Below are 70,202 nucleotides of genomic sequence, written 5' to 3' on the forward strand. Positions count from 1 at the left end.
CAAAATTTCGGTTTGGTTCGGTTTGGATATTCGGTTTCCGGTTTTTTTGCTCACCCCTAGGATAAACTCATTCTTGATTGTTTCTTTTTATAGAGACATCTTTGAATGTTTTATGTTCCACTTTCGATGTGAGACAAACTCATTCTTGGTTGTTTCTCTTTTATAGACATCCTTGAAGGTTTTATGTTCCACTTTCGATGTGGGACAAACTCATTCTTGGTTGTTTATCTTTTATAGAGATATCCGTGAATGTTTTATGTTCCACTTTCGATGTGGGACAAACTCATTCTTGGTTGTTTCTCTTTTATAGAGACATCCTTGAATGTTTTATGTTCCACTTTCTATGTGGGACAAACTCATTCTTAGTTGTGTTTTTTAATTAATGTACTTTTTTAAATTTTAATATTATTATTGAGTTTTCCCGTATCTGTGTTGTAAATTTAATTCCGTATTTTGTGTGATTGTTAATTATTATTTATTTTGTATAATTAGGAGTGATGTGGCTAGGCTATTGCTGAGCTATTTGCTTATCTTGATGATGTGGCAGGAGGATTTTTAGTACTGATGATGTGGCAGGAGTAGTTTGCGACTAGGTTATGCCTGGGCGAAAGCCATTGTTGATGCCCTAACAATTATGTAGCTAGCAAAACATAAAGGTCAAAAGTAAGGTGACAACTAGTAAAAATTAATAATAGTCTCTAATAACAAGCCAATATATTTAAATCTTGTAAACACCATAGTTTTTCAATGTTCATAATTATTGTCAATACTTTTTCCATTATATATTTAGATTTGACTAAAGTAACTTGATGCTTCAAACAGATCGAATACTACAACTACGTACAATTGATACTAGTAATTTATTTTACTGATCTGTGCAAAATAATAAATTCTCATATACTACTAATTTGCTAAATTAACTACATCTATTCAGAATTTCTCCAAAAAAAACCGATAATTTGTTTAAAATTCCATTATTTTATTATTGAATATTCGTATTTGTACAAAAAAATAACGCCGAAGAAAAAATTTAGTCTGCAAATCACAAATAAGAAAACATAATTTCGACAATCTGTGTGAATGAGGGACCTTTGAAAAAAGTGTCTCACTTTATAATAAATAGATGGTGACAGAGTTCTATAATACATTTGACTGCCATCTTAGTTGTCACATTAATACAAACTTCTGTTTTTGGAAAAATGGTCTCTGCCACGATACAGAATTAAAGTTATGGGCCCGACATTTACTTAACAGGACTAATATTTTCAACACAATTCTTTTTTTAAGGAGAAACGTTAGACATCCACAACGATGGTGGGAGTGAAGGCCGCCGTCCGTGCCAGCGGCGAGGACGAGGACCGCCGCCGCTGCGCTCGCGCCGTGCCAGCGAGCAGGCGACGAGGCGGCTTATGATTGGGCAACGGCATAGCCGTTGCCTTTGAATTATTTTTTTTTAAATTTTAAAAATCGTTTTTAAATTATATAAAATGATTAAAAAAAATTTTCCTAATCCCAAAAATATGGCCGTTTTTCCCCCGTTTTTTCTGAATTTTTTTGAGTTTTTTTTTTTCCCCCAAAATCATCTATAAATACACACATTCATCATCCATTTATCACATCAATTCATCTCCCATTATTAAAATTCTCATACAAACTATCAACACATTCATCCCTCATTCAAAACCTCAAATGGATTTCACCCATATTATAGCGGAAGCGGAACGCGAAGAACAAGAATACTACGAACAACATCGTGCCGCTTACGAAGCATATGTCGCGGCGAATACCCCCGCTCCTCCTCCTCAACGAACCAGATCAAATCGGCGCTACATCCATCGTGACCGGGAGGGAGCCCACGAAAGGCTCGTTGCCGACTACTTTGCCGACCAGCAGCGGTTTCCGGCAGATTACTTCAGGCGCCGTTTTCGCATGTCAAAGCGCTTGTTCATGTGAATTGTCAACACATTGTCCACACGTGTTGAATTCTTCCAAACAGGTCAAGATGCAGCCGGCCGACAAAGTATCACGCCGTTGCAGAAGTGTACGTGTGCCATCCGACAACTCGCTACTGGGCAAACGGCCGACATCTTCGACGAGTATTTGCATATCGGTGAGTCCACTGGAATCCTTTGTCTAAAGAATTTTTGCGAGGGCGTTCGTTCAGCCTGTCACAAAGGCGGCGGCCCAACACTTATCCTTGAGGCGGTCGTCGACTGCCGCCTATGGATTTGGCATGCATATTTCGGCGTTGCCGGAGCCAACAACGACTTGAACGTGCTCTATTCTTCACCACTCTTCAATGATGTGATGAATGGTGTAGCACCAGCGATCGACTTCACCATCAACGGAAATACATACCACATGGGTTACTATCTCGCCGATGGTATCTACCCAAGGTGGTCGACGTTCATGAAGACGCTCCACAACCCGCACGACCCGAGGTGGGTTCTTTTTGCGCAGCGTCAAGAGTCCGCGCGGAAAGACGTTGAAAGAGCATTCAGGGTCCTTCAAGCCCGATTTAACATTGTGAAGGCCCCGGCTCGGCTGTGGTACGTGAATAATATCGCCGACATCATGTTCACGTGTATTATCTTACACAACATGATTATAGCCGACGAAGGGCCAAGGGCGGCTAGCTTCTACGACGAGGATGAAGCCGGAAGCTCAACAACGAGGTCTCCCCCACGCCGAGGTGAGCATACGACGGTTGGCCAGAGGATCGAGACAAGGCACACAATGCGCGATACCCGAACCCACATTCAGTTACAAGAAGACCTAATCAAACACATGTGGGCGAAATTCGGCAACGAGTAGTGGTTTTTTTAATTTTTAGTATTTTAATTATGTAATTTTTAATTTTTAGGATTTTAATTATGTCGTTTTTTATTTTATTTGTCATTTGTAATATTATTTATGTTTTTTAATGAATTTTAGTATTATGGAAATGTTTATGTTTAATTGAATATTAAATTAATTGTGCTCGTCCTTGCGGAAGAGCACAGTTGTGGGTGTTGTGCTCTTGCCAGAGAGCAGACATGAATAGTACCGCCCGGGCCCACAACCGTGCCGCTGGCAAGAGCACGGTTGTGGATGCTCTTAAATGCTTTGATTATTATATCTATTTATTTAAAGTTCAGACATTTATTGAAACATCATTTAAGGAAGCCAGTATCATCCAAAAATTAGTTTATATTCATGCCAATGTTCTTATTGTGTGCGTCGTATATAATTGAAATAGATTGACGCGTGTCGCATTCTCTTAGGCCATCCACAATAGGAATAGCCCAGCAATAGCCCAGCCACTGCAACATCATCAGCACTAAAAATCCTCCTGCCACATCATAAATAGCCCAGCCATAGCCTAGTCACATCAATAGCCACATCACTAATAACAATTATATAAAATGACATAATTAACAATCACACAATATACGGAATTTAATTTACGAGACATATACGGGAAAAGTTTAATAATACTATTAAAATTTAAAAAGTACAATAATTTAAAAAAAGTACATTAATTTTTTAAAAAAATACATTAATAAAAAAGAGTGACAATTCACTCCTCGTCTCCGTCGCTGTCGCCTCCGTCGCCACCATCGCCGCCGCCACCATCGCCGTCGCCTCCGCCGCCTACGCCGCTGCCGCCGCCACCGGTCTCCCTCCGTATAGCCTCCAACTCGTCCTGCAGGCTCATGAGCAAGGTTTGAAGCACGCTCTTCTCCACGGGATCCGTCGCCACCCGCCATTCGGCCATCGTCTTGATCAACTGAGCGCGCGTTTGGGCGCGAGCGAAGAATTTGAGCTCCTGGGTGGATTGGCCAAGGGGGGATGCCGACTGGACCTCCTGGGAAGCTCCGGCGTTCCCTCTCGCCGCCTGCTGAGCGCGCTTGCCCCCAATCGGGCGAGGTCGGCCACCGACCGAACGCGGCGTGGGGAACTCCTGCGTCGTCTCGGGGAGGTCGTGGGAACCTCCGCTGCTGCCGCTGTAATCGCCGTTGTAGTTCAGTCGTTGCTTCTTCGGCCAGCCAGAGTCGACACCTACTCGAAACTTTTCGGACTCGCTCAGTACAAGATAGCAGTTCCAGTAGGTGAAGTCCTTGTATAAACCCTTCAGTGGGAAGGCTTTCTCCGCTATTCTCCTGCAGTCATCCTCCGTTTGGCCACTGCTCATCATGCGGAGTGCGTTGGTGTACAAACCCGAAAATCGGGAGACCGCCGCCCTGATTCGGTTCCAGCCCTTCCGGCAATCCTCCCCGTTGCGGGGCCTCCCCTCCGGGCAAAATCTCTGGTAGGCTGCTGCTATCTTCCCCCCCATGTTGACGATCCTTTGCTCGTTCGAAACGAGAGGATCGTCGCAAACACTCACCCACGCCTTGCTGAGCGCGACGTTCTCGTCGTCCGTCCACCTCCTCCGACCTCCTCCTCTCCCGGCTGCGACGACTCGCCGACCTTCTTCTTGCCCTTCTTCTTTGGGGCGCCACGCCCCGGCACTGCCCCCCCTTGAACTAGAGTCTCCGGAGCTCCGAGAGTATCAAACCCCAACTCATCTAAGGAGAAACTATCAAACCCCAAGGGTGTTTGGGTCGATGTGTGCGAAGACCCAGTCGAAAAATCAAAACTGGGGCGATAGACATCCCCCGCCGTCGCCGGGGAACCCCAGGAGTCCCCTGTGTAGCCGGTACGACCCCCGGAGTCCCCTGTGTAGCCGGTACGACCCCCAGAGTCCACTGTGTCGCCGGTACGACCCCCAGAGTCCACTGTGTCGCCGATGCTCCCCCGGGCATCATCTGCATCCCGGGTACCCACCCCGGTATCGGCGGAAACCCCCCGGCGGACTCCCCCCCATTGGGGCCCCGGGCATCATCTGCTGCCACGGGTACATGTTGTAGTACCCGGGCACCTGACCCCATCCACTTCCCACAGGGATCGTCGGAGTTTGTGACCCGCTACTCCCGGAACTAGGCTCGTTGTTGAGATCCATTTCCCGTTGTTGATCTTGAATAGAAATTAAGATAGAGAGAGTACTCGTTAAAACAAGTGGTGCGAATGAAAATGACGAGCAAAGCGCGTATATATAGTGTTTCAGGAAAAAAAATTAATTTTCGCGCTAGGCGGTGCGCTGGGCGATCCGGGCGCTGCAATAGCGCCGAACGGACCGCCCAGCCGACCGCCCAGCGCCACGCGACCGCCCAGCGCTGCGCGGTTTCTCTCTCCAATCGCCCGCTGGGCGGCTGCAATAGATCGCCCAGCGAACCGCCCAGTGCCGGCGCTCGGCTGGGCGGTCGCTGGGCGCCTATTGTGGATGGCCTTAATAGTTAAATCCAGTATTTACTAGACATTAAATCAATTCAAGATGTTTGAGAAAGCATAACTTTTGAAAATAATGTGAATTTCTTTTTCGCCATTATCAATAGAAATAGCCATTCCACCTTTTGCAGAGAAATTTGGTCTTCTTGACAGATGTCTTAGTTTTGGAAAGAATAAAGCTAGGCGGCCACGTATGGCCAACCATAAATTAATTAAATAATAAAAAAATTGAATTTTTCTTAAATTTTTAGTTTAATACTACTTGATTTTACTTTTATATCATCTTCATTATATGTTGCTCAACATGTTAGTGTTGCTCTTTCGTAGTTTTTGCTCAACTTATTACTACTGTCATTTCTTGATTGTTGCTCAACGTATACAGTAATTCGTGATATTAATGTGTTTTACGTAATGGAATTCAAATATAAGTATCAACTCACAAGTCCATTCACACACATATAAATTTATATCGATAATTCTAATTTTTTTATACATATAAATGGAGTAAATTAACTCTTTATGACCGGCCACATTATGGCCATTTAGCATCACTCTTTTGAAAAACCCAATCTGAACTAAATCTTTCTTGTATCAAAAAAATAAAAGAAAATCTACTCAAATCTCAAGAGTGAGATACAGCTAAATAGATTGGAAATTTCAAGAATTTGTACTCATGACTAGTTGAATAAAAAAAAGTTTTTTTTGTCTTTTCTACTTAGGAGTATAGCATGTCCTCCTCTTAAGGATGTTAGCAAACCAAATTAATGCACAAATAATAAAAAGCTAGCTAATTGATAACCTATTCTTAATTTAGCTTACATGAAACCTTTAATAACACTTTGATGGAGTGGAGAAGAAAAAATAATAATTATGCCACTTATTAGGGGTGAGATTTTGATAAAAGGGGACCGTTTTGTTTAGAGTTGTTTCGCATGCACCCTCACTTTGTTAAATATGTCTGGTCTTCCACTTTAAGCAATCCCCATAATAACTAATCGAGTTTTTCACTTTTTTGCTTCATACATCTTGTTATATTTTCCAATCAATCATATTGCATCACACATTTTCCCACCATTGCAAACAATTCTGCTTTAGTTTGTGCGGATAAAAAGATGTATTGCACCTCTTTTCATGACCAATATTTTAACAATTATATACTCCTATAGGAAAATACACAACGATATATAGATCAAATATGTAGACGTGCCCAATATTTTTTTCATCCCCTCAATTCGGGTATGAAAGACAAAAGTGAAAGGGAACATAAAATGAGCATAGATATTGTAACTGTCTCTAAAATAAGATTGAGTTTTGTAATCATGGCAGATATTGGAGTAGTATAATTGATGTTCCTAACCAAATTGTGTAGAGTAAACAAGGACAAGAAATCCCTTCTTTAACTTTTGCTTTTGAATGTGCAGCATGCCTATGACTACTTTAGAAGATACTGGAAACCAACTGCTACAACTACCTTTAACTAACTTCTGATATGGACTTGTCCAAATCTGGTGAAAACTCAACCAAGAGGAGAAGGAATTATTTGTTATATCCAAAGTATCGAGTGGTACCAACTACCCAATAGACATGGAGTACTAAACTTGTTATCTACTTCTAAGAGCATGCCCAAGTGATTCTAGCCAAAAGAATTGAGTGGCATTTCATTATAATAGTCTAATGGATCACTTGAAATCATTTGTCTATTGTTCTATCTCAAAAGATTCATATACTATTCTTTAATTGTATTTTTACATTCAAAATACTGCCATATACTAGTACTCCCTATATACTATGTAAAGTGTGGACAACTAGGTTCATTAAATATATGGATCACTTGAAACAAATAAAAACGAAAACCTTTCTAATAGTCCCAATAATCAGCAGTGTGCGTGTAGAACTCAACTAGTCTTGAATATACGAAGGTTTGATGGAATTACCAATTACTTAAAACACATTCAAAACAACAAATATGACAATTAACATTAGTTTGGTCCATTCCACAAATTTGTGACAGTAACTTAGAAAATTTGGGTAGATACGTAAGTACATAGCATGCATCAACATCTCTAGTTATATATAGAGCGCCAGAAACGTGTAAATCTATACACTTGCAATAAATAAATAAATAAAAACTAAGCATAATTGTTTTGATTAATAGTTGGATATTGTACTTCAATTTTAATTTAGATTGCTTTGAGAATCATGGTAATAATTTAGGGAAAAATTTCACGCAACAATAAGACATACTAAAAGTTACCTTAATTTACGTAAATAAAACAATAATCAGCTACAACTTCTGCCCATTAAATGAAAGAGGCCGGCCACCTTCAACCAAAAAATATAAAAACATAATCCTCACACATAATTTAAAAACCTCACCACCTGCAACAAAAAAGTTACGAACAAAATTCTCACACTTGTTTTCATATCGAGAAAAGAATCCATCAATCTTCAACTTCTGTATACAAGCGGAAAATTGTTTCAATATCCTGTTTGAATCATGATATTTATGTTCACTAAAGAGCAGTATATGGTGGAACAAGAAAACCCACCGTAAGGAAATATGAGCAATAAATGTAATGGCAGCCACTACCATTAAAATCTGGTAAATCATTAAACAACCAAGAGAAGTCTAATGTCATAAAAATCTGGTAAATTATTAAACAGCCCAGAGTCTAATGTCTCAGCTTTCATACCGTCGCTAGAATTTTTATTACAAGGTCCAACCAGAAAACCTAAAGACGATACAAACCTGCCCGGGACGGATATGCTGCAGGATACAGAGGGTCTGCATAGGATAACCGCTCCCTGTTTGAAACATAAGCATCGTTGCTAACAATGTCCTGACGATTCCTTGAGTCCGACTCATACCTGAGTTCATCCCGCCTATAGGAGTCCCGGAGCTCAACCCCTCGGTCATCTATATGAACATCACGGCTATCCGATAATGGAGGCCTCCTGTATGTGCTATAAAGCTCAGAATGTGCACTGTCACCGTACAGAACATGGTGCTCCAGATACGGAGCTCGTCGATCTCTAAGAGAATCACGTCTTTCTATGTATGGATCTCGCCCATCTCTGTAAGACTCACGTGTCTCTATGTATGGATCCCGTCCATCTCTGTATGGATCACGAGGCTCCAAAGCCCTTCCTTCTCCGTAAGGATCACGCCTCCTTGGATAAGGGTCCACGCCATCTATGTAAGGATCACGGCGTTCTATATGTGAATCTCGGCTGCTACTGTAAGCATAATGACGCTCTAGAGGAGGGTCGTGCCCGTCTCTGTAGCGATCACTACGTTCTATAGGTGGAGCTCGCACACCTCCATAAGGATCCACATGAATTAGGTGCCGATCATGCCTATCTCTGTAAGGGCTACGGCGCTCCAAATACGGATCTCGCCTATAAGCATCTGTGCCTAAAGCCCTATCATAGCCATATGAGGAAGGAATCGTAGAAGGCAGTGGTGGTGGAAGACGTCGACGTGGTGCAGCAGCTGCTGAGCTCATAACCTTCCTCTGACGCTTACGAGGTCGCTCAGGGTTTCTGAGCTCCTCCCTCAATGGAAGAGGTCTCTTATCACCTGTTTTCTGCCTTCTACTACTCTCTCGGAGTATGGGGCGTTTTTCTACTTTGAGACTCGCACCCAACTTTTTTGATGGACGCCCTTTGCTCGAAGCAACAAACAACCTACATAGTTTCTTGACCTGAGGTGTGCGGCCAAGCTCATTGCATCAGACAGATGCGGATAACAGCAGCATAGTTGGGAATACAACGTTATAGGTTATCCAGTTAAGACATTATTACATAAATGATATTAATATACCTGCTCTGAGTTCAGTTGGCAGTCAAACTTGGTTTTGGTAAAGTAATTCTTCTCAATAATCTTCTTGAACTTCTCCTCAGGCAATGGCAAGCAATTTTCCAAAACTTTGAAGCGAACCTGATAGTAATCAGTCTCTAGTCAAAAGCAATATTTAACATATCTGTCGGGGAATTTTCCATTTCACTTTCTCTATAAACAGAACAGCAGATTCACTAAGAACTATTCTGCTACGTAAACTACGCGGCAATGATAAAAATATAAAATAAAAATGAAAAGACCTTGTACACTCTAAACACTATTGGAACAAATATCTTATATGATGCTGGCGAGGACCCTATGACCCGGTGTTTAGTACAGTAACTGAAAAGCTCTGTTTGGGGTAAGGGCAGTAGGCCCTATAATAAACTTTAATATTATAATTTGCTCCATGCTAGTTTAACTTTTAAACAGACTTGTATGAATGAGTTACTTAAGTTCCAGCACGTAATAAATCATTCTCACAACTATCAAAATAATAGGTGAACCTCAAGTATCTCCACATACGAAAATTTATGCTTGTGTTGTTATCCATTCTTCAGTTTCATCAACAAACACTTATTTGGACATAATTTCCATAACCCACATGCTGACCCAAATTGCTCCATGTCATATCTTTTATATTCTGAGGTTTTACAGATTTTTTTTGTGTACATGATGATGGAGCAAATGCATTTAATCACATTTTTATGTCTAATAAAAAATCTGTCAATTGATTTCACAGATTTTTCTTGTCCTACACTACGTTATTTAATCATTACTGGATACCAATGTTACAACCTATTGGTCTTCATAAAGAAAACATAAGTGTAACAATAATCCCAACAACAAACAGAAGTTCTCTACTTTACCCCGTCATTGAAAAAGAGTCCCTAATGGAACTAAATGAAGGCCCTAAACTAGGTAGGGAAGAAGGTGAATTACCTACTGCTACTATAAGCTCATAACTTCATCTCGAAGAAAGATAAGAACGGTTTGGTCTACTAAAGCTTCACATAATCTAACTAGAAAGTGTACTTGGCACTCTCAATTAAACAAAGATGTGTTCAAATTATACTTCACACTAAGAATTCCCTATCATGCAATGCCAAGCAAGATGGTATATAAAAGTAAATTCTTTCATCGTAAACTCATCTCTAATACATAAAAGACAATGATCAATTGATCATGGTCCATGAAAACTTCGCACAAGTGTGCCAATCAGAGGTTTTAAAAAGGTCAGTGTAATGCATAAATGATTATCTGTGCTTTTCAATTTTTAAGGATGATTTTCCTTTCAGAGATTGCCTAACTTTCTGAGCCTTCTCTGAACAAATTATCTACAAGCAAGGAATGTTAAAGGGTAAAGTATATCATAGGTTGTAACAAGTAACCAAAAGTCAAACAAACCTGAGATGGAAACTTTGCTTTGAAGGCATTGGGTTCGATATTGTAACCCCCGGGTCCGGCAGCTTTGTAGATTCCATACATCAATTTCAGATCAGTGTCATATAGAAAGAGTCGCATACCAGTATAAATCTTTTCAACAATATTTTTCTTGTTTTCTGGCAGACCAAAAACTCTATGCTGATAGCAGTCTTTCTTTGTCCCTGAACTGCACATAAAAATCATTCCCATGCTTTCCACTCTCTTCTTCACCTTTCTCTTGCTTGATGACTCTGGCTTATCTTCAGAATCCACTTTTATCAACCTGCTAGCTTGTCCCTTTTTCTTTCTGCTACTTTCATTTGTCTTATTGATGTTCTTCAAACTGGCTTTTGATTCATCCTTGTTAGAATCCCTCCCATCTTTTTTTACCTTGGCATCCCTTCCATCCTCTTTCACCTTGGCGCTCCTTGCATCTCGTTCTGCATTTCCTTTTTTTTCTTGACTATTTTCTTTGCCATTTTCTTCTTTTACTGCTTCTTCCTCACTCACTTCATCTTCTTCTGTTGCCTCTTCCTCACTAACTTCATCACCCTCGTCATCCTCATCTGTAGCCTCTTCCTCACTAACCTCATACTCGTCAAGAACTCTTTCTTCACTGTCATGCTCAAAAGCTTCATCCTCATCCCCCCACAGCATAGCTTCACGATCATCTATTTCATCATCTTCAAAAGCATTTTCACCCAGTTCTGCTTTATTTTCACCCAGTTCTGCCTTATTATCTCCATCTGATTCTGTCTCTGGAGTACTCGGATGTTCATTGTCTACTTGTGCCACTTTTTCACCTTCTCCTCCGGGTATTTCACTGGAATTCTTATTGCTTGCCTTGTCAGTAAGCAAGTCTTTGTTTTCATCCAATTGAGCATCCTCCTTGGGCTCTATCGCATCCACTGTCGGCGAAGCAGAATGTGTCTCGGCTGGACCGTTTTCAGCAGCTTTGTTCTCCTCAAGGGTCACATCAGAGCTTGCACACTTTCTCCGGCCTCTGGTAGCCACCATTTTCAACCTTTATGATTCAGAAGCATATGTCAGACCTATCCCATGGACACAAAATTGAGAGGAGAGAAAAATAATGATACCAAATTTACATGTAGTGGTGAGCATTGCTCGACCAAACCAACTGACAGTAAAAATATTAACAGACCGAAACTGAATTCAACCTATTATTTGCTACAACAAGGAGAATCAACCAGAATACGGCAGATGCGTTCCAAAATACATAAAGAATATTCATTAAGTTATTCAAAAAACAGCCAATTTGAGTAAAATGCTAAAAAAAAACTAATTTTGCAGCGCCCTAGAGATACCTGAGAAAGCTTCTCTGCCAATTGAAAAGACTTAATTAAAATATGAAGAAGAAGAATAAGAACAACATAAGCATATTGAAGAGCGAATTGCTTGTAGATCCAATTTTTATGCTTAACATATTTAACCCTAAAGCTGTAATTTTTTCAGGAAAAAAGGTATACAATGTAAAACAATAAATCTCACAGTGTGCGTGTGGCGACTCCGTGCTGGGCGAGAGGCGAGATCGGCGGCAATTGGTTTGGGATCAGTAGTCGGGAAGGTAAACAGCTTAGGGCAAGATGCCTGGGTGTGCGTAGCTCAATAAATCGGTAATTGACGATTGAGAAAGAGGCTATATAGTCAAGGATAAGGAATCGGAAATTCAATTAATGCCCCTTTGTTCGTGTCACAAAATATAACCTAAAGGTTTAATTATTAATTCTGTTTGGTTTAGTTATGAAAATATGAGAAAAATATTAAACTTTTAAATATTCAAGCCTTCTTAATCATGCTACGAATATTTCTTGCCAAATAAATTTCCTACAATCTTCATTTGTATATAAGGTAATTAAGAGTCAATTAATTGTGGTTATTACATTTTAATTAGGTGATTAAAAGTCAATTAAGGTTTAATAGTTAGTGCTCATGGAGTAAGAGCCTACTTTGGGCAGTCACAGAAGCAAGCAGTGGCGAAGCCACTGTTTTATGATGGGCCCACATTACTTAATAGTCATTTGATTTTTTCGATGTTCGTGCGTGGTAAATTCAAAATAATTGTTATTTTCCGTAAGTATAATGGATGTAAACGATTTTTTTATAATATTTAAATGTCACTATAGAAAATACTAGTACTCCTTCCGTCCCAACTAAGTTGATACATAACTTTTGGGTACAGAGGTTAGGAAATTGTATTGAACAGTAGGAGAAAGAAATAAAGTAAGAAAGATAAAGAGAAAGTAAAGTAGGGGATGTAATAAAATAAAAGTGATTAGATGTTTTGTTTTTTGTCAAAAACTTAATTGATACGAAGGGAGTATAATTTATAACAAATATAGAATACTATAATTATTTTTAATTTTTTTTATTATGAATATAATGATGGAATAAAACAATTACAAGTGCCAAAGAATGAAAATTAACATAATTAATTACTATAATTATTTTTAATTTTTTTTATTATGAATATAATGATGGAATAAAACAATTACAAGTGCCAAAGAATGAAAATTAACATAATTAATTGTGTATGAATGAAAATTAATATAATTAGTGGTGTCACAGAGAACAAAAAACGTCACATATGGGATTCAATCTCGGGACCTGATGGAGAGGAGACACAATTCCGAACCTCCTGCACTATAGCCTTCACATTTAACCTATAGTTTACATATAATATATATAGTTAAAATCCAAATTGATGGGGGGACCTTGGGCCACCCTGGTCCCAATGTGGCTTCGCCACTGGAAGCAAGACAGCTCTGGGGTCATTGTCGGAGATACACGAGCAAGAAGAGGAGGAGATAGTATGAGAGTTTGAGACGACGACAATGGACGAAGACCAGCCAAGCGTGGCAGTGAGAAGCCAGCGGCCTCGCCATACGTAATACTCGCCCGCCGAAGAGGTTTCAAGATTATGCAGCCGTTAGATTATATGTTTAGTTTTTTTTTTAGTATTTAAACATTAAGCGTCGAGGGTATTTATAAGCTTTTTTCTGGAATTTATTTGTTGATTCTTTCCCAGATCGCAAAAGAGAATCGAATCAACCCTATGGCCTTTAGTCTATGAATAGAAAACTTATTATTTTTCCACAAGCAATGACAAAAACCCTACTTTCCTTTACACATCTTTATTCTCACCAACCCTAGTATCAGTTTGATTGATGGGCAGGGGCGGAGCCAGGAATTCAATTCAGAATCGCAAAAATATATATATAAAGAAATTTTAAGAGTCAGAGTGGGCATAATAATAGAAATTGAAAACTTTAAAAATTTGAAGAGCAAAAAAAAAAGTTTATGTTGAGGGGCATTTGCCCCTTATCCCCCCTCATGTAGCTTTGCCCATGTCGACGAGAACAATCCTGCGACTGCCACTTCTTGGCCAACGGGCGTTAGAGCATCCGCAATGGGCGGACGATGGCACGCCCGATGGCGCGCATCGTCCGCACCCATTGCGGGTGCGCGCCATAGGGCGCGGACGATAGTCGCGCCCTATACTTCGGTCGCGGAGGATAGCGCGGACGATGGCCATCGTCCGCGCCATCGTCCGCCCCATTGCGGCTGTCGCGGATGATGGCCGCGGACGATGGCCATCGTCCGCGCCATCGTCCGCCCCATTGTGGAGGTTGCGGACAATCGACCGCGGACGATGGCACGCGGTTTCGTTTTTTTAGAAATACCGTTCATTTGTAACATTTCATTTCACGCGATTTCATTTTCGAAACTTACATTTACATAATTACTACGAAATGGATTCAAGCCCCAATAGTCCTACGTTTAGCGCAAGGGCGCATTGGCCGGGTACAGAACCCTCAAGAAGTGTACCGACCCCGACGAAGCCGAATATCTCCGGGCGTTACTCGATGAGCTGCGTCGGAAGTTGAGAATTGGTCCGACTTAGTTTTTTTTTATTAGTTCAATGATGTAACTTTTTTTTATTAAAACTTCGTCGTTTGTTATTTAGACAGTTTTTTATTAACTCGTCACTTGTTATTTGAAAACAGTTAAATTAATTAAACAAAACAATAAAATGATGATGTGGCTCGCCATAGGGCGCACCTTAGGGCGCCCCACTGCAGGTGGAGAGGTAGGAGGATAAAACTGCTGACATCGTTAGGGCGCCCATTGCTAATGCTCTTATACTTCCGCCATATCTTTGTTAAGAGAAATTTTCTATTCACAGTGTGCATGTGAAATATGCTCTTATTACATTTTGAAGTTATTATGTGGTGATTATAAGGTTAGAATTGCGTGATGATGTGGAATGTCACTCACGTTGGTGTTCATTAGGAGCGTTCAAAAGATCAATTTTCTATAAATATACTAGAGTAAATTTATAGTACAAGATATTTGTGCTTAGAATTAATACCAATATTGGAGCTTAAAAAATTTATTTTTCGATCTTCTCACTTCTATAAATACCAATATTGGAGCTTAAAAAATTTATTTTTCGATCTCTTTGAGAAGAAATAAAGTTTCACTAACATTTAGTTGCTAAGTTGAAACCCATAAAAAAAATACTAGTTCATTGAAATCCCCTCGTTTAATTTCATTGATTACTCATTTATCAAAATGATTTGTTATTTGAGCATATTTTGAAATTCTCTCACTCCCCTAATGAAGGATGCTATATTATTGTATAGAAAACATTCATATAAGGTCGATTATATGACCAATCTACATTTATCCTACTTTAATTTTTGGGCCTAATTTAACAAATGAATTTATTAAATCATTCCTTTTAGTCATATTCATTTGCAATCAATCGAGCACGACACAATTCCACTTAAACATTGCTATTACGCATTATTTTGTACACTACGATGTCGTTGGGTTGTCATGATTAATTATCATATAATAATATATTTATGATTAAATTGTGAGATTATTTTATTAGAGAGTGCGGCTATAATTAATTATCACATGATTATCAATTGGGGATTAAAATATGAGATTCAATCTCAGGGTAGTGATAAAATACAAACTCTAAATACTATACGAACTCCAAACTTTGATATGTACCGTTAGAAAATATCAACAGATGACAAAATAACAGCAAAAAAAATGTCAACACAATATCAATCGTTAAAACTGTGTTGACATTTTTTGTTGCTATGATTTTGTCATCTGTTGACATTCCAATAGTCCAGATCATAGTTTGTAGTTTGTATAATATTTAGAGTTTGCATTTAATTACCTCCAATCTCATGAATTATATACAAAATCATAAGATATAATATTGGAAAGCTAACAACTCACTCTTTCCAATATTATTAAGATCCTAGTGGAACTAGACTAGATTCCATATCCTGAGAATGGAACTATTGAAGACAAATATAGCACGCAATACTTATACAAAGGTTACTAGTTTACTGTTTTTTGTCTTTTTAATGTTAACATCGAATAGGTCAGTTGTGGGCACGCAATCAGTTAATATATATTGAGATAGAGAATGTGGTTTTTGATGTGAGAATGGTTTCCCCAATACACAAGCATTTACAATACAATACAATACAATACAAAGATATATGGATCAACCGCAAAGTTCAGCACAGAGCTGCTGAATCGGTACAGCCGTGGTGCCATTGTTCAGCATGTATATCTGGCTTTTCCGGTTCTGCATACACGTTAACTGCACTTGATTCTCGTATTGGCTCGACTGCACATTCATACTATCGTCAGTTTTTTATTCAAATCGAAAACACTTTTAACTAACTCAACACATACCGCGCATCGTGCTTGGCATGTCCAGAGCGGGGAAGGCACACAGCTCAAGTAGTGACACCAAGAGCAATGATCATTCCCATTCACCCCTTTCAGCAGCATTGTCAGCCCAGTAGTAAACCTGTTCACCATATACATTCAACATTAGTACTATATCTATTAATTTACTACTACATCTTCATGTAATGGATGGATGTGTGATTGATCATGACCCACCCTGTTATCAATATAATGAGGGCCACAACGAGCATGATACATTGGGATGGCTTGTACTTGGGTTTGGACTTGGATTTCGCTGAGGAAGCTATGTAGTCAGGCATCTTTTTCTTGTTGATGTATCCATATTGAGGTCGAATCATAAGCACGAATCCGAGCATAAACCCGGTCAGGAATCCGCCCAAATGGGCGAAGTTGTCAACATGAGGGAGGATTCCTACGGCCAGATTGACGAGGATGATGAGCAGAAGACTCATCAGGGATTGCACCTGACCACATTGTTTCCATATCATTTCATTTGCTTGTGTATAAAATTGAGAGTGATGTTCTGTAATTAATACAGGGCATGCACCTTGTTCTCGTATATGGACCAATTGATAATAAGTTCAGAGAGCATTGCTCCCAGCAACCCGAACAGGGCACCAGAGGCACCAACTGAAATGGTGGTCCGTACGTATAGAGACGAGGCCAAACTGCCACCGATTCCGGATATAACATACACCCCACCAAGCCGGGCTGTTAACATTATTATTGTACTATTTCAATCTTATATAGTTTAATTAGTAGTACTACCTTTCCCTGAAAGTTTGTCCCCACTAACTCATTTCTACTAACATTTTAGTATAAAACTAATATATAAAAGTAGGATCCACATTCCACTAATTTTTTCAACTCATTTTTCATTACATTTCTTAAAACCCGTGTTGGGTCAGACTGAGACAATATTTAGGGGACGGAGGTAGTAATATGTTAATAAAAGAAAAAAAAGGGGGTGGAGTACCAAATCCAAACTCTTCCTCCATCCGAAACCCAACAAACACAAAACTCAGCATATTGGCCAATACATGAAATACTCCGGCGTGCAGCCACATACACGTCACCAGCCGCCATGCCTCGCCGTCTTCCACCACCTTTTTAACATCCATAGCGCCCAATTCCAATAGCCTGCACCAAATATATAATCATTTCTTTTAATTAAGTAATTTACAAAATACAATAATAGCGTACGTGGTGGCGGAGGGGCCGAGCAAGGGGTTCTCGTGGATGCCCTGGAAGGCGAAGCGGCCAAGGAAGGAGGCGCCAATGCATGTATGGGAGTGGGAGGGGCAATTGTTGAGATACATCGCTACTAAAAACAAGGCGATGTTGATGAAGATGATGGTGGGAGACAGCCAGGCGACCCATTTGGAGGGCTCTGGCGGCGGCGGCCGTGATCGGCGGGGCTTCTCGCTCCGGCGGGTCGGGATTTGGATCGCTGCCTCGGGCGCCGGCGAAGAGGCGATCGGGGTCCTTCCCATCGGAGAAGCTGTCAATGGATGAAATTTATGTGTGGATGATTTTGATCGTTGCACATTGGCGGGGATAACTGGATTTTTGGGTTATTTCTGGATGCATGAATGAGCCTTATGTTTGGTTGATGTTAAACCAAGCGTTTTGTTTACACAAGCACCAAAATCTTCTCTTTTCTATTTTTTTATATATAGACGTACCATTAGTATGGGTTATTTAGATAATTAGATTAGATATGTTGGATTTAATTTAATTACACTTTTTCACCAAAGGCGATCAAGATCAACCAACGGATCATACTCTCAATTCCCAAACATACGTAATTTGATGATTAATTGGCTTAATTATATACTCCACATATGGTAAGAAGATCACGAGATTTTGTGGATTTTTAAATAGCGCATAATTGCAATATAATCACATACATATTGACATGTATAAAACCTCTGTCGAAATCTTAACTCAAAACCTCACGATTTTAATTACCATAATAAAATTACCCCCCTCACGAAATGGGCGTACTTGCACTTTATAAATATATATTCAGAATAATTAAAAGTCAAGAGCACCACAACTGAATCGGAACGGTCTAATTGGAACCATTCATATACCGTGTTTCTCTCTCACTCCGTTCCACTGTTGCTAGCATGCACACAGGAAAAATCACTCGAAAAATAATTTGATGTTCCATAGCAGAAAGCTCTCGAGACGAACGTCAATGGAGAATCATCTCAGATCCCTCAAAAATTTCTGGATCGGCTCATGCCTCATGTTCGCCTTCTGGTATCTTATCATCTACGCCTACGATTGGTCGTCTCTCTCCCTCCCCAGCCTCTCTTCCCTAGCACTCGATTCAATCTCCACCGACGAAAGGAATCAGTCGTCGACTTCGAATCTCGACTCCACCAACCGGATTACGGAGGAAGGCGAGAGAGAGAAACGGTGCAGAGGCAGATACATATACGTTCACGACATCCCGAGCCGATTCAACGCGGATTACATCAAACAGTGCAGCCTTCTGAACAGGTGGCAGAACATGTGCCCTTACTTCGCCAACGACGGCCTCGGCCAGCGCCTCCGCCCCGGTTGGTTCTCGACCAACCAGTTTTCATTAGAAGTCATCTTCCACAACCGGATGAAGCAGTACGACTGCCTAACGGAAAATTCATCCAAAGCGGCAGCGGTTTTCATCCCCTACTACCCCGGCCTCGATGTGGCGCGGTACCTGTGGGACCCAGCCAAAGCGGCGCTGAAGGACTCCGACGCGAAGGATCTTTTCCGGATGCTGAAGGCCCGGCCCGAGTGGGGGGCTATGGGCGGGAGAGACCACTTTCTGGTGTCGGGCCGGATCACGTGGGATTTCAGGAGGACGGGTGTGAACGTCACGGATTGGGGGAACACCGTGATGGTGCTGCCCGAGGCGAGAAACATGACTATGATAGCGATCGAGTCGAGCCCGTGGGACCGGAACGACTTCGCCATACCCTACCCGACCTACTTCCATCCCTCGACCGATGCCCAGGTCTCTGGCCACCAGAGCAAGATGGCGAAGCAGAAGAGGAGGTTCCTTTTCTGCTTCGCTGGCGCTCCCCGCCCAAACATGGCGGCCTCGATCAGGGACCAGATCATGGCGCAGTGTTTGGCCGCGGGGAGGAGGAAGTGCAGGATGATGGAGTGCAGGGACGACAAGCGCAACTGCATGAAGCCGGAGAACGTGATGAAGGCGTTCGAGAGCTCGGAGTTCTGCCTGCAGCCACCCGGGGACTCGTTCACTAGGCGGTCCACGTTCGACTCCATCCTCGCGGGTTGCATCCCGGTCTTCTTCAACCCGGCCTCGGCTTACGTCCAGTACCTATGGCATCTGCCTGAGGACCACGCCTCCTACTCGGTGCTGATACCGGAAGGCGGTGTGAGGCGCGGGAACGTGAGTATCGACGCCGTTCTGTCTCAGATTCCGAATGATAGGGTTGCGGAGATGAGGGAGAATGTGATCAAGATGATTCCGAATGTGATATACGCGGATCCGAGGTCGAGATTGGAGAAATATGATGATGCGTTTGAGTTGACGATTAGAGGGGTTATTAATAGAGTGGAGCGGCTGAGGAAGGAGATGAGAGATGGGAGGAATGAGAGTAGGGAGTTTGATTTGGAGTTTAGTTGGAAGTATTACACTTTTGGAAGTACTGAACCGCATGAATGGGATCATTATTTCAAGAGAGGGGGATAGTGGTATTAGACTACTATTAGTTCCATTGTGTGAAAATGTATTCCAAGACCAACACTGCTTTCCTAGTATAGTCATTCTGATCATATGTGATTTTGTGAAATTTCTTAGCATTCTCCATAATTTTGGATATATGGAGTTATTTGCTTTGTAATTTGAATTAGGACAAATCATTTTTTTATGAGATGAAGATAAATTTACATAACATGTGTACACGATCTCTGTTAAGGATAGCGATCCTCAACGTCGCATTCCACCCACAATCAAGAAATAAGACCGTAGTCGTCGAGCGCCCAAGAAGTTTGGGTCGACGAAGACTTCCGGCGAAGGAGACGGTTGGGCGCGAGTCGTGACTCGTCGGCAGCCTTATGGAAGGTTTCTTGATGCACAATCAATCGAGCCAAAATATTAATGTCATATATTCATTGACTGAATATTATGGAAGACTCCACACCTATTTATAATATGTGTGGATACAAAAAGATATGCTAAATTCCTATAATATCTAAACAAAATAATAAAAGAATATATGCTAAATCTCTATAATATCTAACTAGATAAGGGTTGTATCAACTCCCCCACGGTTAAAATCCACCTTGTCCTCAAGGTGGAAACCACGAACCAAGGACGAGAATTGAAAGCAAAAGCTTTGGCGAGGCGTCTCCTCCTGGATCAAACGCAAACCAAATAGGCGAATGTCTCCCATCATCTTCATCAAAAATCAACAAAGGAGACCCAATTTTGTCGACAAAATTCCTTGCCAAATCGACAAGTTTGTCCACGCCTCCCAAAATGCTCAAACATGACATGTCATTACGCGGAGGGATCAACCTTGCATCTATGTTGAGCGATGTTGATCGATGATTCATACTTGGAACATCACTGACATTCAAATCCACATAGACACAAGCAATTACGGGAAAATCGGTGTAAGCACCATATCCTTTCTTGCCCCAACAATTTCCAACAATATTTTTGGATGACACTTGAACAACATTGAGTGGGGCTATGACCTTCTTCACTTCATCAGTAGAATCGTCCTTCTCTACTTCGTCTAACAATGCCCCTTCCTCATTCTCTTTACTCATATCGGTGCTGCGCGGTGGGTAGATTTCCGCAAAAGATGAAACTTGTTGGTCTTCGAGTCTGCCATCTCTACCTTTCCTAGATCCCCGATTCTCACTAGGCAAGCCACGATCTATGAGTTTCTTTGCTACTCTCTCTAATATGGAGTTGTCTGAATCACAATGCTCCTCCTCGCCCGTACCACGATCATAAACGTAGTCGAAAACTCTGGCTTCCATACATGAATATGCAATCTTCTCATCTAAACTCGAGGAATCAGAAGCTTCATATCCTTCTTGTTCCCTCAATCCAACACTAACTTGATAATCTGGTTCACACCGACTCCCAAGTGAACAAAGACTAGGAGTAGCTTTTTTCTTCGTCGCTGGACTTGGCATTGAGCACTCAATATACCTATTATGAGAGAGAGACGACCTTCTTCCCCAACATAGATCATCACTTCCAAATCTCTCAAAAGATATGTCGTCTACCGGGTATCCCTGCTACGTGCGCAATCCAGACGGGTCCCAACAGGTAGGCGAGCGCGAAGGCTGGTACGGGGTCTGATTGGTCACACGCCCGGATTGACCGTACAGGTCCCGCGGTGGGAGGCTCAAGTGCGGGGGCTGGTCGGCGGTGTGGTGGGGCTGTTGGCAGGCAGACTGGCCTCGCACCTCCTCCTGATGGTGAGGACGGTCCCAGCACGTCTCCGCGCGTCGTGACAGGAGATCAAAGGCTGGGTAACTGTGGTCCTGCTGCTGCGTCGGTGGGTCCCAGCACATTGGGCGATGCGGCTGCGTTGTGTGAATCGGGTGGCTATCGAACCCTAATTGGATTCGTTGATCTCCGCGATCAAATAGGTGGTCCTTCTCGGGGTAGCCGCCGCGGTGTCGAGGTCGTGCATCCTGCACGCGATCGCGGTACCCAATGGGCGGGTATCCCGTCCGTGGGCGACGATCAGGTGGATCCCAACGGCGAGAGATGTAGGGTGGTTTTGGCTCGGGCTGAATGGGTGGACAGAGGTTGCGTGACCGCCCAGATTGGTATGGGCTGGGGTATTGTTTCCGACGAAGGTTTTCCACGCGCCGATCTACCGCATCCATACGAGATTCCATCATGTCCAATAGGCGATCAAATTTTGCAATAACAGGGTGCATCTGGTGCGGGGGCTGATATTGGTGGTGAATATGCATAATTAATTACGGAAATAATGAAGTTGGAGTGGAGGGGTTTGGGAATTTCTTGTTTTTCGGTGTTTTTTTTATTGGTGAGTTTATGGATGAATGAAAATGGAGGGTTGATGAGATTTGTGGTGTCGGACAGAGGTGGATGATAAGGGGTGAGGGTGGTTCCCTTACCGGCGGCGGTGAAGCTAGGCAGCGGCTAGTTGCTGTGCGCGGGTGGATTCCCGTCGGGCAACAACATAGATGTGGCTCGATCGATGTGGCTAGTTGCTGTGCATGGTGGTTTCTCGTCGGGCAGCGACGTAGCTATGGTTCGATCTGTGTTGTGGAGGGTGGGCTCACGATGAAAGCACCAGTTATTAAAGATCTTCCTCCTTAACGTCGAATTCCACACACAATCAAGAAACAAGACCGCAGTCGTCGAGCGCCCAAGAGGTTTGGGTCGGCGAAGGAGACGGCTGGGCGCGAGTTGTGACTCGTCGGTAGCCTTATGGAAGGTTTCTTGATGCACAATCAATTGAGCCAAAATATTAATTTCATATATTCTCATTGACTGAATATTATGAAAGACTCCACACCTATTTATAATATGTGTGGATACAAAAAGATATGTTAAATCCCTATAATATCTAAATAAAATAATAAAAGAAGATATGTTAAATCCCTATAATATCTAAACTAGATAAAGCTCATATCAATCTCCCTATATTTTGAACCCACGATTGTTTTTTTAACGATTCTATTTTTAGTGCCTAATTCGACACAATGATGAGAAGATATGCATAAATTGGTATGAAAGAATCGTGCCTAATTTTTGGATGAAATATCTTAGCTTTTGATTTTTAATTTGACACAGTGATAAGAAGATATGCAAAAATTTCCGGACGTTATTAGATGATTTAGATTCAAGGACAATAAACATCCTTCGCTTGTAGTAGTTGGCAAGCTGCTTTAAAGTAACGATTTTGTAAATTTTATACGAACAAGTATAGATTAATTTATTTATACCCCCATTTTTACCCTTTCGTATTATTGTGATTTTTGTTTCTTGTAGCTCTTTTATTTATTTTAATACTACTAAACCTAGAATAAATTTTGATGAATTTATGTTTTTGAATCCAACTTGAAGTGGGAAATATCATGGATGTAACAAATGTGAACTCTAAATATTGTAAAAACTCTAAACTATGATTTGGAACCGTTAGAAAATGTCAACAGTGACAAAATAATAGCAACAAAAATATTGTGTTAACAATGTGTTGACATTTTTATTGTAATAATGGAGTGCTCATTTCAGTTGGAAGAAGCTCGGCTAGAAAGGAGTTCGGTAAGCTCGGCTTACCGAGCTGGAACTAGCCTGGAACTAGCCGAGAAGAAGAAGGCAGAAGTCGGTAAGCTCAGCGGTAAGGAAGCTCGGTAAGGAAGCTCGGCGTTGAGCTGGAATGAGCCGAGAAGGAAGAGTTCGGTTGTAAGCCGAGAAGGAGTTCGGTTGTAAGCCGAGGAAGGAGTTCGGTCTTGAACCGAGGAAGGAGTTCGGTCTTGAACCGAGAAGGAAGAAGCAACCTAGCCGAACTAGCCGTTGGAGCAGCAGTTAGTTAGCTGAGATGTAGCGGTTATTCTTCTTGCTTTCTTGATTCTTCTTGTAGTTAGTTAGTAGCAGTTGCTACTTGATTATAGAGCTTTAAATAGCTCACCGTGTATGTAGTTTAGAGAAGAGTTTAATCAATAAAGAGTTTTCCAGTTTTCTCTCCAAGATTATCATCTTCAATACTCAAAGTGTGAGTGTGTGTGTTTTTTGCATTGTGTGATCTCATACAACAGTGAGTGTGTGTGTGATCTTATTGAGTGTGTGAAAGCCTTGTGTGTGCGAATCCTAACAAGTGGCGCCGTCTGTGGGAAAGGGATATTGAAGCTGATTTGCAGAGGATCAAACGGTTTCAGAGATGGCAGCAAGGCTTGATGCAGAAAAGTTCACAGGCAAGAATGATTATGGCCTGTGGAAGATGAAGATGAAGGCGGTTTTAATTCAACAAGGCTTGGCGGCAGTTCTTGCAAAACCAGAGGAGAAAGGAAAGGCTCCAGTGCTTGATGAAAAAGCTCAGGCAAAGATGGAGGAAATGCAGCTCAAGGCACATTCTGCAGTGATTCTGTGCCTTGGAGATAAGGTCTTGAGGGAAGTTCAAGAAGCCAAGACTGCGGTGGAGATCTTGGACAAGTTAGATGAAGTTTACTTGGCCAAATCCTTGGCTAACCGGCTGTATCTCAAGAAGAGGTTGTATGCCTATAGTTTTTCTGGAGATAGGTTCATCATTGAGCAGCTAGAGGAGTTCAACAAGATCATTGATGACCTGGGATCTGTTGATGTCAAGATCTCAGATGAGGATAAGGCCATTCTCACCTTGAATGCCTTGCCTAGCTCGTATGACCAGCTAAGTGATGCAATTATCTATGGAAGAGATAAACCTATCACCTATGCAGAAGTCTATTCAGCCTTGATGGCCAAAGAACTCCAGAAGACAGCCAACAGAGGCTCTGCAAGCTCCAATGTTCAAGCTGCAGAGGCCTTGAATGTGAAGAAGTTCAAGAAGCAGAACTTCAAGAAGAAGTTTGAGGGCCCTAAACCCTCAAGTTCTGATGCTCAGAAGGAAACCAGAGCTTGCTATTGGTGCAAGAAACCTGGACATTTGAAGAAAGATTGTCATGCATGGAAGAGAAAGATGGCCTCTGAGGGACACAATCAATCTGATTGTGTGGAGAGTGCTGATCCCCCGGCTCAACTCATGAATATCAGTGATAGTGGGGTCAGTCATAGGTGGATAATGGACTCGGGGTGCAGCTTCCATATGTGCCCAAATAGAAGCTGGTTTCATGATCTTCAAGAAGCATCGGGTACGGTTGTTCTTGGTAATAATCACATTTGTCAGATCAAAGGAATAGGGAAGGTAAAGCTAAGCCTACAAGATGGCTCTATAAAGATCCTAACTGGGGTGAGGTATATTCCAGAAGTGAAGAGGAACCTCATCTCATTGGGAATGCTGGAACAGAAAGGGTTCACCATATTGATGAGTCAAGGAAAATTGTTTGTGAAATCTGGAGATGCAGTGATGATGGAGGCTGACAGAGAGCATATTCTCTATTATCTGAAGGCTAAGGCTGTTGATGGAGAAAGCAATGCAGTGTCAGATGATTCCATAATGCTATGGCACAAGAGATTGGGCCACCCAGCTGAAGGAAGCTTGAAAGAACTCATCAAGAAGGGTCTGATCTCTGGAGATTTCAACAAGATGGACCCTTGTGAGCAATGTATACTTGGAAAGGCTAAGAAGGCACCCTATCCTACAGGTATTCACTCTTCTACAGCCCCTTTAGACTACATACATAGTGATCTTTGGGGGCCTTCACCGGTGTGTTCAATTGGTGGAGGAAAGTATTATCTAGCTATCATTGATGACTATACAAGGAAGTTGTGGGTATATATTCTTAAAGAAAAATCTGAAACACTCACAAAGTTCAAAATATGGTGTAAGGAGGTTGAGCTAGAGAAGGGTAGAAGTGTTAAATGCTTAAGGACAGACAATGGCCTAGAGTTCTTGTCTGCTGAGTTTGATCTGTTTTGTAAAGAGAAGGGTATGAAGAGGCACCGGACTGTTCCTGGTAATCCTCAGCAAAATGGTGTTGTGGAAAGGATGAATAGGACAATCCTAGAGAGGGTGAGGTGCCTACTTCTTGGGTCTGGTTTGAGCAGCAGATTCTGGGGTGAGGCTGTGTATACAGCAGCCTATCTCATCAATAAATGCCCATCTACTGCCCTGAAATCTGAAACTCCTGATTACATGTGGTATGGAGCTCATAGTGACTACTCAAAATACAAGGTGTTTGGGTGTGTGGCCTATGCTCATGCTAGGCAAAGTAAGCTTGAAGCTAGGGCTCTGAAATGTATCTTGCTGGGGTATCAGAGGGGTGTTAAGGGGTATAGGCTCTGGTGTATTGAGCCCGGTAAGCAGAAGGTCTTGGTGAGTAGGGATGTGGTGTTCTTGGAGGATCAGATGCCATACCTGAAAGATAAGCTGGACTCCAATGAAGATGAGGGTGATTTCTTCAAGGTGGAGCCTGTGGGGGTTGGCCTAGGAGCAGGTGGAGTTATTGACTCAGGGAGTGAGTCTGATTCAGATAAAGAAGAGGCTCCAACTCAGGGCAACCAGGCTGGTGAGTCTATATCAGACTCTATCAGAGACTATCAGCTTGCAAGGGACAGAGTTAGAAGAGAAACAAGGCCACCAACAAAGTTCTCTGATGTTGTGTATTATGCTCTGTGTGCTGCTGAAAGTATTGATGGTGCAGATCCACTCACATATAAAGAAGCTATGCAGAGCAAAGATAGAGAAAGATGGATTGAAGCCATGAATGAGGAAATAGAGTCTTTACTCAAGAACAAAACATGGATTTTGGTGGACAAATCCAAGCTGAATACAGTTGAAAAGGGGAGAGTGAAGGTGATTAAGATTAACACCTTGCACAATCCGGCTGACATGCTAACAAAGTCTCTAGGTAGAGACAAGTTTGATCATTGCAAGAAATTGATCAATGTTTGTGCAAGAACTGAGATGAGCCCTCAGGTGGAGAATTGTAATAATGGAGTGCTCATTTCAGTTGGAAGAAGCTCGGCTAGAAAGGAGTTCGGTAAGCTCGGCTTACCGAGCTGGAACTAGCCTGGAACTAGCCGAGAAGAAGAAGGCAGAAGTCGGTAAGCTCAGCGGTAAGGAAGCTCGGTAAGGAAGCTCGGTAAGGAAGCTCGGCGTTGAGCTGGAATGAGCCGAGAAGGAAGAGTTCGGTTGTAAGCCGAGAAGGAGTTCGGTTGTAAGCCGAGGAAGGAGTTCGGTCTTGAACCGAGGAAGGAGTTCGGTCTTGAACCGAGAAGGAAGAAGCAACCTAGCCGAACTAGCCGTTGGAGCAGCAGTTAGTTAGCTGAGATGTAGCGGTTATTCTTCTTGCTTTCTTGATTCTTCTTGTAGTTAGTTAGTAGCAGTTGCTACTTGATTATAGAGCTTTAAATAGCTCACCGTGTATGTAGTTTAGAGAAGAGTTTAATCAATAAAGAGTTTTCCAGTTTTCTCTCCAAGATTATCATCTTCATTACTCAAAGTGTGAGTGTGTGTGTTTTCTGCATTGTGTGATCTCATACAACAGTGAGTGTGTGTGTGATCTTATTGAGTGTGTGAAAGCCTTGTGTGTGCGAATCCTAACATTTATTATTGTTATTTTGTCACCTGACATTTTCTAACGATTCAAATAATAGTTTAGAATTATACAATATGAAGAGTTTGAATTTTATCACTACCAGAATATCAAATAAAGACTAATAGTTTTTCATATATATAGTGACACTATCAACTTTAATCCAATAGTATATTGTGGAGTAATATTCTTACTTAGTATTTTTAGTTAAATTATATCTTTTCAAACTACAAATATTATAGTGATAATTTTTAGTACCATAATTCAAGCTTTTTTGAGATGATATTGAATTCGTATAGTTAACTCGGTAAAATCGATTTATATTTTTTTTTGGAAGATCGCTATCTCATATACAAAGTGGAGTACAAACTTTGAAGTCTATCTGAAAAAATAAATTTGTACACTTGCTTTCGAATAAAAATAGAGACGTGCAAACAATTGGGTCAAAGAGACGTAGATCTAATCAGGATTACTCCTAATTTTTAAAGCCAAGGGCATTTCCGTCAAAAAGAAATCAAAGCCCTTGTTGAAATAAGACCCCAGCCTCAAAGGCAAGGGCATATCCGTCACCTAAAATCGTCTACGCTTTGTGGCCACAAACAGTATACCTACAAATAATGAAATTACAGAAAAATATCTAAAATCGTAATGAAAATCGGGAAATTAGTTATGCTTTGCCAGATTCAGTAGTTCATGGCCGGCACGTGCTCCCCGGTCATCCCCCACGTGATCGGTTCCACCGTCGTCGAGCTATCCAGAACAGGTTCCCGAACCAGAGCGCCTCTCTCTGTCCGTATATCCTCCCGGAGCTACGCCGTTCCGACCACGGCGGCGTACGAAGGACCGTCTTGTATCTTCGTCGGACCAGTAGAAACAGCCAGTCAGGAAACCCTTGAAGCATTATATTGTCAAGTGAGAGAGTAATATACCGTCCTCTTAGCTAATTTTGAATCACTAATTTGGTGCTCACTCATTTTTTGGGTTGTTTTTTTGTAAGGCTCGTGATGCTTACTATAGCGGCCAGCCGTTGATTGTCGATGACATGTTTGACAAAGTTGAGGTGAACTTTCTTTATAGCTTCAGTTTTTATTAGTAGTATTGTTCCTTGATTTGATTATCATGGTTGTTTAAGTGTTGATTATAAAGATGCTGTTATGACAGTTAAAACTCCGGTGGTATGGCTCCAAATGCGTTGTCAAGTATCCACGTTGCAGTCTCAGGCGCCAATCTACCTATGCCGATGCTCAGGTTATCTTTTTTTATAATGTTCTCCCTCCACTATTATCTTCTAAACGACATATTTTCGGCAAATATATCTGTAAATTGTTGTTTAGTTGCAAATAGAAGAAGACAAAGTTTCTTGTTTATTTGGTTTTATGTGAGCCTCTCTATTAAAGAGTGTAATGTTTTTACTCTCTACATCTGCCTATGTGAAACAAATTCAGCTGCTTAGAGTAGGAAACAAATACTATATTATTTTAGATTATTTCAATATCTTTGATTCCATGCTTAAGACTTGGGGTGGGCAATGTAAACACAATGGAGCAATGAGACGTCTTCAGAGCACCCACTGATTCCTTTTGGTTTACACCGATAGTTAAATAGAGAATAAATATGATAGAGCAAATATTAGATGCTATATATTCTATAAATATCTATAGCAAGACAATGTTGGGATCCCGATGATATTGTGCAATTTAGATGTGCTGAGAGAGTTCCAGACTTGACAGTGTAGTCCTGAATCCCGTGCTTCGAGTCATATCATGGCTTTGGTTGTGCAATTTTTTTGCATGTATTACTGCTAACTGTTCATGACATGAGCTCTCTTTCTCTAAATCTGATATTGAAGAACATGCATGTAGGGCAGGAAGATCCTTCACAAGTTTTTGCATTGGCGAGTGTATGGCTCTTGATCTTTGGCTTTGGTTCTTCAGCATGTCTCCTACCTATAGTATACGGCATTGCTCGAGCTTATAATGATGCGTTCAGTTCTGGATTTTCAAATATTAAGCAAGGACCTTCTCTAGCACTCCTTGCAACATTCAATGGCGTGCTCTTCATGTTGTTTGGTTCCGTGGTTGGGTACCCCATTGTGTCAGCTTCTGGTAATGAAATATGCAACAAAAAAAAAATACTCATACATTGATTCTTCAGTTTTCACCTCTGATGTTGAAGTAGTCTTTAAGACGCCGATTTGCTGTCTCATGCCTAGTATAAGTTATTTGTTTTTATTCATAATCAATCCGACTTGTTATTCTTTAATTGTAATGCTGAAACAAACTTATACTGCCTCTATGTGTTTGAAAGACCAGTTAGTATTTCTTCTGCAAATCATTTCATTCAGAGGAACTGACTCACTAATTAATATAAATAAAGTAATATAATTGACCTTATTATGGAGTATTAAATTGTGTGTTATATACAGCGTCATTGCAGATAGTAAAGACAAGTGGATGTTATTAGTATGGAAGTTAGAAATGTCTTGCTCATATAATTCACAAATACAGGTTTAAAACTTAAAACCATCAAAACAAAGTTTTCCTGTACAATGTCCTGAAACATATTTAGTTACAAATTTATATACTATTCACTACCATTTTGATTAGCTTTGGAACATTGTAAAACTGAAATTTAATATTGCTTGTCAGCTCCTCTTTGCGGTTGATGGTGAACAGTGAACTTGCTTTGGGAATATGTATTAGTCTCTTATATGTATGGGAGGCTTCCAATTCTGACCTAAGTTTCCGTTCAAACAAATCTGACTACTAACTTGTGCAGTTAGTATTATGGTGAACTTTGGATTACATGAGTTCCCTCATACTACAACTTATCAAGAAAGGCTTTAGCATTGCCATCATGTCCAGTAGGTGGCATGAAATTTTGAAATATGGAATACTCCTAAATATTGAGTAATTCATTCTCATGTGAACTTGTTGCCTCATTTGGGGCTCACTTGGGCTGATGATTATCTCTGTTGGCCATTTCCAAAAATGGCCGATTGAAATGTGTAATGAACTCAGTTTCTAGGTCACATTGCATCAGAACCCCCATTCTGAATTATACAGTTTTTTTAATTTAGATTTCATTTGTTTTCTCTTGGAAAATTACTTGTAGTTGGTGCACTTAAAGGACTCTGGAAGAATGACCTGGTGGCACTGAAAGGGGTATGCCCAAATTGTGGCGAAGAGGTTAGTGCGAAAAGTTCACGAACTGAATTTCCTGTCATATTTCCTTCTATATGAGAAGATGTGATTCCTTCCCACTGAGGTATTTTGAGCTAAAGATTGAATGTTCCATTGTTTGCAGGTATTTGCTTTTGTTAGATCTGATAGTTCCAATGATTCCCCACATAGAGCGGAATGTCATGTATGTGAAAGCTCATTGGAATTCAGAACAAAGGTTGAGGTACTTGAGTTACATATTTCTGTAAGTATATTGATGAACTCTCTTAGTTTTGAAAATGCATATAGTTAGTTTTAGTCTCAAATATATTATAAAGGTGAATTTAGTACTCCCTCCGTCCCACTCAAGATGGCCACATTCTTAAGTGGCACATGATTTTAGGAAGTGTTGTTAGGTGGAATAAAGTAGAGAGGAAAAAGGGAGTTGAATATTTTAATGAGGAGGAGGAGGAGAGAGAAGGTTATTTCCAAAATTAGAAAGTGGTCAATCAAAGGACAAACAAAAAAGGAAAGGTGGTCATCTTGAACGGGACGAAGGTAGTACGAACTAAGTACTTACAACTAACTATTAATTTTGCACTGCCAAATACAATACAATCTTGTAAAGAGCTAACATTAAGTTGGGAGTTTGTAGCTAACATTTTTGAGGAATAAATTATTTGGACAAATAATTTTGCAAGCTGCAATGACAAAATCAAAGAAAGATTGTACTATGAATATGCTGTTTTGCTACAAGGGCAAATGAGCATTTCATGTTGTTTTTTTTCTTCTTTTTGCTCATTTAACAGCTCTAATAGCACTACAGCTGGTAGTTTCTTGTTGGCAATTATCGAGTCTCAACAAGCCATTGGATATTGACTATTGACGGGAATCTCATGTATCTTTTATAATTGCAGCAATCTGTCTCAAGACCAGGTCGACAATGGGTACATGGTCGGATCTACTTAGTCCGGGGTAAACGTCAAAGATGGATGTAAGGCAAGAATTCTTCGTCTCGCAAACAGACTAAACCAGTTCGTATAGGAAGGCATTCAAATGATTGCCTTCTTCAGTTAGCAAATTATGAAAGTAATACTGAAATATTCTGATGGAGACTGAACTGCAGCGTATTTCGTAGTAAGTTTTCACAGTAAGGAATATCGCGTCCAAGATTCTGCAGGAACAGCCTAAAAAATCACATGTACTGTAAAATTAGCCTGTGTATCTTGGTGCATCTGCTTATGTATTCTTGAAATAGGATCCGTCCCAAGCGCCATGGTCTGTTATCTTCATTTCTCTTATTCTTCACTCATTTGTTGTCAACAATTATAATTGGTTGTATCCGAAAGAGAATGTAAGTTTTACCAAGTTTGTTTCCAGAGCACTTTAGTTCTTCGAAAAAAATTCAAGGTTGTGGTCTGTTATCTTCATTTCTCTTTTTATATTGTTATGAATTTCATGAATAAAACAAAGCGAAGTGTAAAAACATGAAGCAGTCCACACCAGGCAATAGAGATGAGGTAAGTAGATACCGCTGCAGCTAATACTGGAATTGATACAGTTGCAGTCGAGCAAAATCAGCAATCCATGTAATGAAAACAAATATAGAAAACAGAAGCAAATGACGAAGAAAGTTTTATCGATCAAAGAGATGCAAGTAGTATCTGCGAAACAATTTGAGGAAAGTAACCAGCCACAATGAAAGCAGAAGAAAATCTCACCCCTGACATTTAACAAGCAATGAGAAATTAGTAGAACTGCAGATTGCATCTAGAAAACCCAGTCTGGAAAATTTCATAAAATGTCTTTACCAAACTATATACTAACCAAAATCTACCATCAATTCCTTACTTGCAGAGTCGAACATTATAATATTTGGAGGAGAAGATACAAGCAAAACACCGATGACACCTGTTTTTCCCAACAAAGCTACAGCCAATATAAGGCCATCATTCAGTTAAACTGGTTTCCTGATTAGGGTTCAGTACAGCTTCCTTCAACTTTCTTATCAAGGCACCCATTTTTTTCAACTTGCACCCTCAACTCTTGAATCATGCTACTCAAATGAGCAACAAGCAAGCTAGTTTTGCGCTGTACCTCAGCTTCCACATCACCAATAGTCTTCAAATCTCCATTCTTCTGAAGGTACTCACCCAAGACACCCTCCGCATTATAATCATCAGCTCGAGCAACCCAACCATACATGCCATCTGAATGCGAAGCTGCCAAATAATCCTTCTTCCCATGATGACCAACCTCAAATTCCTTCTCAAACATAACAGCATTATAGAAACCAGACCAGTCTCTCTTAAACTCCACCACTGCACACCTACTATCAGAAAGTGGTCTGATTCTGGCAGGATCAAATCCTCTCTTGGTAAGATCAGTTTTGAGTTTGGAGATACTCTCTCCATCAAGATTTGCTACAACCCCCATCCAAGGCCACACAAACAGCACGCTCATACCGTCCTTTGGGGAAGGCTTGACAGTTAGCCCAGCAAGTTCTAGAGCCAAACCTTCCTGGTCGAGATCATTCTTCATGTATTTGACGAGACCCAAGTGCTTCCCCTTGTGCTTGATGTCCCTGTTCTGTGAGCCCTTGCCAACATCCGAGGCGTGCTGTAGAAGGTCCTTAAATGCATAAACCAGCTTCTTCTTCCCTGGGCAGAACGGGCACCTGAACAACTCATTTGAAAACTTCACTTTGTGGCTTTCAACCCTCAACTGCTTGTAGCATCGATCAACATACTCATCCAACTCTGAATCACTTATATCAGTTTCGTCTTCGGACGAGTAAGACATCTTTCACATGATGAAATTAATGGAAAGTTAGTATAGGAGAGACACATTTTGCTTAATACATCAAAATTCAAAACTGCACGTGGAGCTAAGCAAATTTTAACAGTACATATAATTAACTTCGTTATGTTGACATAAGATGACAGAATTCTATTAATAAGATCACAAGATAATTATTGCACTAGTGTTCACATTTTTTTACTCGTAACATTTTTTGCAGAGAAATTTCGGAATATAGGTTTAAATTCGCTGACCTTTCGAGATAAGGGATTCAATTCGCTTACCTTTCGAAATATGGGTCCGAGACATGCGAATTTTTCGGAATAAGGGTTTTACACATTTTTATATTTATTCTCTTCATTTTTCTTATTATTTCCCTTCCAATAATTATAGATTTACTAAACTATCCTTTAACCCATCTCTCAAAAATTTCATCTCTCAAAGATTTAATCTGTACTCATAAACTTTTTTGTTTTTGGTTTTTTAATAACTTTATGATGTCTTGATTTATACGTTTAATAAAGTAGGCTGAACATTTAAAAATGTGAATAACATCTCATATACTGATATACGTAACACTGCATGCAATTCCCAACATATGGCGTGATAACTTAGTTGTTCTAAGTCGAATACAATTGAGAATTTATAGAGAAAAAGCTTATTAACATGGCTAATTATGAGATTAAAGGATAGTTTAGTAAATCTATAATTATTGGAAGGGAAATAATAAGAAAAATGAAGAGAATAAATATAAAAAGGTGTAAAACCCTTATTCCGAAAAATTCACATGTCTCGGACCCATATTTCGAAAGGTAAGCGAATTGAATCCCTTATTTCGAAAGGTCAGCGAATTTAAACCCATATTCCGAAATTTCTCTTTTTTGCATAGCTCCAGCTAAAGCAAGAAACCTTGGTTGCTTCTAAACAAGAATTTTAAGGAAATGGAACACAAGAAAGCTTTCAAAAGAGAGACATCTCTCAGTGCGTGGTTTCTGATCTTCCTTCACGTTTTATAAGAAATTAATGGTTTCATTAAACTCTTAAGAGATGACAACGTGCAAAAATCAACAATCTGAGAAGCTAAAAAAGAATTGTACTATCTGACTACTTCGAACATAATGTCTAATAAAAAAAAGAAAACAAACGGCATACAAGCATTGTAAATAACGGGAAATGCAAATTCCTGACTGCTATAGAGGGAAGAGATTCATCCTTGATCGTGAGGGAGATAGTCAGATAGATTATTTACCTTTTGAATTCGATTCCCAGCTGTCGCAGAGAGAGAGAGTTTTCTATTGTACAGAAAGAATGGGAAAGTGATTTAGGGCTTTTGAATCCCTCGCAAACGTGGCAGTGAGGGCATCAATAACTCCGGCCCGGTTTCAGGCCCCAAGTCCCCTCCACGTCATCATTCCTCTACAGTTGCGGCCCAAGCCCCAACTGCTCTAACCATATAGGCCACAACTAATAAATGTCACTATTCACAACTTCAACATATTTAACTCGTAAATGCAATTCGTTGAACAATTGAAACTGGGAAATTGCATTGTTCATTAGAAATTAACATTACATTTCCTAGACGAAGCAAATTAAAAATACTAGAAACCCGGGCCACAACTACTACTTCTTCATTTGGGCGCGAAGGTAGGCGATCATCTCACGGTGCAACTCGAGATCGAACTCCGACATCGTCGAGGTATCCCTCGATGTCAACTCCGTCAGCTGGCTCATCCGCCATGTAATACTCATCTCCGACAAAGAGTCGGACATCTTATCCAGAGACGGATTGATCGGCGGTGACACCATGGGGGAGTTGCTCACAGTTGCCTTCCCCTTTGCTTTTCTCTTTGCCGCCTTTGTTCCCATCGGGTGGCTCTGAATGCTAGGAGAGGAGCCGAAGACGTCGTCGTCCGTCATGTTGAGGTCGATCGTCGGACCTCCTTCGCTCGAAGAGTAGTTTCCGGAGGCGGAAACTTTGGTTCTCTTCCCCGCCCCAGTTGCCGTCGGCTCGGCACTGCTGGTGTACTTCGGGCTCTTCTCGACGAGCTTCCAAACGTCGAAGTACTTGAAGACCTTCTTCCCGTCAGCGAAGAACGCCTCCTTCGCCTTCTCGACGAGGTCCGCCTCGCTGTGCCCGCTCAGCCACATCCGGACTACGTTGGCCCACTTTCCATTCCACTTGCTCATATCCGCCTGGACCCGACCCCAATGCTTGCGCAACTTCACGTAGCTACGCTCGATCGACCCTTTAGGACGCCCAGCGTTATACCTCTGAGCAATCCGCTCCCAGAAAACCTTGCCGGACTGCTGGTTGCCGATGATAGGATCTTCGGCGACGTCGATGTAGTTCCTCACAAGCCACATTGTCTCTTGCGGACTGTACTTCTTCGGCCCATCCTCCTCGCCGACCTTGCCCTTGCCCCGCCCTTGAGCGGGCTCCATCTCACTGATCTCGAACTCTTCGGTGTTGACCGGCAATGTTACGTCGACGTTGCTACCGACTCCCGGACTAGGCGTCGGCTGCGATGGTGGCGACGCCGACATGTACCAATTGTTCGAGTTAACGAACTCGTCCATCTAACGTTCATCGCTGTTGAACCACTCCATTGACGCCGAAACAAATGGTTGACGCCGAAACAAATGGTATACTAGAGGATTGAAATGGATAATGCACGTAAGAATGATGGACGATAGTCTCGTATTTATAGACACAAAATCGGGAAAAAAATTTTTAGGGACTTGCGGCCCGGCCCGAAGATCATGCAACGCTGGGCCGGGACTCGCGGGATGCGGCCCATGACGCGTTAACGCCGGCCAGGCCGGGCCGCGGGACCGTCACCGAGCCGCAAATGCAGCCCCGGGACCGGCCTTGGCCGTGACTCGCCTCCATCCAACGCTTGGGACGGGCCGGGACTCTCGATTTGCGGCTCGGCACGACACGTTATTGATGCTCTGAATGTTTCAACCCCTCTCCTCTCGACCTTCGGGATTCAACATTTATGAATTAACAATATTATTTAATCCTTTTTAGTAGGAGTATTTTTTATCCTTTCAATTTTTCATTCTAATTTTTAAATTTTTACGAGTAAATAGAGAGAATACAATAACTTCTCAAAAACTAACCACTCTATTCTACCTAAAATTAGGATCGGCAATTTTTTACATGATACGATACCTAAAATTAGGACTGACAATCTTTAACATGATACGAACATGTACAAAATTCATAGGTTTGGATCAAGTGTTATTTAGTTTGGGTCATTATTGGATGATCCAATAAGAACTTGATGATTTCAATTCGGATTAGGGTTGAGTTCAGATTATCCATCAAGAAATAAAATTATTATTTTTATTAATTTAAATATACTACAGTATTATACTTTAATTTTATATTTAGATTTAAATCGTAATAAAATTCTAATCATGTTATGACTGGTTTTAATTGTGTTATCAAATTTATCATGTTCTACTCGTTATCGTTTCTTATCGAGCTAAATTGTAGTATTTTTTAGTCTGTTTCAAATAAGATGACAAATTTCTATTTTAGAAACTCTCTATATTTCTCCAATTTATACACTCGACCACTTTTTCTCACTTTAATTAAAATATTCACATATCTTTTCCAAGCCAATTAGACACTTTTACCAATAACTCTTTGTCGGCGTTGATGATCAGCTCCGACGTGGCAAAAGCTTTTCAGCAGCAGTGCGATAAGAATTCCGGCGAAAGCGAAGGATGGAGAAGTGGGAAACCTGACGGGGTTGTCATCGTCGATGAAGATCGGCTTCATGTAGCAGCAAAGTGTTTCTGTCTGAGGCACAAAAATTTGGAGAACAAGACAGAGGTATACTCAGAGAGGGTCTTCCTGATCGAAAATGAAGTATTGGCTTAGGACTTGGGAGTATTTGGTAATTTTGAAATTTTAATGGGTTATTTTTGTTAGAAAACATAAATAAATAAAATACGTGTTAGTCAAAATTGGGTTCACTTCTGGTAAACTGAACACCTGTATTCACTTTCAATTATGTAGGCCACACCCAAGTATATCAAGCCAATATTTATTTCTCCTCAATCCCTATCAAGAAAACCGAATGCGTCCCGTGCCGGTCAAAAAATGTTTCATATAGCCAGGACGTACGGAGAGAATACTATATGAGTGTCCTGTTAGGTTGAAATTTTTTAACTTAATTGAGAATTGAGATGCATTTTCCATCACTCATTCATAACAAGTTCGAAATGTCAATTAAGGGTATTATCGTCAATAGTCTGCACATCAAATGTCAATAGCCTGCACATCAAACGTCAACAACTTATAATTGACAATTATGTGTATAGTTGACATAAATTGTATATGTAGTTGACATAAGTAATCTTTAATTTCATTTCTTCCTATTTTTCTAGGTTTTTATTATTTTTTCTTTTTTTTTCTTATTTAACATTGTACCAGTATATTTAAGTTTCTACTAAAGTCTAAAAGTACATCATAATTTTGAGATAATGTGCTAAACCGTCCAAAAAAATGGATCATATATATTTACTTAATTTAAATATTGTTTTTAAATTTTGATAAAACTTGTACTCCCTCCGTCCCAGCCTAAGTGAGAAGTATTCATTTTTTGTAAGTCCCAACCTAAGTGAGACGTTTCCTTTTTTGGCAACAGTCAACTCACTCATCTCTCATACTTTATCCTCTTAGGCCATCTGCAATGCTGTCTCTTATTCGTCCCTTAACCGTCTCTTAAATTACTATTCACGGGTCTCACTGTACTTTTTTATTTCATCTGTTAACTAAGGGACAGAACCTGCAACCCTCCATCTCTTATCTGTCCCTTAACCGTCTCTTAAATTACTATTCATTCAATTTTATTTTTTATTTTTATTTCCAACAAATTCAATTAATGAAAACACACTTCATTAAATAAAATAAAATTACAACATAAAATTCGTAAAATCCTAAAAAAATTAAAAATACATAATTTAATAATTTCCTCCGCCAAATTTTGCCCAAATGTGCTCCATTAGATCATCTTGGAGTTGGGCGTGGGCGGTAGAGTCACGTGTCCTTGCCCGAATAGACAACCGTTCTTGTATAGACGGATGCACTCCACTGCGAGACGAACTACTTGCGGTAGAGCTTCTGGGGGCTTCAGGGTCAAACCAATTTCCCGCCTCAGGTCCTTCGTCTTGGACAATCATGTCGTGCAAGATTATGCACGTATACATGATGTCAACCATACTCTCCATGAGGGCTTTGATTATGTTGAAGCGCGCTTGGAGAACCCCGAACGCCCCCTCCACATCCTTGCGAGCAGCCTTCTGCTTCTGCTAAAAAAAAGTCTGCTTTGCGTTCACAGGCTTGTTGCACGTCTTCACGAAGGTTGGCCATTTCGGGTAGATGTCGTCGGCAAGATAGTACCCTATTTTATACCGCCGGTTGTTAGCTATGAAGTTGATGGCCGACGCTTTACTATCCAAAACTTCGGCGAAGATATCGGATTGGTGGAGCACGTTTATGTCGTTGTTCGATCCGGGGACCCCGAAGTACGCATGCAGATCCATAGCCGGTAGTCGGCTACGGTCTCGAGTACAACGGTGGGTTGGGTGCCTTTGTGGCTGCTAGTGTACGACCCCTTCCACGCCACAGGGCAATTCTTCCATTGCCAGTGCATGCAATCGACGCTGCCAAGCATCCCGGGGAATCCGTGCACTTCTTCGTGAAGGTGGAGTAGAAACTTACAATCTGTCGTGCTTGGCCTCCGGAGAAATTCGTCGGTGAAGGCTGCCCGGACGCCTTTGCAGAATTAGATCAAGCACATTCTCACAGTGCTTTCTCCAATGTGGAGGTATTCGTCGAACACATCCGCCGTTTGTCCAGTCGCAAGTTGACGGATTGCCGCAGTACATTTCTGCAGCATCGTGTGGCTGGGACGGCCGACGACGTCGAACCTTTTTTGGAAGAACTCTTCCCGGGCTGCCAATGTATTTGCTATGTGGAGAAATAGCGGTTTCCGCATGCGGAAACGTCGACGGAAGTAGGTATCTCCCCAAACCGGGTTATCGTAGAAGTAGTCGGGGACTAACCTTGCGGCGGCTTCCTCCCGGTTACGATGGATGTAAGTCCGGGAGCGTCTTTGGGGCGGCGCGACTTCCTCCGCCTCCCGGCGTCGATCTTCTTCAAGTGATTCCTCCATTATTCGACGCATTTGATCATATGGATTCATTAGATCGATTAACTTTGGGGGAAGAATAAAAGAGTTGATTTGAGATGAAAATTGGAGTTGAAAGAGAGATGATTTGAGAAGAATAAATGTGTGTTTGTGTGTGAAATGAGAATGAAATAGGAGTATTTATAGAGTAAAAAAATAGGAAAACGGTCGAAAAATGGTAATATTACCGTTTTTCGAATTTTAATTTTTTTTATTATTAATTTCGAATAAAAAATGATTTATTGTGTCAGCGTGACGAAACCCACTCGCGGGGCGGCGAGTGGGCGTCACGCATGGCGCCGGAGGGCGCCACGTCGCGCACGCGCGTGGCGAGACGTCTCGCGGGCCATCTCGAAGAGACGAGTGTCTCGACGGGTTGGGGACGCGACGGGACGCTGCAACGCGTCCCGCGCGTCTCGTAACGGAGGAACGGGCTTCGAGCCACCCCCGTAACGCGTTGCGGGTGGCCTTATCTCTCTTATTGTATTATCTCTTACTTTATTCTCTTTTTCTCTTTCGTACTTTATCATCTCTCTTACTTTTCTTCTTTTTCTCTTTCTTACTTTATGTTCTTTCGTACTTTACTTTTAATAATTTAATTCACTAATGCCACTATCTAAAATCTTATGCTAAAATAGAAACGTCTTGCTTAGATCGGGACACAGGGAGAATGGGAGAGAATTAAAATGGAAAGTAGAGTCATTTAATCATAGTATATTGTAGGAGCCCAAAGTATAATCAAAGAAATTATAATTTTGTCCATAAAAAAAATGAAATACTAATAAGTGTGAAGTTTCTGGAAATGGCCTTTAATTTACCTATATAATCATATACTACTCCGTACTAGTGTAGATTACTAGCTTAATTGAGTTGCCCTTGTAAATTTATTTCATTTCCACACTAATTTTTATTCCCCCTCTACCGCTCTCTGTTCATCATAATCTCCATTCTGCCACACCGCTTGGTTGAATTTAAATATCGTCAGTACTAATTTTGACAAGTCGAAATTTTCCTTCTCGTCACGTGATCGCCTGAGTGATCGAATTAGGGTTCCCAATTTGTATTCGGTGATTTGAATTATAGTTTCGTGGAAGAAGATGGGGAGTCCGGAGAAGGGTCAGAGCTCGGGAGGGTTCTTCGCGGCCATGACGTCGGGGCTATCGGCCTTCAGCAACGCCATGCACAGATCCGTCAGCGGGTATATACGTTTACAGTTTTAACTGATCATGTTAATTCTTTCGCGATGCTACATATTTCGTCTTCTGGATTGTGAATTGTTGATTTGATTTTGTCTTTGGGTGAGTAATTGGAACTGTGGCGTGTCAACTTTGATGTTATTTTCATACTATGGCCGTGATTCTGGAATTATTGTGCTATGCGGCTTTGAGTTTATTGATTAATCGATTTTTGGACTGAGGATCAAGGAGTGTTCAATTTACCCTATTTAGACTGAGATGGATGCTTTAAACACACGTAGATCAAATACCCCCAAAAGAAACTGCACGTAAATAAAGTTTGTGATGTACTAAATGAAAAACTTTTTGGCGCATATGCATGTTTTAAGAGATGAATGCTAGCCTTACTTTATCTTTTTTTTTTGTATTGTCAAGATATGATGGTTGTCTTCTTATTCTTTCATTAATGCAATATCTATTGATGGTTATCGATTGGAAATCAGAGTTAGCAGTAAGTTATTTAAGACGAGTTCTTAGAGTAGTACTTATTAACACATGAGACCGTAATTTTTTTCCAAGCTTGGTGGTTTACATTTGCATGTTTATTCTCCCTTCTCTTTTCATAATGAGAAGTATTGATGAAAAACAATGATATGATACTCAATATGTGAATGCCGAGCTAGGACATGCTTTTATCGTAATGTTAAAAATATGGTAATGAAATTTCCATAGAAGCTCATGTTTCTGTTACCCATCCAAAATTCATTTGCAAATTTGAAATTTGATTGATACTGTAAAAAGGCCAATTCTGTCGGCATTAGGCTCCACTTTTACTCAATAAATTACGTAACCTTTGTTGTATTTCTTTCTGTTTGTGCTTCAACCCAATTTTAGAGACTACTACATATGCATGCAGAGATGGTTATTCTATCAGATAGATATCTAGAGTCCTTTTGGGGATATTTATGTACAAAAAATTATTAAAGCAATCATGTTATCTAAATCAAGGTGACTTCGATAATTATCGTTCTCTGCTTAAATTATTTATTCTTTTTCCCTTGATGGGATCTGGAAGTTATGATCTGATTTTCGAGTATATAATTTATATACCACCTCTAGAGTGCGTGCCCAGGATGGTATGCAAGTTATAAATCCTGAAGGAGGAAAAGAAGATGCAGAAGAGGAAGCTCAGAGAGGAAGATGGAAAGATGAGGTTGGTTATCTTGTGATTACCTTTGTTTCTTAACAAGGAATTTGATTCCATTCTCACCAAGTGATGTTTGTGTGAGTCCAATTATTGGATTGAATTATACTAGATGATTTCTTTTGACACAAAAATACTTGCACAGTCTTGGTTAGGTTAACTTTATGATGGTTATGTTTGTTGTGTGCGAATTAAAGCCATGATACATAGAAAGAGGATTAAATGCAAAATGATTTGTATGAAGCTCTATGAAAATTTTCTGCTGGAGACCCATAGACATCTGATGCAGACATTATGTATCCACAACAACTGATGAAGCATGTGGAACAGATTTGAGAAAACTGGCATCTTGGTTGTTGTGCTGCACAAGGTCCTCAGATCCCAGTGTGCTCAAGCTGAGCCTCATGAATACTTTCTTTTATTTGTAATAAATATGAATTCTCACATGTTAAGCATGATTGATTTCTTTCCGAATTCCAAATTTGTCTACAATATTTGTACTGATACATCTATTCTTTTCTCAAAGGAGCGAGATAGTTACTGGAAACTCATGCAAAACTATATTGGTTCTGATATTACATCAATGGTGACTCTTCCTGTCCTCATATTTGAGCCAATGACCATGCTTCAGAAAATGGCAGAGGTTTGTCTGTTTTCCTGTATGCTCTTGGTACAACTTATATAACATTCTGTTATCCCCTGATGACCAGAACTGTTGCTTTCATTGCAATTTTTATGGCAGTTAATGGAGTATTCTTACCTTTTAGATCAAGCAGATAAATGTGATGATCCCTACATGCGGATGGTGTATGCATGTAAGAATCTCGTTTCAGTGATGTCTGAATAATTTTTTACTAAAGTTTACTGTGATAAATTTAATAGTTAATATACTCATTAAATGCCAGCTTCTTGGGCTTTATCTGTTTATTATGCCTACCAACGTACTTGGAAGCCTTTCAATCCAATTCTTGGCGAGACTTATGAAATGGCTAACCACGGTGGGATTACTTTTCTATCAGAGCAGGTGAGTTGGTCCTCTATCATTCTTTCATTTAACAATCTTGTTCACCATCATGTAATTCATTTCTTCTTCACGAGTCCTGATTAATTTCTTGAAACTCTTCCACTGTTATAGTAGTGGGTATTGATATTGTTGCATACCAGGGTTGTCCATGAAAGGATCTGAGTGAACTGCCAGTTTTTCCTAGAGATATTGTTATGTCGGTGTCAGTTATAGGTTCTCTTTTGTCAACTTGTAGGTCTGCCATCACCCCCCAATGAGTGCTGGCCATGCTGAAAATGAGCATTTCGCATATGATGTGACATCTAAGCTGAGAACTAAATTTTTAGGCAACTCACTTGATGTCTACCCTGTTGGAAGGTAAAACCACTTATTTTTACTACTTGTTTATTATAAAAGTATGATGCATGTCTGTTGATGATGTAAAAATGACACATATATTTGATGCAGAACACGTGTGACTCTAAAAAGAGATGGTGTTGTTCTGGATTTGGTTCCTCCTCCTACCAAAGTCAACAACTTGATTTTTGGACGAACCTGGGTGGACTCATCAGGAGAAATGATTATGACAAATTTGACAACAGGGGACAAAGTTGTTCTATGTTTTCAACCTTGTGGTTGGTTTGGGTATGCAACATATAGTTTTCCCTTGCTTTTCACTCCTCGACCCCCAATCACTTTATTTTGTCATTCTTTCTCAACTATTTTATGGTCAGATCCTTTCCATTCAAATGGGTACATTTAGTAGTCCTCAATCATCTCATTCTTTGCCACTGATTTTTCTGGAAGAACTTGATTATGTATGCATTTTTCATTAAATGATTGTCTGGTCCTAACATTTTAGGAAGAAATTATAAGGAAATGACAATTTAATAGGATCCCACAATGTGCCAGTTTCTCTGACTTTGCAATAAAATTCTTAATTGTAGAAGCATAGAGGTAATTAATTCCAATGATGAATTATAGCTAAGCACGATCTCTCCACATAGTAAGACTCTGAGAAGACACTCACTGACAGCCCCAGAAAATATCCTTTTTATACAAGAAAGCACTTCTCTTTATTATTGATGCAACAGCAAATGGATCTACATATAAAAACATAATCTGATGTAAAGTTCCTGAAAATCATGCAGTGAATCATTTCAATGAAATAGATTATTGTGTGTGCTTGTCTATCAATCATAAAGCACCTTTTAAAAAAAAATCTGTTTGCCAATGTATCTGATGTGTATATGACCATTTTGGGTGCAGAGCTAATAGATATGAGGTAGATGGATATGTCTATAATGCTGACGAGGAACCTAAGATACTTATGACTGGAAAATGGAGTGAATCCATGTGTTATCAACCATGTGATCTGGAAGGGGAGCCTCTTCCTGGCACTGAACTCAAGGAGGTGAATATCTGATATTCCTTCTTTTTGAATCTGCTAACATAAAGCAATCTGTAATGGTGATTTATCTTTGCAATTGATGACCAAATTTTGAGATGTTAAATGTCCTAATTAAGTGACAGAATTTGATGTGGTATTTTGCTTTTTTTTTTCTTGTAATATGTACTCCATTATTTATCTTCTAGAAATTCATATGGTAATGCTTGGTGACACGAATATTCTGATGCCAAACATTGATTAGATAACCTAGTTATCTGCTGTTTGATGCATATATATACATATATATATATATATATATATACATATATATATATATATATATATATAAATATATATATATATATAAATATGTTTATAAGTGTATTTGTACTTGCTCTGGTTTGATTATAAGCTCTTGCTCTCAAGTTTAGTAGGCAGTATGCAAGTGTTTCATATATTCCCTGGACTGAAAAATTCTTAGGCATTCTAATTGATTTATATGTTGTTCCTCCTACATGTTAGATATAACAATCACGCAGTTGATATTGTTTTGCTCTTTAAATGTTCTGGACTGAGTGATTGGAAACATGTATATAGGTGTGGCATGTTGCAGATGTTCCACCAGATGACAAATTTCAGTTCACCCACTTTGCACACAAAATAAACAGCTTCAATACTGCACCCAAGAAATTGTTGGCATCAGATTCACGTTTACGCCCTGATAGGTTGGCTCTTGAGAAAGGAGACCTCTCCAAGGCTGGTGCTGCAAAAAGCAGGTCTATTTCTATTTCTTAACCCTCTCTCTGGATCTGCTAGCTAGTTTATCACTATATGTGCATTGCAGGTTGACCGTAATTGTGATTATTTGAAACAAAGTAACCAATTGAGATCCTTTAGTCTAATGTTCTATTTCCTAACATCTGAATTTTAATTGCATTCATCCATGGTCTACTACTACCAGTTTATTTAGTTGAGTGGTTGTAATGTCAAAATTGGGTCCTATAGAGTCTTATTTGATTGACAGGTTTAATATTTAATCTAATCTGGATGCGTGATATATGAAGTTATTCATTTCGATCGCACTTGAAATTGCCCAAATTCTGATGCAGCCTAAGCGCGCCTTCTGAAAATATGATTTCTTTCTATACTGTGAAATGGTTTACTTTTAGAAAATCTGCATAAGTTTGCAAAATTATATATTTCATATATGATTATTGAGGGAAGTTTCGTGTTTCCAATGGTGTGGTGCTACTGCAACATGTGATTGTCTTCTCAATGTCAGTTGCAATAAAAGTAGTTGAAAGCACAATGAATATAAAATTCTCTCCAGTGTGCCTAACTTGCAGTGCATTGCACTTGTTCAGTTTGGAGGAGAGACAGAGAGCTGAAAAGAGAAACCGAGATGCAAAGGGTGATGATTTTGTCCCAAAATGGTTTGATCGAACTGAGGAAACTGTTGCTACACCGTGGGGTGACTTGGAAGTATACCATTACAACGGCAAGTACACAGAGCATCGGAACACTGTCGACTCATCAGATGCCATTGTTAGCGAAGATGTCCAGTCAATAGAATTTAATCCGTGGCAATATGCTGATTTATCGGAATGAGGATTATGTTGCATTTGGTATATACTTTTGCTGGACAAGGTTTTGTGTGCGATAGAATTAATCCGTACTACTCCATATTTATAGTAGTGACTATGACTATTCTATTGTAGATGACCAATGTTTGGCATTTTAAGCAGTACAAATCCACCAGTTTAACTTTAAGTAAATCTTGTACTAGTAATTTCGTTGACCATATTAATATTGAATCAGGATGTGCGATGCGGTGACATTTGGTGTTAATTTTCATAATCATTTATAAATCTCATTGGGACTCCCATTTTCTTTAACTAGAATTCTTATTTGGTAGAATATGGAGAATATTCTGCTTATAATAAGCATAATAGTATAATTATCTATGGGACCACTAAGATAGTCAATTGGTTTTGGACTATACCCATCGCTCCATTTCTTACAAAATTTCACTTCATTTCTTTCTCAGCATTTTCAATGAGAGCATCTCCAATGGCGGATGTCCGGTCGGACGTGCGCGACGGGCGACCGGGACGTCCGCCATTATGGCAGGGGAGGTCGGATACGGACGTTCCGTAAGGACGTCGGGTGTCCTCGGATGTCGGCGCGACGGGCGGGCGGACGTCCGCCATTGTGGCGTGGGTCGGACGTCCGGGTCGGACGTCCGATTTTTATTTTTTTTTAATTTTTTTAAAACTCTATATATACGGCTCGTTGAATTTTTTTTAAATGAAGTTGTTAATTTTTCCCGTTCGTATTCATGTTGAAATTTTATTTCCGTAAACGTAAATTGTTTTATTTGTGAATTTGTGATTTTTTTTATTGCGGGAAGTTCTAGTAGGAAGGGCGATGGGGAGGGCGGATTGTGAAGGGGATGTCCTAGTGACGTGGCAGTGGGATGGGAAGTCCTAGTGACGTGACGGGAGGTGTTTTCGGGATGTCCTAGTGGATGTCCGAGTGGGACATCCGCCCACTGGAGATGCTCTGAGAAGAAAAAGTGGGTTAACTTCCGTTTACATCGGCGTGGTATCCGCTCCACATGCACCTTATCTCCGTACACTCCATTTGAATTAGATTCCATTAAAAAAAACTTTTTGAATAAAACATTTTTGAAACTTTTTGAATAAAACCTTTTGAATAAAACTTTTTGAATTAGATTCCATTCGCATAAACATTTTCTTCTTTCCGGATAATACCCAACAAAAAGTCAGAGGACAATCCTTATGCCACGTAGTATCTAACTACTCTTATGTGGCACTCGGATAGGAAATAGTAGTATGAATAAAATAAAAAACAAGTACTCTCATGTGGCACTCGGCATGAAATAGTATGAATAAATAAAAATCTTCTAATATAATCATGCAACTATTTAAGTTTCGCCGGCTTGTTTTAATTGATTAATAGTATATTACGTGAAATATACATCGCCGAAGATATCAAAGTTTCTCTCAAAGCATCAAAAGAAGGCCTAAAAATAGGGGTGTGTATTCGGGTTTCGGTTCGGTTTTTTGCCAAAATTGAAAAACCGAATTTAGTTCAAAATACAAACCGAACCAAACCCGAAAAACTGAAAACCGAACTTGAAAAACCGAAAAACCGGAACAAAACCGGAAAAAACCAAAAAAATAAATATAATAATATATATGTGTAATTTATTTTATTTTATATATACTAACATAATATTTATATATAATATAAAATTAATAATACATATAATATGTATTATATAGTAGAATATATATATCATATATAATATAATATATTAAATTAATAGAATATATATATAATTCGGTTTTTTAGGTTTTTCGGTTTTTTTCTTCGCCCGAACCGAAAAATTAAATTTTTTTATTTTCGAAACCGAACCGAACCGAATTTCAAAATTTCAGTTTAATTCGGTTCGGATATTCGGTTTTCGGTTTTTTTTCTCACCCCTACCTAAAAGTAAGCGAACTCTACTTCAAATAAACAATCATAATCTTAAAAATATACTAATTTTTTACTTAATGATATTCGTTCTACTTTTCATATTATAATAACTATACACTACAAAATAATTATAAGACAATAAATCTTTGCTCGCAAGAGCTTTAAACAACCGTGAAGCCTGCCCGAACAAAAAATCATGAACAATAACTAGAGATTAAGTAATTTTAGTGGGAAAGGGAAAATTCAATCTTATTAAATAATATGGCAATAGTGAGATGCAACACCAGAAATTAGCATCATAATTCACATAATCTTTAGAGTTAGATCTGGAAGAATGCAGACGAATCTTTAATTCTTTGCCAACTAAACCCAACCAAGAGTTACATGCTTTTAAAACTTAAATAGCTCGTGGAATTAGATCTACATACACGTGCCTTCAAAATACCTAATTTATATTTTCATTATAGTCATCAATCTCTATCATGAAAAATATTCTCATTTTCTCCTCTAAATTAGTGTATTAAACAACCAACGGATTAATTCTATAGTATATTAATGCATCATCATTGCAATCAATATCTAATAGTAATTCTACTACATATTTCTAAATAAATAGGTGATTGAAAATAGAGAGAGTTTATGCTAAGTTTTAGTTAAACCACAGATGTTTCTTGGATAGGCATGTGTGGTGAGTTTTAAGGCAAACCTCAACGATAATTAGTTACTTTTTGATGGGATTTTAAGACAAACCTCCTTAGTAATCGGATACCTTTGGTTAGTAATAAAATGAAAATGAAAATCATATCCTAAAAATGAAAATTCAAAACGAGAACCCCACAAATGTTTTATACTTTTATTGTAAAATATTTAAAAAAAAACCAAAAATAAACTGAGGCGCACTAAATTAAGACAAAAAATATTTCCCTCGCTTGGTGACCCAACGTTTTTCTCGATGGGTAGAGAAAGAGGAATCACAGGATTCACATCTCACCTACACGTGGCATCATCCAACGCTCTCGAGAGAACAGGTCTTCAGGGAGTTCTTTGCGGTGACCGTCTATAGCCGGTGGAGCCGGTGACAGGGGTCAATGGTATAAGAATTGGGGTTTAAGCCGTGGTGAGGAAGGGGTGGTTTTCACAGGGTTTTTGGCTATCTTTTCAATTTCAACCGAAACAGAGAAAATAACGATTTAGATAAAAACACAAAAGCAAAAGAATTTAAAAAGATGGGGGGAATTGAGTGAAAATTTGAACTTTTTTTGTTCATGGTTTGATTTTGTGATCGTGTAAAATGGATTGGATGATCTGGGTTGTTGAAGATTCAAGATGGGTTATTTCTGTGAGGAAAAAGTTGTGATCTTGCTTAGTTGTTGGCATAGTTGTAGAATTTTGTTTGCAGAAGAAAATGATGTGGGTATCACTCATGGTGGCATGGAAGAGATTTTGATTCCTTAAAGGTGAGATGATCAGATATTTTTGGGGTGCTTCTGTTTGTGGTTTGGTAAAGTTGGAGGTTTTGGTTCAGATTTTTGTTGAAAGAAAATCTAGGGGAAATGTAAGATTTCTGGGTTTTTTCATTTCTCAGGATAGCGGTTTTCTCTTTCTGTTTTCCCTTTTTTCTCTCTCTTAAGGGTCTTTCTTCCTCCATCCTTTTTCATTTAATTTTAATTGTGCATAAAACAAGTGTTTGCATTTGATATTAAATGTGCATAATTCTGTTCCTCATAATATGAAAGTGTCTGATCCGGGATTTCACCATGCAAAGGATGTTCAGGGTTGGAAAATTTAGATGGTTTCAATCCGAAAATGGCAAGTTTTTCATAATTCTTTTATTCTGTTCATGTAGTAGATTATAAAGCATGCTACTTCTGTCTTCCATCACGAAATGCTGTTGAAATTCCTTTCACTTTGAGGTTGTTTTGTGAGGGTTTCTTTTCCTCTATTTCTAGACCAGTCTCTGAGTTTCTGCTTGTTTTTTCAGAGTGCAATCCATCACTTATTTGGTGCAACTAAAGTTAATGCCGATTTGATTCTATTCCGTCATGAAAAGGTCTGATTTTGGCCTAATCTTGTGCTTTTACGCCAATAGTTATTTTAATTCGTTTTGTTTCTTTCATCAAAATTCCAAGTTTTTGCGCCTGGATGCGATATAAGGAATATCCGATTTTCTGATATATACAATGAGTTTATCATTTTGTTGCTGTTAATGTTGATTTGTAGCGAAGGATCTGGTGATGAATCCACAAGTGTGTTTTCTATGGATTTTTATGATAAGAGTAATTCTTTCGAAGTGCCTTCCTTATATGATTGTTATCACGTCATGTAGTGTAGTAATAAATTAATGTTTTCATGCATTTGTTGTATTCAGCAATCTTCAAGATGCATTGACCCCTTTCGCATTTAAAATCGAGTATGGTCATTTTCTGGTAATTATGTTGGTGAAGGTGTATTTGTCTGGTCTGTAACATCATTAGACTATTTACAAACTTGATTTCCTTAAAAGTTATGAATTTGTAACTGCATTGTATCTTTGTTCATTCTATGTTATTTTGTCTTTATACTACAGGTGTCGTGCCCATTCTCGTTGCATTTGGATTATTTCTTAGTCAGGCTCTGGAAGACTGGTCTTCCTGTTTTATGAACTCACTGGGTATGGTTCTGAGATATGTCATTGCAGAAGAGATCAGAGTATGGATTTAATGGTTATCAGGTGCCTCCGACTCCTCGAGCTGCCAGATCAGTTAGGGTAATCAGATTCCCGATCCATAACTATTGTATTTCTATAACCTATGGATAAAACATACTCTGACCATTTTTAATCAATTTCTTATATTAGAAGAGGAGCTTAGTTAAGAGAAGAACCGATGACAACCAAATGTGTGCATTTGACTTATTGGCGACTGTAGCCGGAAAGTTACTATTGGATAGTGAAAACCTGCCATCTGCAAATACATCTTCTGGAAAAGAGCAGCCCCCCGCTTTGGGAAATTCCGTTGGGAAGGAAGATAAGGACAAGCATAAGTCTTTAGAAGAAAAACCTGGTGATCGAGATTGTTATGAAAGAAACTTTCTTTTTACGGAAATTGTCTCTGAAGCGCCTAATCCAAATTCCTCTTCGAACAAACCTGCTTGCACACAAAATGATAGAATCTCTAGGCCCGCCTCTGGTATAACGTCTTCTGATTGCTCGGAGAAGTTTGGTTCTGCAGAACATTTGGTTAACGATGAATGCAAGCTCAGCCTTGGGATTTCTACTCCTTCAGTAGATATCGAGTCATCTGGTCTTAGAATATCTGCAAATTCAGGGTCGGAGGAAGAAAGTAGGAAGGACAGGAAAGACATAAAACTGGTTTCTGCAAATTTTAGGAATTCGTCGATAAGTAATAAGGTTCCTCTGTGCAGTTCAGTTCATCCAGAGGCGCCAGAGAGAAAATCTTCTGCTTTAGTGTGTTCAGTTGATAGTGTAAAGTTTCCCTTTTGCAGGGACCGCGCTCCTTGTGGTCCTCTTCCCGTTAACCGGGAGACTGTAAAGTTAGTTAAGAGAGATGATGACGATAACTCTTCTGAGTGCGTCGAACCTAGCACCAGAAATAAGGCTTTTAAGCCACCCGGGGACCATAGGTTCAGAAAGTTTCTAGCACCTAAGCATTGTAAAATAACTTCAATTGTGAAGGACGATGAACGCTCTAATGCTGGTGAGCTACTATTGGCTGTTGAGTTTATACGATGGCTTTGTAGTCTATAATGAGTTTGATATGTTTGCAGAAAGACACAATATTCTCAACAGGAAGAATGTTCTTAAGCGGCAGAGGTCTCTCAGGGATTATCCTTTCAAAAAGAGGAAGCTTTACGATTGTAGCTCCACCTCTAATTCTGATGAAAGCATCACCGGTGATGGAATGTTCGGAGTGTCTGAGAATGGTGCTAATGAAGATGGACACGGATCTGGTGATCTCCCAGGAGGTAGTTCTCTTCATTCCCCCCTTCGATTACACACATGCATGAAGATAAAGAACTGATTTTTTAGACGTGACCCACATTCTATTTGATTGGCACAAATTGCAGCAAACGCAGCCCCAACTTCCGTAGCAGGAGGATATGATTCCTTCCAGTCCACGAATAGCCAAGGTATGAGAATTTGCTTTGAGTCATTTGTTATCTTTTAGGCTTGAGAAAAGTCTGGCACTCAAAGAGGTTCTCATGTCAAAATATTTTTAATTTGGCTCAGTCAAGCTTAGGATCAAGACCTTTAGGGTTCCTGAGTTATTTATCGAGATTCCAGAAACTGCAACAGTTGGTTCCCTGAAGGTATCGGACACAACCTATCGTGTAAAGCTTGTAAAAAATTTTAGCCAGTATCTAACTGGTGGTGGAGACCATTGTGTGCTACATTATTTCAGAAACACTTCACGTTATCGGTTGTTATATAATGTTTTGCAGTGTATGGTTATGGAAGCAGTAAATACAGTACTTGGAGGTGGGTTACGTGTTGGAGTAGTACTTCAGGGTAAGAAGATTCGAGATGATAACAAGACTTTGTTGCAGACCGGAATTTGTCATGATAACAAGATGGATAACCTGGGATTCACTCTCGAGGCGAACCCTGCTCCAGCCTCGATAAGATCATATCCCGAAGATGGTCAAGGTCAACTGCTGTGCGAAAATCCTCAACCACTCGCCAGGTATTCTTCAATTTCTCTACTATCAAGTATAATATCTTGGTTAATAGCCATGGCTGGTTATGAATAGCTATGGCTGGTATTCTTTTTGTAGTATTTATAGTTTTTATTTATTTATATGTATGTCTCACTAGGTATCCGCCCGCTCCTAGTATTACTCAAAGTGCTGGCCAGCTGGGGAGTCATGATACTCATCTGGATCTTCATGGAAGCTTCAACAATTTCATAGAAAGTGATCACGACTCAGCTCCATCTCCTCCTGGCAAGTCGTTGCAGAGAACAACTTCAGAATCGAAGGCACTGGTCCCAGTGCCTTCAGCGAAACAAGAAGCATTAGCTGTGGTGCCGCTGAGAAAATCTAAGCGATCTGAGTCTACACAGCGACGCATCCGTAGACCCTTCACCGTTGCTGAAGTGGAAGCTCTAGTTCAGGCTGTTGAGAAACTTGGAACCGGAAGGTATTATCGGATCCTAACCATGAAATTACGTGATTATGATGGTTCCTTCTTTCGAAGCAAACACAAGTAATAGGCTTGTTTTTTGCTGCAGATGGCTAAAGGTGTGTATGTGTTTTAACTAATAGGCTTGTTTTTGCTGCAGATGGCGCGATGTGAAACTGAGAGCTTTTGATAATGCAAAACATAGAACTTACGTCGATTTGAAGGTAAAATGAATAATAGTGTTGTCGTATTTCGTCAATGAAGCTCTTAAGATGTTTTTTATTGGTTAAATGAAATAATGGTTGTGGACTATTTAGACATTGTCATTTGCTCCTTTTGCAGGATAAGTGGAAGACATTGGTCCACACGGCCGGAATATCTCCTCAGCAAAGGCGGGGTGAGCCCGTGCCACAGGAACTTCTCGACAGGGTCTTGACGGCTCATGCTTACTGGTCACAGCAGCAACCAAAACAGCATCAGCTCAAGTCGGAACCAGATACATGTCTTCTTCTATGAAAGAGTGGGGTTCCATTAGTCGGAAAGACAAGACCCGTGTGTCTAGGTGTGGTCTTTTCCTCTCTTGATTTTGTTTTTCTGTGATTAATACAATACCAATACAATACTACTACTACTACTACTACTATGTATAAAAAGTGTATGAAAAGGGAGTAAATTAGTCTTTTTATGTACTAATATTTGGGTTGTAGCAGTTGTAAATGGGTTACAAAATAAGAGGCTTTCAGCTAACAGAATTCATTATGCTGGGAAACTGGCAAACTTTTTAATGTGAAGTTTCTCTCTCTGGTTGAATTGAGAGTCTCAGTTGTCAATTCTCTAGTGTAATTAGCTCTCTTGTTAAATGTAGAATCAATTGATTCTTGGTTCTTGCCCAGTTTAGAGGTATTATTGTAACAAGAGTGTTTTTGTTATAAACATTTCTTACTTGTATATCTTCATCATCATAATCTATAATCTATATATTGCTTTTTTTGCCATGCCTTCATTAGGATGAGATGCACACAAGTTTTTTAAATTTCGCGTATATTATTAGGTAGAATATTTTATGCAATGCTTATTAGTATATAAGCACAATACATCATTAGAGCATATATTTAATACCTAATCTCGTAATTAATACAAGTAAAAAGTACTGCTTTCTATAATTAATGTCATCAATGCTTTATGCTTTAAGTAGAGGTGCTTACATGCTGTGGTGCCATGGAACCCCCAGAAATCATAATGTTTACTATTATGTATTGGTTTCACAAAATTTTTGTTTAACAATTGCCCATTTTTCAAATACACACGCTTTAATTCTAACTTACAAACACATTAATTTTTTTACACACTTTCTAGTTAAAAACTATCCTTATAAGTATTTATCAAATTTTATTATTTTATACAAACCTCAAATTAACTTGTTTTTGGTATAAGTAATTAAAGATAAATCACTTTGAAATTTGTAATAGTTTTGAAAAATAAATATGTGCATAATTGATCACATAAGTATTCGTGATAATGTTGACTTTTTTTTAATGTCGATGCTACTTTTAGCAACAATTACCATATGTATCTGTAGTTATTATCATCATTCTTTTATTTGTTACTCATTATCTATCTATATGAAGTATCTCGCAACTTTCTACCACACATGCCATAATTTCGGTAAGACAAATATCGAAAAATACTATATAACTGTTAATAGTAATTTGGACCCCCTACAACCGAAATCCTGAGTCTGCCCATAAGTGGTTAGAAAAAATATACTACTACTACTTATATATTCCAAAAAAGTGAAATTTGACATTTTTTATTGGACTAACTAAAAAAGAAAATGCAGTAAGTAATTATCATAAGACAAATAGAGTATATAAATATTTCTATATACTCTCTCCGTCATAATAAATGTGAAACAATTGGTTTCCAGCACACAATTTTATACAAATATTGTTTAGTTTTCACTTTAAGAAAGATAAAAAAATTAAAAATGATATTATTTTTACTTTAAGAAACATTTTCTTATTTAATGAGATAACCTAAAAATGAAAATGTTTAATTTTATTTTTATCGGGATAGACTGAGTATAAATTTGCCTTTCCTATAAGAGCACCCGCAACGCGGTGCCGTCGCCGTTCCTATGCCGTTCCGGAGGAACGGTTTCGCGGCGGCACGCGTTGCAGCGTGCGTTCCGTCGCCATTCCGTGCCGCCACCGTTCCCATGCCGTGCCGCGTTTCGTTCCTCCGGAACGCGGAACGAAACGTTCCGCCACGCGCCGAGGCGACGTGGCGGACTCCCATTCGACGCGTGAAGCCCACTCGCTGCCCCGCGAGTGGGCTTCGTCCCGATGACGCAATAATTCATTTTTTTTAAAAAAAATTCGAATTTAATAAAAAAAAATAAATTTTTTTTTATTAACGGTAATGAGACCGTTAATTTTATAGCCGTTTTTTTTTTATTTTATTTATTTACTCTATAAATACTCCTATTTCATATTCATTTCAATCACAAACACACATCTATTTCTCTCTATTTCCACCCCAATTTTCATCTCAAATCAACTCTATTTTCCTTCTCCCAAATTTAATCAAACTAATGGATCCTTATGAACAAATGCGTCAAATATTGGAACAATCACTTGAAGAAGATCGACGACGGGAGGCGGAAGAAGCCGCTCCGCCCCAACGTCGCTCCCGTACGTACATCCATCGTAACCGGGAGGAAGCCGCCGCAAGGTTAGTACGCGACTACTTCTGCGATAACCCGGTTTGGGGAGATACGTACTTCCGTCGCCGTTTCCGCATGGGGAAACCGTTATTTCTCCACATCGCGAATACTTTGGCAGCCCGGGAAGAGTTCTTCCAGGAAGGGTTCGACGCGGTCGGACGTCCCAGCCACACGACGCTGCAGAAATGTACTGCAGCAATCCGCCAGCTTGCGACTGGACAAACGGCCGACATGTTCGACGAATACCTCCACATCGGAGATAGCACTGGGCGAATGTGCTTGCTCAAATTCTGCAAAGGCGTCCGGGCAGCCTTCACCGACGAATTTCTCCGGAGGCCAAGCACGGCCGATTGTCAGTTCCTTCTCGACCTTCACGAAACAGTGCACGGATTCCCAGGGATGCTCGGCAGCGTCGATTGCATGCACTGGCAATGGAAGAATTGCCCGGTGGCGTGGAAGGGGTCCTACACGAGCGGCCACAAAGGTACCCACCCAACCGTTATACTCGAGGCCGTTGCCGACTACCGCCTTTGGATCTGGCACGCGTACTTCGGGGTCCCCGGGTCGAACAACGACGTAAACGTGCTCAACCAGTCCGACCTCTTGACCGAAGTTTTGGATGGTAAAGCGCCGGCCATCAACTTCGTCGCCAACAATCGGCTTTATAAAATGGAGTACTATCTCGCCGATGGCATCTACCCGAAGTGGCCTACCTTCGTGAAGACGTGCAGTGGGTCTGCGAACCCAAAGCAGGCTCTTTTTGCGCAGAAGCAGGAGGCTGCTCGCAAGGATGTGGAGAGGGCGTTCGGGGTTCTCCAAGCGCGCTTCAACATCATCAAAGCCCCGGCTCGTACGTGGTTCATGGAGAACATGGTCGACATCATGTATACGTGCATAATCTTGCACAACATGATTGTCCAAGACGAAGGACCCGAGGCGGGAAATTGGTTCGACCCCGAATCCCCCAGAAGCTCAACCGCAAGTAGTCCGCCTCGAAGTGGAGTGCATCCGTCTATACAAGAACGGTTATCTATTCGTGCAAGGACACGCGACTCTAGCGCCCACACCCAACTCCAACATGATCTAATTGAGCACATTTGGGCAAACTTTGGCGGATGAAATTATTAAAATTGTGTACTTTTATTTTTTTATGATTTTAATTGTGTGCTTTTTATTTTTTTAAGTTTAAGTTGTAACTTTGTTTTAATGTTGTGTGTTTTTTAATAAAATGTGTTTGTTTTTTTAATTGAATTGAGTTGAAATTAAAAAAAAATGAAATTGAATGAATAGTAATTTAAGGAACGGTTAAGGAACGGTTAAGGAACGAGGGTTGCAGGTTCCGTTCCTTAGTTAAGGAATGGAGTAAAAAAGTACAGTGGGGCCCTCAAATAGTGGTTTAAGGAACGGTTTAGGAACGGTATAGGAACAGCGTTGTGGATGGCCTAATGAGTTCTTGGGCTACTACGCTCATTATTATTCATTAATCTGCTCAAGAACAGGAATGTAGGGAAAGCTGGTATACCAAATATAGCAGTAGTAGATAAAAGCTTTGGAGTATTATACTTTGAAATTCACACAGGCTAGAATCTTTTAAGGTGAAAAAAATGTCTTACTATTAGTAATTTGTTTGCACTTCAATAGCTCTACGTTATTTTTAAATCATTTATCATCATAATTTTGTATGGGCCCACCAAAACCACAACTCATGATAAATCTGCTTTGCATAAAAATAGCAATTCGAAATTTGCTTACAATATGGAGTATGTAGTTTGCATAAAGTAGTTTACTTGCATGTAGCATAACCGAAATGGTTAGATGTTTTTTCATTTAGTTAAACCATCTCCAACCGTACTACAAAACCTAAAATGCAGTAGAATATTACCTCCAACAGTACTGCAACACCAATCCCATAATAGGTTTTTGAAGAAAAAATACCTATTTTTAGGTTTGCACTAAAAGTATATTAAAACCACTTTTCATAGTTTGAGTTATTGCATTCAAGTCCAAATCAAATTTATATTTATCAAAATAGAAGAAGTGGAGGAAGAGAAATCGAAATATATAGAAAAAAAAACTTACAGAGAAGAAAGCAGAAAGCTGCAGCGGCGTGGAGAAGATGAATCTGTCAATTAACCTAATCTAATCTTATTAATATTTGATTTAGTTATTAAATAGTTTATTAATATTTGATTTAGTTAAATAGTGAGCTGGCCCATATTAATAGTAATAACTAACGGTACATATAAAATGTATGGAAACAATTATTTTACTAGTTAATTAAATACTATACGTATATTAAAAGACTCAAATAAAATATGGTATCAAATATAATAAACAATAGTTAAACTTTAGTAATTAAAACAATGCATAATATAGAAATTATAAAATAGAGAAACATAAGCCAAATAAAAATACTCGAACAAGTTATTTATGTGTATGTCGTAGTATGTTTTATGTAATTGTGATATTTTTAAATGAATTTTAACTTGATTTTTAGTTATTTTATATGTGTACGTTGTAATATTTTTTATAGTATTTTTATTGTATTTAAATTTTCTAAATTTGTAATTTATTATTTGAAATAGATTTCATATTTAGTTATATTAATTAATAAATCTTATATTATACTATTTAATTTAATTTAAGATATTGACAAAGTGTCATAGGTTAGTGTGTAATTTAGATAAAATATATAGGTATGATTGAAAAGTATAAAAAGTTAGTGGGTGAGGAATATTCCTTTTGGATTTGAATTTAGTGTAAATGGTTGAAGCAAAATCAATATTTAGTGTGACATTTATACTAAAATGAGTTTGAGTTTAGTGTAATGGTTGGAGATGCTCTTAGAACTTAAGAGCATCCACAGCGGTTGAGCGCAGCCGTCCATCCATCCGTGCCAGCGGCGCGACACCCGCTGCTCGCCGCTGCGCTCTTGCCGCTGGCACGGCGCTGCTCGATGCATCGAGCACGTCCGTGTCAACGAGCAGCCCACGTGTCAGCCGTCCATTGGCCAACGGCAATGCCGTTGGCAATTTGATTTTTATTAAAAAATCCGATTAAAAATAAAAAAAATATTTTCCCACTTCCTAAAAAATTATATCCGTTTTCTACTCACTTTTCATTTATTTTTCAAAATTTTCCTCAAAAATACACATTTTCATCTATAAATACCCCCACTTCCACACAAAAAATTCACAACACACTACACAATTCTCATCTAAATTCTCTGATTTCTATTCTTACAATTCTCAATCTTTCTTTCACTCACAACAAAAAGATGTTCGGCTCCGGCGATCACTCCTCCGGCTTCCACGGTTGGAACCCCGATTGGTTCGGTTCACAACCATTCCTAGTCCGGAAACGGAATATTCAGCCCCTCCTCAAACCCAAGGTTCGCAAGTTCCGGGTGGCTACCTGCCTTACCCGATCGACGACCAAGATGCCCCCGAAGGGCAATACGGGTGGACACCCGAACCTAGAGCGGGAGGGAGCGGCCCCTCTCAAACTCCTTCTCTTCCTACTCGTGGTGTCCGCACCCCGTACACTCCGGGGGAGATGGATCAATTATTCAAAGCGTACTTGTCAATCTCCGAAGATCCGGAGGTTGGCACGAACTAATCCAGTGACCATTATTGGTGGTGCATCTGTCGCCGGTACAATCAAAACCGGCAGGCTGGAACAATCAAACTCAACGAGGGGTATTACCTCCAGGAAGAGCGGTCGGCGGGGAGCGGCCGGAGCGAGCTTGACATCATCAGTTCCACCTTGGCGACCTACCAATCCATGAACTACAAGCCGTTCAAGTACCTCAACATTTGGCAGGAGATGCAGGCGCATCCGAAGTATAGGGGAGGCGTATCATCCTCCTCTAGCTCCCTCTCAAAACGGTCGAGGTCGGTGTCCCTATCCGCTGTCGGCTCCGAGGATGTGGCTAGCCAACTTGCCGGAGCTAACTTGGGTAGCCCCGACGCCGGCCCGAGCAGTTCCCAACGCCGGCCGCAAGGAAGGAAGAAGGCGGCGGCCAACCGCCGTCGCGCCGCGACTCCATCCGCCCCCGCTCCCGATCCCTATGTGCCACCTCAACCCCCCACCAACTCGTTGTGGGGGATTTTGGCCCAACTCAATTTGGCCGATAGGTCAACTATGACCCCCGAGCAACTTCGATCGCATGTGGCGATGATACGTGGTCTCCAAAGAACATTGGGGGAAGAGCCGGATGAATAGTCATCCACAGGGTAATTTTTATTTTTTAGGTGTTTAATTATGTAATTTTTAATTTTTAGGATTTTAATTATGTAATTTTTAATTTTTAGTATTTTAATTATGTAATTTTTCATTTTTAGTATTTTAATTATGTAATTTTTCATTTTTTGTAATTTGTAATATTATTTCGGGTATTTTTAATGCATTTTAATTTTATGGAAATGTTTTTATTTAAATTGAATAATAGAATGGTGAGACCCTTGAGCTTGTCCTTGCGGAAGAGCACGGATGTGGGTGTTGTGCTCTTGCCTAAGAGCAGAGAGTAAAAGTGGGATCGGGCCCACACCTGTGCTCGTTGGCAAGAGCACGGATGTGGATGCTCTAAAAGTTAAAACTGTTGCGGGAAATGCGAATTGGTTATAAAACTTTAATTCTAGGAGCAGTTGTAGACAAAAATAATACTTCCTCCGTCCTTTTGTAGTAGAGACGTTTCATTTTGAGCACTCGTTTTGAAAAAAATGATAATAAATAATTAAAATAGAAAAAATGTAAAATAAGAGAAAAAATAATATAGAGAATACTCTTAACTATATTATTCTTTTTTTACTTTATTTTTTTACATTTTAAATATTGATTATAATCAAAATGAGTGCTCAAAATGAAATGTCTCTAGTACCGAGGAATAAATGGTTTGGACTTTGGTCAATGGGATGATTAGAGATAATTTAAGCTTTGACTCTTTAATTTCAAAAGCAGAGTAGTTTCATTGGAGCTTCATTAGACTTGGGCAAAAAGCAATTGATAATTGTTTGTACCCCCTCAGACTCCATAATATTTATAGAACGCCCCCGCACTTTGTTTTTCCTTTTCATTTTTCTTGAAAATGGGTGGCCTTGAGTGCTAGAGTTGAGTTATAATCACCTTTGTTTTTTCGTGGAATAATAACAAAAAAGCATGAAATTTGATGGATTCTACTTGGAATTTTACTTGACAAAGCATTTTTATATTATTAAAACTCATATTGGAGTCTACGATAACCCTAAAATTATTTCCTTGTGGTTGGTTTCATATGTAAAATTTTGAGTTTATATAACATAATTTTGAATTATTCAAAATTAATCAGATTGTTACCTTTCATTCAATCAAGAAAAATCAAATCGAGAAAAGGTTGCTCAATTTTCAATTCAACAACCACCGACGACAATGGAATTAGTTTACTCAGATATAAAAAATACCTAAATTAATGTTGCGCCTTAAAGTTTTTTTCCTTCTATAAAAAAAATTGAATGCCAACGAGTATCAAGCATGAAAATTCAAAACATATACCAACCCTAAAAAGAAAGCAAACTCCATTGTAATCGCAAAAAAACATTAAACAAGAATTAACCCAATTACAAAACAAAAATGCAAACAACAACACAACACTTGAACTAAATTTAAAGGAAAAAGTTCAACCCAATAAAAAAAGTACTAACAACAAAAACTACAAACCAATGAGTAACTTGGAATCCCATGAATACCAAAACAATAACCACAAATCCAACTACCAAAAACGCTCATGACAACCGACGATCAAGAAGAAGCTTAAGAAAACAGACCAATTATAGAAACAACCTAGCTCTTAAGTAACCCTAAAATCAGCACATGGAATTGATCTCACGATCAGCTCCAAAAACCAGCACATGGAATGCTTTCATTGTATTCGATTCTTCATGGTTTCACAATTCCTGACCAAACTATAATGTCACACCAATTTTCAAGCATTTGCCCTAGGTGATAAGGGAACTGTAGGCCCGATCCTCTAACCCACTCCTCCTAGACATCAAAACACCTGTTTATTCTCAGTCTCCTAATTGGGCTAGAATTTTTAAAAGTTACCTTACTGCAGATATTCCATATATATCATGCGACAATGCACATATCTATATATTTTTTCTATATAGCATGATCAAACCAAGAAAGTAAGTATGTCATCAGATATACAAGCAAGTAAATATATAGGTTATATTCTTCACAATAAAAGCATCAAAAGTTGTTTATAAATCTACAATAGTACTCCTATAAAAATATATGCTTCATAATCTTCTATTCTTACATATAAAAAATACATCATACATTCTTAGCTACTGTTATTTGAATAATCTATCCATAGAGTGATAAACCATACTTGAAGTTTAACTTAACATCTCTAACTCGAAGCATCCATCAATTTGCGCTTCCATCATCCATGCATCTACAATTTCTCAAACTGCGTGCTCATTGCGAATTTCATAATAAAAGAGAGGGCTTTTTGTAGTAATAATTATAATCCTCAAGGGCCTGTGCATAATTATCCCATAAGAGAGAAGACCTTTTCCAAATGTCTTGACATAGACATAGACATAGACATAGGCATAGTATAATATAACTACCCCAATTCAGATGCTGTATGCCTCTATCCCAATTATATAACTCATTCAACAGTCTCTCTCTCCTCACTTTAAACCTCCTCTCCTTTCATTTGACGAATTTACAAGGTACACTCGCAGATTCTAACCAAAACAATCACTTTCTTCTCTTTTTACTCACTCTTCTTGTTTGTATCAACTACTTGCTTGACTATTTTGTTTATTTTTCGCCTTTATTTTCTGATTCTGGTTTCTATACGTATCTATTTTTGAATCTCGACCATTTAACTTCATCAATTTCAATTTTTGTTTTATATTGACTGCATTAAGGAGTTTTTGCTGGATGATGAAGCAAATCGCTTTGGTTTTTGTTATTTTTGTGTTTCAGATTTAAGCTACTCCATAGTTTTTTTGGCTAGCGTATTATGATCATGGTATTTATTATTTTTAACGGTTGTTTGGATTGGTATGTGATGGATCTTAAAGTTTGATCTTCGGAAGCTGCTGATTCCGATTGATTTCATACCATAAATGTATAACCAGTAAAATCTGTTCATTGTTTTGATTTTGTGGATTTTAAATGGTATGTGATGGATCTTATAGTTTTTCTATGCAAGCAATTTCTCTTTCCAATGAATGACTTATTGAAATGCAGGCGTTCTGTTTTGAAGAGGGAATTTAAGTCATCAAATCTCATGGATCCATGGTTCAGTGATTCCAATATAGCAAATGAGTTTAAGTTTGATGGTGGAAGTTTTCTCCCCAGTTATGATCAGTCTCAAAACACTAGAAATGGGACGAAACATGATTATTTGGATCTTGATCTCCTGGATATCCCTTTACTTCCTATAAGCCCGGGCCCTGATAATTTTGGTCTATCTTCGAATGTGAGCTATGAAACCGACTCTCCGGATGATATAGACTCAGATCCAATGCTTAAGTTTCTCAATCAGATTCTAGTTGAAGAGGATATGGAAGAGAAGCCTAGCATGTTTCATGACCCCCTTGCCCTACGTGCTACTGAGAAATCCTTGTACGAAGTCATTGGACAGGAATACCCGCCTTCACCGTCTTATCCAGGAAGTTCTGATAGTCCTGATAGCTTTTACGGGAATTCTAGCGAGTACACAAGCAGCAGCAATGCTGGTAGTAATTCTATTGATCCTCAATGGACTGTTGATCCGGGTGAAAATACTTCATCTATAGAACAGAGTCATCGACAGGATCTTTTGTTTGGTTCATTTTTACCGGTCAGTTCACAATCATCATTACATGCTGTCAACAGCTCCTATGGTAATGGGAATGCACAGACGAACTCCTTTGGCAATGCAAGCCTGCTTCAGAATTTCTTTGGTGACAGTGAATCTGTCTTGCAGTTCAAGAGAGGGATGGAAGAGGCTAGTAAGTTCCTTCCTACCAGTAATTCATTGATCATTGATTTGGACAAATATGAATTACCTAAAAAATCAGAAGATATAAGTCCAGCTGTTGTGATCAAAACAGAAACAGAAGAGCCTCATTATTCTTCTGATAGCCTTAAGGGAAGGAAGCATCGGCATCCAGATGATGGTAATTTGGAAGACATGGAAAGAAGCAGTAAGCAACTTGCAACATATGTTGAAGAGGTTGAACTATCTGAAATGTTTGATAGAGTTCTTCTCTGCACTAATGTCAAGGGTTGCAATGATATTACTGAACCGGAAAACCCGGCTCCACTGCCAGTAATGCTGCCTAAAGAGTCTGATGGCAGAAAAGCTCGTACGCAGAAAAATGAGAAGCAGGATTCTGTGGACCTCAGAATCCTTTTGATTAGTTGTGCTCAATCTGTTGCTGCTGATGATCGTAGAACAGCATATGAACAATTAAAGCAGATCATGCAACATTCTTCTCCGATCGGAGATGTGTACCAGAGGTTGGCTCATGTGTTTGCTAGTGGTCTTCAGGCACGGCTGGGTGGTACTGGAACTGAACTTTATGCATCCCTTAATCACAGGAAAATTACGGCTGCAGAGAAGTTGAAAGCCTACCAGGTGTATCTTTCATCATGTCCATTCAAGAAGATGTCGATAGCTTATGCAAATATGATGATTTGTTCATTGGCATCAGAAGCAACTACACTGCATATTATTGATTTTGGCATCCTTTATGGCTTCCAGTGGCCTATCCTCATTCAACATCTTTCAGACAGAGCTAGTGGTACTTTCAAGCTGCGCATCACTGGAATTGAGCTTCCACAACCAGGTTTTAGACCAGCCGAACTTCTAGAGGAGACAGGCTCCCGCTTAGCAAGATATTGTGAACGTTTTGGAGTGCCATTTGAATACCAAGCCATTGCAACACAAAACTGGGAGGCTATTAAAATCGAGGACCTGAAGATTACAAGTGGTGAGGTTATTGCTGTGAACTCTCTTTTCCGGTTTGGGAGATTGCTGGATGAGACTGTTATGACAGACAGTCCAAGGGATGCTGTTCTGAACTTAGTTAGGAAAATAAAGCCACACATCTTCGTAAATTCTGTCACAAATGGATCTTATAATGCTCCCTTCTTCGCGACTCGATTCAGAGAGGCCCTATTCAATTATTCTGCATTGTTTGATATGTTTGATGCTACCTTGCCTCGTGATAATCCTCATAGGAGGGATTTTGAACAAGATTTCTGTGGCCGTGAGATAATCAATGTTGTTGCATGTGAGGGAGCAGAGAGGGTTGAGAGACCTGAGACTTACAAGCAATGGCAAGTTCGCCACAAACGGGCTGGGTTCAAACCGCTACCCTTGGATCATGGGATTTTGAAAAAAGTTAGGCACAAGTGCTCTGGATATCACAAAGATTTTCTTTTTGATGAAGACGGATGTTGGATATTGCAGGGCTGGAAAGGCAGGATTCTTTGTGCTAGCTCGTGTTGGGTCCCTGCATAAAGTCTGATGCATGTTCACTCTACATTAAAGGAAAGATATCAAAGAATCTGAGGTAATTTTCTTTCATCATCTTAATTCAGGAACTCTAAGGGAAAGTGTGAAAGACAAGCATCATCTACCCTATATTTGGCTCCCAACCCTCTTCATCTAAAAATTGATTTCCGTTTTGCATTGTGTATAGATGATGAATTAGAAGAGTGAGTTTGGTGCTTCTTGTCATTGAAGCATGCTACTTGTGTGCACTGACGATGATATCTGCACTTGAAGTATTAGCACTGTACCAGAATGAAAAGAAGGAACTTGCAGCTGTGGAGACTGGAGATGTCACTTTACAAGGTACTTGGAACTCTCTTACACCTCCGATTTGGGTCATCATGTGTACAAATATCAGTGGTGAAGAGGGGCTTACGACACAATTGAAGATCTTAGGCCGGATTTTGATATGGCTAGCATATGCTTCATTAGTTGTCTTGTTTTTTTCTCTGGTGTTATGTGTTGTAGGGTTAGTGATTTCTCATGATTGCACACACGCATAGATTTGATCCTAAACTCGATTTTGTACAAGTGATTTTTCTGAATTTAGATTGATAATTTCTACCCTCGTTGTTTGGAATTGGCTCAATTATATAGGTACTTAAGTAATGAGCTATGGGGTGAAAGAGGCTACAGGTACTTAAGTAATGAGTTTCCGCTCACATGTGAAAAAATTATAAATCTCGTGATTATACTAGCTTTAATTACACATACATAAATACATGCATAGATTAAGACAATATTTCACATTCATTAAATATTATTTTAATATCCATAATTAATATTTCATGTTCATCTTTATTAAAATAAACATAATAAATATGAAAGAATAAAATTTTGGATCCTCTCTAACTATTTTACACCATATTCAAACATAATTATGAATTATCGTATTAAATAGTACTAATTATCCTCTAACTATTAAAGAATGTTAGTGTTTAAATTACACACTAACCCTTTACACTTATAGATCATTAATTTCATACTATTAAACTAAATAAATGATCTGTGATTATTCATTTATTTATATAATAAACAATCTTTTATTTGATTTTAAATAATAATTAGCTAACATAAAAAATTGAAATAACTTTTTCAATCTATTATTTTGATAAATTTTATAGTATTTCATATTATTTTATTTAATTTCCTACTAATATCATTATTATTACTTGTAAAAGTCGATCCACTTATCTGAAGTAGTACTTTTTAGTACAATTTTTTATTGCAATCGTTTTTACAATTTACAAACGAGTATGTGGAGAAAAAGAAGAAATAAAATACAGAGAATAAAGTAAGAATCAATAATTCTTTGAGAGTTTGAGAAATTGATAACTACAAGAGAGATAAACTATCGGAAATAATATTTTAATCTTCATTAAAGTAATGATTACACGTACATCTATAATATACGAGGATACAAAGAGATATCCTATAATATAAAAATAAATTATATGAAATCAAATATTATAAAATCATAGTAACAACTATGAAAATACTACTATATCATAAAGATAATATTAAATACTACTAATTTTATGCATGCATAAAATTAATAAACACGTATATTCCTAAATTTGAACTATATTGCTCAAAGATGGAGCAAATTATTGGCTTTCGATAATGCTAAATACACCACAACTGTGTAAAGTTGGAGTATTTTATCGTTTAACGTGCTTCCGATTCTTATAAAATCATTTGAAAATAGCAACCACTAAAAGAAATACTCCCTCCGTCCCATAATGATTGTCTTATTTTTTTATTTCCATCTGTCCCATAAAATTTATCTCATTTCACTTTTTACCATTTTTTGTAGTGGACCTCATATTTCACTAACTCATTCATACTCACATTTTATTATAAAATTAATAGTATATAAAAGTAGAACTCACATTCCACTAAATTTTTCAACTCACTTTTCGTTAAATTTCTTAAAACTCGTGTCCGGTCAAAGTGAAACAATTTTTGTGGGACGGAGGGAATAAAGTGGTTATTGTCGACTTGTTGTCCACTCACAACCTAGTGGGTGCGCTAAAGGCATTATTAGTGTATATGATACTCGTATCAAAATTCTTTCAACAAAACTTAAAGTGGGGTTAAATGTTAATGATGATTTTTTGTTTAGCCGGAGCAGAATTATACTTGTATCCTTCCATAAACTCCAAATCATACCATAATTAATTAGTACAATTTTAATACTTCAAATCGCGATTTCGAACCTATTTTTAGAGGTTTATCGCCCCTCTTGATAGATTTCAACCTCTCCGCAAGCTGTGTGCTTTCGTGCTCCGTGTTTGTGTTCGGTGATTACTGTGTGGCATTGACAAATACAGATTTTATGGTGGACCATCAATTTCATTATATTTCTGTATACAGTATACATTAAAAAATTATGTTATATGAGTGTAATAAACCTTACACTTAATTATTTTGACTATCACTCCCACTTATTGTTTGAGCCCATAAATGTGATGTCCCTGGTTGTAGAGCTAACAATTTTTGACACGACACGATAACACGACACGAACCGGCACGAAATTAATGGGTTTGGGTAAGAGCTTATTGGGTTCATGTCCTTATCGGGTCGACCCGTTAAGGACACGAAAATTTCGTGTCGTGTTCGTGTCGGGTTCGTGTTATCCGTTAATAATGCGTGTTCGTGTCGTATTCGTGCCGGGTTCGTGTTATCCGTTAACAAATAATATTTTAATATTATTAATTCTTATTATTTTTCAATATTTATTAAATTGACTCTCATAGTCTCATATGGTCATATCTCATTTAAATCATTTAAATATTTAATCACTTTCCAATACGTGTTGTTATCGTGTGGTGTTGACCCGAAGTGGTTTGTGTCGTTAATGGGTTCGTGTCGTGTTCGTGTCTGAGGGTAGCGGGGTTCGTGTTCGTGTTTGGGGTTTTCTTAACAGGTCGTGTTCGTGTTTGTTGTTATCGTGTTCGTGTCGTTATCGTGTCGACACGATAACGACCCGACACGCACGATTTGCCACCCCTACCTGGTTGTGTTGCCAGACAAACTCACATTTAATCACATGCCACCTTTTAATTTTTATTTACACCAACTCATCTCTCTCATATACCTACACAGGAGGTGCGTGCAATAATCAACTCATCTTCTTAACATTTTTTATTTTATGATAGTGCGATCAGATCTATAGAAGCATATCTTGTAGAATTATTTCCAGCAAGTTCCATCAGATGCCTAGTTAATTTTCTATTGGATTATCTCAGAACATATAACTACAGTTGATGTCGTATTCTATATCTTAGACAGATATATTATGGGCTCCATATATTATTTTAAACATAAATTGACAGAACATATTGTTAGAAACTTCAGTGACATTATATTTTAAGGAGTATCTTCTTATCTATTTGGTTCAACTTATGGGAATAATGTGACAAACCTAGCTATTAGGATACCTGGTCATGTACACTCTACAGGGTAAGTCTACAAAATTCTGGATATATGGATATCATAAAACTTCCAAAGTATATGTATAGTGATTTTACAAAAAAGAAAAAAGTACATTAATATTGGTTCAAGGCCAGATCACATACAAATTAATTAGCTAGGTCATTCATTCCAAGAATATTGACTCAAAATACCAACTCAATTAATTATCAGTTTATGTTTTGACTGTACTACACCCATCACCTAAATCATATCTCTATTATTGCCAAATAATGCTTCTTTTTGTTTTATGAAAATATGATGGTTCTCATAATTCAACCTATCAAACATGGCGGCTAAGTCTTCACATATGTTGGAAATATGAGATATTATCATAACATTTTTTAAGTTGACTCAAATTAATTTTTATATTTGTAAACTACTTATGATATAGGAGTATTGATTTTCTTGCCAGGACTATATTAGTTAAAACAACAATGATAACAAAAATTATTGTGAGGGTTGACATAGATTTAGTCGTTCGATCATAAAAGTTTATGATGGATACAATTTCAAAGGCATTGACAAGATGTAAGATCAAAATATCCACAAAATCATTATACCTACTAAATCATTATCCCAAAAATTCACACAGTTTTTTGGGGTATCTTACTTACTGTTATTCTCTCTATGGAGTATTCTTTTTCTTCCCCAAATAGAAGTAATGAGAAATTGCTTAGTGTTGAATAAAATCACAAATAATCCTTTGAGATTCCTTTTATAGAATATGAGTTGCTATGTAAAAACAATATTAGTAAATTTTTATGTAAATTGAGATGTTTAATGAAAGGAAACAAAATTCATTAGAGCATCTCCAATGGCGGACGTCCGGTCGGACATCCGCGACGGGCGACCGGGACGTCCGCCATTGTAACGAAGGCACTCGGATACGGATGTCCCGTATGGACGTCGCATGTCCTCGGACGTCCGGGCGACGGGCGGGCGGACGTCCGCCATTGTGGCATGGGTCGGACGTCCGGTATTTATTGTGATTAAATAATTGTGATTTTTTTAATTGCGGGAAGTCCTAGTGGGAAGGGCGGATTGTGCAGGGGAAATCCTAGTGACGTGGCAGGAGGTATTTTTGGGAAGTCCTAGTGGATGTCCGAGTGGGACATCCGTGCATTGGAGATGCTCTTACTCCTTGTTTAACGAATATGATATTTCTTATTGGTTTGAGTAGGGAGCCAAAGACATCATTGAAAATAAAAAAAACGCTTGTTGAGCTCCTAATTACAACATTTCACTATCAATACAATTTACTAATAATGTCCACATTTCAACCAACCATAAGACATACACTTATCATCTAACTCAAAGTGATATCTTTTTCTTTCTGAATATATCACTCTCTAATTGACGCAT

General features: G+C 39.1%; 8 protein-coding genes across 11 annotated transcripts; 5 read left to right on the plus strand and 3 right to left on the minus strand.

Annotated features, from left to right (window-relative positions):
* Positions 1–7,878: 7,878 nt before the first annotated feature.
* On the minus strand, positions 7,879–12,262 carry LOC121744863. Its single transcript, XM_042138538.1, has 4 exons — positions 12,086–12,262; positions 10,559–11,600; positions 9,134–9,250; positions 7,879–9,014 (listed from the first exon to the last, which is right to left on the minus strand). The coding sequence occupies exons 2-4, from the start codon at positions 11,591–11,593 to the stop codon at positions 8,043–8,045; spliced, it is 2,124 nt and encodes a 707-aa protein (XP_041994472.1). The 5' UTR covers positions 11,594–11,600; positions 12,086–12,262; the 3' UTR covers positions 7,879–8,042.
* A 3,861-nt stretch (positions 12,263–16,123) lies between these two features.
* Positions 16,124–17,927, minus strand: LOC121744035 (RHOMBOID-like protein 1). The gene is made up of 6 exons (XM_042137477.1): positions 17,546–17,927; positions 17,319–17,482; positions 16,890–17,053; positions 16,538–16,806; positions 16,325–16,442; positions 16,124–16,256 (listed from the first exon to the last, which is right to left on the minus strand). Exons 1-6 carry the CDS (start codon positions 17,833–17,835, stop codon positions 16,131–16,133), a joined length of 1,131 nt encoding a protein of 376 aa, XP_041993411.1. The 5' UTR covers positions 17,836–17,927; the 3' UTR covers positions 16,124–16,130.
* Positions 17,928–18,545: 618 nt separating this feature from the next.
* On the plus strand, positions 18,546–20,054 carry LOC121745705 (probable xyloglucan galactosyltransferase GT11). The gene has a single exon (XM_042139678.1). The coding sequence runs from the start codon at positions 18,546–18,548 to the stop codon at positions 20,052–20,054; it is 1,509 nt and encodes a 502-aa protein (XP_041995612.1).
* An 8,074-nt stretch (positions 20,055–28,128) lies between these two features.
* LOC121743404 (PGR5-like protein 1B, chloroplastic) lies at positions 28,129–32,126 on the plus strand. Of its 2 annotated transcripts, none has more exons than XM_042136704.1 (7): positions 28,129–28,447; positions 28,533–28,595; positions 28,697–28,783; positions 29,403–29,640; positions 30,650–30,723; positions 30,842–30,940; positions 31,614–32,126. In XM_042136704.1, the coding sequence occupies exons 1-7, from the start codon at positions 28,229–28,231 to the stop codon at positions 31,692–31,694; spliced, it is 861 nt and encodes a 286-aa protein (XP_041992638.1). In that variant the 5' UTR covers positions 28,129–28,228; the 3' UTR covers positions 31,695–32,126. The 2 variants fall into 2 exon arrangements, with proteins under 2 accessions (XP_041992638.1, XP_041992637.1); XM_042136703.1 differs by having other exon boundaries at positions 28,131–28,447; positions 30,842–30,961.
* A 192-nt stretch (positions 32,127–32,318) lies between these two features.
* LOC121745305 (protein INVOLVED IN DE NOVO 2-like) lies at positions 32,319–34,812 on the minus strand. Its single transcript, XM_042139152.1, has 2 exons — positions 34,745–34,812; positions 32,319–33,498 (listed from the first exon to the last, which is right to left on the minus strand). The coding sequence occupies exon 2, from the start codon at positions 33,496–33,498 to the stop codon at positions 32,671–32,673; it is 828 nt and encodes a 275-aa protein (XP_041995086.1). The 5' UTR covers positions 34,745–34,812; the 3' UTR covers positions 32,319–32,670.
* A 5,786-nt stretch (positions 34,813–40,598) lies between these two features.
* On the plus strand, positions 40,599–46,243 carry LOC121744305 (oxysterol-binding protein-related protein 3C). Its single transcript, XM_042137801.1, has 10 exons — positions 40,599–40,899; positions 41,996–42,089; positions 42,607–42,723; positions 42,823–42,895; positions 42,986–43,104; positions 43,340–43,461; positions 43,552–43,728; positions 44,353–44,497; positions 45,071–45,249; positions 45,838–46,243. The coding sequence occupies exons 1-10, from the start codon at positions 40,799–40,801 to the stop codon at positions 46,079–46,081; spliced, it is 1,371 nt and encodes a 456-aa protein (XP_041993735.1). The 5' UTR covers positions 40,599–40,798; the 3' UTR covers positions 46,082–46,243.
* Positions 46,244–49,086: 2,843 nt separating this feature from the next.
* LOC121744303 (telomere repeat-binding protein 1-like) lies at positions 49,087–54,084 on the plus strand. 2 transcript variants are annotated; one of them, XM_042137799.1, is made up of 11 exons: positions 49,087–49,434; positions 49,959–50,027; positions 50,544–50,723; positions 50,814–51,672; positions 51,743–51,940; positions 52,043–52,105; positions 52,206–52,285; positions 52,418–52,659; positions 52,791–53,114; positions 53,257–53,320; positions 53,439–54,084. In XM_042137799.1, exons 3-11 carry the CDS (start codon positions 50,643–50,645, stop codon positions 53,610–53,612), a joined length of 2,085 nt encoding a protein of 694 aa, XP_041993733.1. In that variant the 5' UTR covers positions 49,087–49,434; positions 49,959–50,027; positions 50,544–50,642; the 3' UTR covers positions 53,613–54,084. The 2 variants fall into 2 exon arrangements, with proteins under 2 accessions (XP_041993733.1, XP_041993734.1); XM_042137800.1 differs by lacking the exon at positions 49,959–50,027.
* An 8,364-nt stretch (positions 54,085–62,448) lies between these two features.
* On the plus strand, positions 62,449–65,930 carry LOC121745625 (scarecrow-like protein 14). 2 transcript variants are annotated; one of them, XM_042139607.1, is made up of 3 exons: positions 62,449–62,540; positions 63,067–65,381; positions 65,511–65,930. In XM_042139607.1, exon 2 carries the CDS (start codon positions 63,107–63,109, stop codon positions 65,327–65,329), a length of 2,223 nt encoding a protein of 740 aa, XP_041995541.1. In that variant the 5' UTR covers positions 62,449–62,540; positions 63,067–63,106; the 3' UTR covers positions 65,330–65,381; positions 65,511–65,930. The 2 variants fall into 2 exon arrangements, with proteins under 2 accessions (XP_041995541.1, XP_041995540.1); XM_042139606.1 differs by lacking the exon at positions 62,449–62,540 and having other exon boundaries at positions 62,552–65,381.
* The last annotated feature ends 4,272 nt before the right edge of the window (positions 65,931–70,202 follow it).

This window comes from Salvia splendens, chromosome 8 (assembly GCF_004379255.2).
Source record: "Salvia splendens isolate huo1 chromosome 8, SspV2, whole genome shotgun sequence".
Taxonomy (NCBI): domain Eukaryota; kingdom Viridiplantae; phylum Streptophyta; class Magnoliopsida; order Lamiales; family Lamiaceae; genus Salvia; species Salvia splendens.

Excerpts from the sequence above, each read along its gene's own strand:
- LOC121744863 (XM_042138538.1), bottom strand. The coding sequence starts at position 11,593 with ATGGTGGCTACCAGAGGCCGGAGAAAGTGTGCAAGCTCTGATGTGACC. Across the intron at positions 9,251-10,558 it reads AAGCAAAGTTTCCATCTCAG|GTTCGCTTCAAAGTTTTGGA; the intron begins GTTTGTTTGACT and ends GATTACTATCAG. Across the intron at positions 9,015-9,133 it reads GCCAACTGAACTCAGAGCAG|GTCAAGAAACTATGTAGGTT; the intron begins GTATATTAATAT and ends CGCACACCTCAG.
- LOC121744035 (XM_042137477.1), bottom strand. The coding sequence starts at position 17,835 with ATGGGAAGGACCCCGATCGCCTCTTCGCCGGCGCCCGAGGCAGCGATC. Across the intron at positions 17,054-17,318 it reads GGAGGAAGAGTTTGGATTTG|CCCGGCTTGGTGGGGTGTAT; the intron begins GTACTCCACCCC and ends TAATGTTAACAG. Across the intron at positions 16,443-16,537 it reads CTCATTATATTGATAACAGG|GTTTACTACTGGGCTGACAA; the intron begins GTGGGTCATGAT and ends TATGGTGAACAG.
- LOC121745705 (XM_042139678.1), top strand. The coding sequence starts at position 18,546 with ATGGAGAATCATCTCAGATCCCTCAAAAATTTCTGGATCGGCTCATGC.
- LOC121743404 (XM_042136703.1), top strand. The coding sequence starts at position 28,229 with ATGGCCGGCACGTGCTCCCCGGTCATCCCCCACGTGATCGGTTCCACC. Across the intron at positions 28,448-28,532 it reads TTGAAGCATTATATTGTCAA|GCTCGTGATGCTTACTATAG; the intron begins GTGAGAGAGTAA and ends TTTTTTTGTAAG. Across the intron at positions 28,784-29,402 it reads CTACCTATGCCGATGCTCAG|GAAGATCCTTCACAAGTTTT; the intron begins GTTATCTTTTTT and ends CATGTAGGGCAG.
- LOC121745305 (XM_042139152.1), bottom strand. The coding sequence starts at position 33,498 with ATGTCTTACTCGTCCGAAGACGAAACTGATATAAGTGATTCAGAGTTG.
- LOC121744305 (XM_042137801.1), top strand. The coding sequence starts at position 40,799 with ATGGGGAGTCCGGAGAAGGGTCAGAGCTCGGGAGGGTTCTTCGCGGCC. Across the intron at positions 40,900-41,995 it reads ATGCACAGATCCGTCAGCGG|AGTGCGTGCCCAGGATGGTA; the intron begins GTATATACGTTT and ends TACCACCTCTAG. Across the intron at positions 43,729-44,352 it reads CAACCTTGTGGTTGGTTTGG|AGCTAATAGATATGAGGTAG; the intron begins GTATGCAACATA and ends TTTTGGGTGCAG.
- LOC121744303 (XM_042137799.1), top strand. The coding sequence starts at position 50,643 with ATGTCATTGCAGAAGAGATCAGAGTATGGATTTAATGGTTATCAGGTG. Across the intron at positions 50,724-50,813 it reads GAGCTGCCAGATCAGTTAGG|AAGAGGAGCTTAGTTAAGAG; the intron begins GTAATCAGATTC and ends TTCTTATATTAG. Across the intron at positions 53,115-53,256 it reads GAGAAACTTGGAACCGGAAG|ATGGCGCGATGTGAAACTGA; the intron begins GTATTATCGGAT and ends TTTTTGCTGCAG.
- LOC121745625 (XM_042139606.1), top strand. The coding sequence starts at position 63,002 with ATGGATCTTATAGTTTTTCTATGCAAGCAATTTCTCTTTCCAATGAAT.